The 72089-nt window shown below is 40.4% G+C and overlaps 1 protein-coding gene and 1 pseudogene across 8 annotated transcripts; both read right to left on the minus strand.

Moving 5' to 3' along the window:
* Positions 1–629: 629 nt before the first annotated feature.
* BLVRA (biliverdin reductase A) lies at positions 630–35439 on the minus strand. 8 transcript variants are annotated; one of them, XM_063114255.1, is made up of 9 exons: positions 35373–35439; positions 31853–31946; positions 26061–26093; positions 23739–23860; positions 21177–21296; positions 19910–20007; positions 7583–7690; positions 5453–5624; positions 630–994 (listed from the first exon to the last, which is right to left on the minus strand). In XM_063114255.1, exons 3-9 carry the CDS (start codon positions 26070–26072, stop codon positions 736–738), a joined length of 891 nt encoding a protein of 296 aa, XP_062970325.1. In that variant the 5' UTR covers positions 26073–26093; positions 31853–31946; positions 35373–35439; the 3' UTR covers positions 630–735. The 8 variants fall into 8 exon arrangements, with proteins under 8 accessions (XP_062970325.1, XP_062970323.1, XP_062970322.1 ...); XM_063114253.1 differs by having other exon boundaries at positions 21177–21299; XM_063114252.1 differs by having other exon boundaries at positions 23739–23906.
* A 21240-nt stretch (positions 35440–56679) lies between these two features.
* On the minus strand, positions 56680–57779 carry LOC134391296 (zinc finger protein 24-like; annotated as a pseudogene).
* Between the last annotated feature and the right edge of the window lie 14310 nt (positions 57780–72089).

Below are 72089 nucleotides of genomic sequence, written 5' to 3' on the forward strand. Positions count from 1 at the left end.
CACTTCTGCGCTACCTAATAGGTTCCCTGAAGAAAGTCAGACCTGCCTCTCTAGGACTCCCTCCCCTACTCCAAAGCTCTGGCAATACTATTTGCAGGGTGCTCTTGAGGCTGCTTCTCACTTCCATTCCTTTGCTCGTGCAGCCCTCGGCCAGGAAAGCCAACCAACCTTCACCCAGCTAACCTATTCTTCAAGATCTGGTCTTCCCTGAATCTTTCTCCAGGTCCATTGGTACATCTCTCTTCTATTGGATCTACATTATGAGGACAGTGTCTATATCTTATTCATTTTTAGAATTCCCAGCAACTAGTGAAAATTTATGGGGGAAAATGAATTTCTTTAAAGCAGAGAAGAGGGTTCAAGGCAGTATTTTATAGTGGTTCAGAGCATCGGTGGGGTTTAAACTCTAGTTCTGCTCTTTACTGTCTAGATGACTTCAAAAAAGATTTTCCAGTAACCAGTGAAAGCTGGCCTGGTAATACCCATCTCACAAGGTCGTTGGGGAGAGTAATTAAAATCAGGCATATAAAGCATTTAGCTCAGTGCAACCAAGGTTATTTCTTTCCTCACCCCCACCGCATAGTTCCCAACCCCAAATATCACCCCCAACACAGCTCGTCACAAGCTAATAATGTTTACCCAACATATTTAATTGTAAAAATAAAGATAAAGGTCAACTTTTCATAAAAACCAAACTTTGGTTCCATCCTGGAGGTGCCGCGCTGCTCCCTCCTCTTACTTCTGCAGACGGCAGCGTTTCTGGATTTCCTCTGCAAGCCCCAGGCAGTGCAGGATGCGTTTCTTCTCAGCAGCCAGTTCCTCCTCAGAGAACTGGCCCAAGAGTTTCTGGACAAATATATTTTGATCTTTCAGGAAAATGTTCTTATTGACTCCTACATTTGGCACATTCTCCAGGGACCCAGATTTGAAATGGAAGCTTAAATATCTGTTTCGTTTCATACCAGGCCCTTTCTCCTCAATCCATGACAGCGGGCTGCAAGGACAAAGGAAGCAGCGTTAGAGATTGCATGGGCACAGATGGGTGTGTGCTGGCACCCAGCCACCTTGTAGCAGGTCATTCTGCACCCATCTTCCCTGTGACTGTCACTCAGTGTGGTGGCTCAGGTGGCATCCCAATGCCTCCCAAAAGCCATGGGTGGTGACTGTGTTCCAACTTTTCTGCCAATGGTCCTTTATTTAAATTGTTACCAGGCAGGAGAATTCATTCAATAACTTGTGTGCACACTAGTTATTAAGACTTTTTACCCAGAGTCTCATGAATCCCTCTAGGGAGTCAGATATGGACTTCAGGCAATCGATGAGCCTGAGACTTTGTGACAACTCTTGTTTTGTTTATGCGCACATTTTTACAGTCCTTTCATCAGATTCTTGAGGAAGTCTCTTAACCCAAACACATGCCAGAAAATATCCATTACGGATTAACAAGACACCTCTGTCTATTTCAAATTCCCTCTTCATGTCAGCACTCATAAAAATCTAAACTCCAAACAGGATAGACTCCACTTCTCCAAAGTTTCTTCTTTCTCTGGGTTAATCATTTCTCTCTTTACAACAGGTAAGAGCTGTGATGGAAAACAGAGAAATGTTCTCCTAAGTACACTTTGACCTAAAGTAAGAAGCTTTACATACACACAGCATGTAAACCATAAAGCCATAAACAACTCTTGATTGTGCTTCTTTTGCTTCTTTTAAAATATTTTTATGATCCTATAAATTCTACTGTGATTATTTTTGTCTGTATATCATGTACAAGAGATAATAGTTTATTTAACATTTTATTGTTGCCAAATATTTAAGCTCTTTTCAATTTTTAAATTAATATACGCATCCTGCATTCAACATCTTCACATACATATACATATTTTTCTCTCCTTCTTAGAGAAAAGTCCTAGGAGGAGGATGACTTGGTGTTGGCTCTGGCTACTTCTCTTTGCTTCTCCTCCCCTTTCTTTTCTCACAGGGATGAGCCAGGGACAAGGACAAGGCAGTTTTGTTGGCCTGTTATGCTAAGTGATGGGACTTTCAGTGTGAGTAGGGATGGTGTTAAATCCTGAGCATACATCAGAGCATTCATAGGATTTCCTCTCCTCTCATTTGGCTGCAGTAGATTAGGCCTAGGGTGAGCAGGTTAAATCAGCAATGATAAAGGATGAGGGGAAGCCACCTTCATCCTTTTCTGTTATCTGCTTCTAGAGTGGTGGTTCATAACAAGGCTTAAGATTGGGTGTGGTATTGCAGGAAAGGACACAAGGTGTTGTAGGAAGCTCAGGGCTGCCACCAAACTGAGTAAAGAAGTCCTCTCCCTGGGCTAACCCAGCTTACCAAGGCCAACGCTGGAGTGTGGGGCGAATGCTTGAGAGGAAAAGATGTAGAGGACATTAAGGGGGAGCCAAACCATACCCATCCATACATGCAACAACATCAGGAGTGATGTTTACAGAATAACTTCCTCGTTTTGCAGCCCTGTCTGCTAAAAACTTGGAAAGTCATGCTGTTTCCTAAGGATGGGTTTAAGTGAGGACATCAGCAGTTGGCACTCTCCTGCCAACTGGGTGGAGTAAAGCTGAAGATAGTACCTGGTCCCCTCATGTTCTGGACTTGGACAGCACCCAGCTCCAGACATTCCAACAAAAACGCAAGGCTGAGTTCACAGACAGCTCCCCTGCACCTCCTCTCTGTGAAAACTTTCATTTGAAATGTTTGCTTTTACCACCCTGGGCACTGACTACCTGCAAAAGTGCTACTTGTTTCTCACCTTCTACAGGAAGTTGTCCAACTATAGCCATGCACCTGGTGCCAGTGTCTGCAAGCATGATAGAGCTGCTGATTTTCTAACAAGCCCTAAAGAAGGAACAGGCACTACTCCTACCAACTGGCTTCAACAGGAGAGTTAAAACTTGTACTTCTTTTATATACTTCATAACACTTGAGTTGAAAAATATTTCTAATGTCTATTTTTACAAAGTCTGAAAACTGCTGGAAGGCACATAGCTTGAGGTCTGGAGACAGGCTCCCTGAGTATGAATTCCACACAAGTACTTCTTAACTGTGTCTTTGGGCAAGTTTCTAACCTCCCTGAGCCTCAGTTTCCCAAGTGATAATAATACCTACTTCAGAAAGTTGATATACAGATTAAATGAGAAAGCCCTTATAAAAGGGCTAGGCCATGCCTGGCACATAGTAAGTATTCAATAAACATTAGCTAATACTAGTACTTGCACATCAAGGATTCAAGTGATGACCACTGCTCTACTCCCCTATGTCTTCTGAAGGTAGCTGTTACTTAAGGAATTCTGTCCCAAGACAGCTGACAGTGGCTCCTAATGATTAGTGGAGAGCCCTGGAAAGATGTCTACTTCTAGCTGAAATAAAATCTGGCCTGCAGACTGAGCTTAGCCTTGGCAGAGAGAGACAAGAAGCCTACGAATCCCAAAGCATTCTTCCAAGGCACAACCAGAAGCCTGGGCTGCGTCCTAGGATAAGACGGCTTTTCTTCACCACACACAGCATGCTGTACACAGGGCACATGAGCCACGCGGGGACAGCCTGCCACGAAGAACGGCAGAACGGCAACTTTTCCATGCTAGAAGGTATTAAGATGACTCACTAGCCCATAAATAAAAAATGCATATTCAGGTCAGATAAAGAATCCAGGATACAGGAGATAAATTAGTAAATTAAGTAAAAGTAAGGTGACCAAGCCATCAACTAAAACTTTTTGATTATGATTGAAATTTTAAGAAATGAATATTACAAACTCTATCAAAAATGTAGTCTAACTTCATCTAAAAAATTAATTCCCGTGGCAAGTTTTAAAAGCTTACAATATAGCCTGCAAACATTCCAGAATGTGAAGACAAAGAATTTTAATGCAACATATGCCCTGCTTTATTTTGACACTGGAAAAAATTTAAATTTGAGATAATACAGTCTTATCCATCTAAGAAAATTTCTCATGTCCTTCCAAATAACATGAAGTCTTGGAGTTTGACAAAATGCAAAATGTCAGGATGCCTCATACACCTCAATTTCCTCATCAGTAAAAATAAGTAATGATAATAAATATACACTTTTACATATGTCTCTGTGGTGACGTGAGATTAAAAATGCAATCTGTGGGGCTGGCCAGGTAGCTCAGTTGGTTACAGCGTGGTGTTGATAATATCAAGGTCCAGGGTTCGATCCCTATACCAGCCAGCCACCAAAAAAAGAAATAAAAATAAAAATGCAATCTGTGAAGCAGAAAATACCGTATATATTTAAGAAGTTATTATACAGCATTTGTCATCTGTCCAACCCCTCATCTGATGTTTACCTCCCCTGTGCAAAACCGAGAGGCAGCCTCTGCTTTCCCTACATTGTTTACTGTCTTACTCTGACTCAAACTTCAAGACTGAGCATGGCACCCCCTCCACTGAGAAGCATGATCTAACACCTCAGGTTTCCCTTCCCTGTGCTCCTGTGGCACCTTCAGCTCTGCCTGCAGGAGACTGCAAGTGTCTGTGGATAGGTCTGACCATGGCTGCAATCCTAACAGTCACACAGCTGACATCAGAGCTGGGGCCACCACTGCCAATTGCTCCACGGGCAGCACGTCCAAACTCTGCATGATTTGCCTTCATCTGCTAGGCCCCTGCTTTCTCCTAGCAAAGAAAAAACTCCTGGAAATGAACATAGTTCAGGCTTCATTCAGGGACTCAAATACTGTTTTCTTCAATACCCAGTGGTCTGTTTGTTTTACTATCAGGAGACCTACCTACCTGGAAACACATATAGCAGCACTCTGAAATCCTTACCGTTCTAAGTATTTTACACGATCCAAATGCTTTTTAAGGAAAACTATGAATGTGCTTTTGTTAAAAAAAGACTTGGTATGAGAAATAAAGAGAACATTTTAGGAACAGTGTGACAATACAATGTGATGATAAAGCTAACAAGCAGAATCTTAAATTCTGTTGACACTGAGGGGTGTGTATGTGGACATGTGATAAGCAAGTAGAGTGCAATGTAAATAGTAGAATCCAGGTAGCAGGTGCGTGTGTTCACTACAAAATTCTTCAAACTTCACCATATGTCTGAAAACTTTCATAATAGAACATTGGAAAAGATTCAGGTCATAGAAGTAACTTAGTTCCTACTACTAAACCTGGTATGAATTACTTGCATGACTTGGGCAACCTGCTCAAATTCTGTAAGCCTCTATTTACTTACTGTAAATGGGATGATCTTTGTCTTCTCTACCTCACAGGGCTGCTAAGAGGATGAGATGAGGCAATGTAAGTGAAATCTCAGTGCTTTGTCTGCAAAAGCACACCATCCTTCTGGAGCTGGGAGCCAGGGTCTAGCCCCTTGGGGATCCCTCTGGATTCACCCTTCTGAACCCATGAAGATGTCCTTAAGTTTCCTTCTCCTCATAGTTCTCACAACTTACCATTTGTTCTCTGTTTCCAGGCACACAGTCATCTTCATATACTGATCTTCCTTTCGCTCTTCCAAAGTGGCAGACACAAGAGAAAGCTCCCCAAAGAGGGAGACCAGCCAGGTCAGGCGAGAGATGCCGCTGAAGGAGGGGAAGCCAAACCGCTCTTCTTCCAATGGCCCAGCTGCAGGGAATCACACACACGTGGGAACTGGGAACGAGGCACTGCCGGGTGGAGAGCAGGACCCAGGGGGTGATGTGGGAGTGAGAAGATGTGGCCCAGTGATCAGGACAACGAGACCTCGCCATACATGGTGGGTGTGCAAGATGACTAATAACACTAATGAAAACTCAGGTGGCTAAATTTAAACTCTTCCATAAAAGCATCTCCCTTTTTTTCTTGCTTATTAAATTCAGTTTTGTTAGTAAAATAAAACAGTCTACTAGAAACAACAGTCAATCCAGCCAAACAGGATAATAAAAAACATTTAAGGCTTCTAATATATAGATCTATGTACACATACCTAGAGATACACACACACACACATGAGTATACATGCATAAATATCTTCTTCAATTAGTGATTTAAAGTAGTCTGGTAAAAGTAGAAGAATCATGGTATTTTAGCCCCTCACGCCTGTATTCTTACAAACACCATATGTGTAAACGGCAATAGGGTGAAGGCATCTGGATAACTATGAAGAAAATAGTAATACCTTTAAGCTACTCCAAAATCAAGAAAATCGATGCAGTATTAAATGTTATATTACTGTCCCCAATCTTGTGAACAAAAAAAGTTTACTCAAAAGAGTATCTGTCTGAGAAATCTGGTTGAGAAACTGTTCCCTTCTGCCCCCAATCCAAATTTTAAACGTAATCTAAATTTAAAAGATTTCTTAACTGATACATTACAATGCAAATGTTTCTTATGACTTTGATATTCACTTAATCCATAATTAACAATAAGCATGCTCTAAAAAAATTAATAAGTTATAAATAAAAGCAAACAAAAATTAGAAGTTTCATATACAACATGGTTTGAAATCACTAGCACCTAACTATCAAACTGACGAAAGGAAGAAGACACCCTCTGGGCTGGTTACCATCTGCTCTAGTTCTTTAGACAAGAGTACTGAGCAGCCATCAAAAGTTCAAGCCACATGGTCAGAGACCTGAGCTCAGATCTGTCTCTGTCACAAGACTGTCAACTTTGTGAAGTCGCTCTCTGAGCTTCAGTTTCTTTACCTGTATAAAGGGGGTAATAAATACCCACTTTACAGGACTGTGATATGTATGAATCAACGTGAGATAATGCATGTCACATACTTACCACAGTTCCTTGTATGAATTAATGACTATTACTATTTGTTGCCACAACTCACATTACATCATCATTTACAAGGACGAAGATGAATTTTGAAATGAGGGTCTACTGTATTTTCTGGAAACTCATGAAGAGATGAGTGGTTTTACCATTCAACAATGCCAGGCCATGTCAGGTTCTCCTTTCTGTACTGAGAGCCCTCAGGAAAGTTGGCCCCGACACTCCAGGGTATAACTAGATAAGGAGTCCGTTCGAAGATGACTGCCAGAGCAGGAGGCTCCAGCACGCTCATTTCCCATTGCTAATGAAGCTGCTCAAAGAATGACCACAGAGTAAATAGCCAAACATATGGTGGACCAAATGTTGTACTTGTAGCCAACGTCCTTGTAACTTGCTGGAGGAGGAAAGGAGCTATGCGTATTCAATTTGCTCTGCAAAGAGAATTATAAAAACGTACTTCTCTCCGAGCACCCATCTCCCAGTCCTTTTCAAATAGTTTTCATGTACTACCTCCAGTAGAAAAATATTATCTCCAGCTAGTTAAGATTTCATGAGAGAAAATCCTGCCTAACAGAGTGGTTCAGAAGCATAAACATGCTTGAGATTTCTAACACACTATCTACCTAAGGCCCACCAAGCAATTAAATCTCATTTGAGAAAAGAATAAAAATAGATATTTTGATTGTTCATGGAAGTATGTGAAAATTAAACTGAACTGGCCCTGACTCAAATGAATCTAGGCTCACACCTGGAGAGCTAGGAAAGACTCCACCAGCCTTCTGACCTCCCCTGTGGCCTGTGACCTGCCTAAAACTGACCTGTGAAGAGAAGTGACCCTTTCAGCAGATCTTTCCCCACCACTTCTTTTTTCAGGAACACAAATTCCTCCATCAAGAGTTCAACATGCTCCTCATGCAAGATTTTTCCTGTCATGACAAAAATGGAATAAAAACAGGCATTCATTATCAATTGTGTACAATTGCTGACCCTGGAGTCTATCTTTGTTTTCCTCCCACACAGGACACACAGTACTCAGAACCACCCCAGGCACACGCCACGACACCCTTACTGCTGCCAGTTCTAAGCTTACAACAGAAATGAAAATCTAAGAAAGCAGGATGGTATCCCCTGTCCCCACAGGCAAGATAAGATCAGGGAAGTGTGTGAGTGCTGGCTTCTGTCCTAAACAGAAGGGGCAATGCAGCATAAAACTCTAAGAAACACGGAGCAGAAAAGAGACCACGAGGACTGGAGGAGGAGGCTAAAATTATTCTTCAATCAAAGAACTGGAAGAACCAGATAGATTGTTTAAATGATCTAGTTTGGGGAGGACAAAGTCTTAATATCCATAACTAAAATTCTGAATTCTAAAACAAAGCTGTTAAACAACGTTTGCTCTGGTGGCTTTTTCATATCTAGGCCAGAAGCTTCATAAAATATCAAAACTATTTTGTAATTAAGTACTAAATGTGGTTTTGATCTACAGTTTCACTGAAACAGACAGAAATCTGGGCCACTGGGAGATGCTCCTGGGACGTCAGCCTTTGTTCACCCAGCTTCACGCTGAACACTGCCAAACGTTCGAAGCTTGCTCTGCACTTTGTGAGTGAGCAGGCATGTGGCCTGAGTTTCCAGATTGAGATTCCTCTCACTCACTCTGAGCACATGAATACGGCAAAGGGAGCTTCTTGCAGTAAGTGGAAGCTTCCAGCACAGAATGGTCTGCGATAAGTAGACGCTTCTCTCCTTGGAGGTAATTTCATCTACATCTCTGAGGGGATTCTGGGCATCTGGGAATCTGGACCATGTCTGGGAGCATGTTGTGTTCTCTCTAGCACTATGTAACAGTCTCTGTATTTCCAAATCCAGGGTTATTAAAGAAATTTTTACCTTCCAACTGCATCTTTGGTTGTTTTTCTATCATTCGCTCAATGCTCTATTGCAATAAACACATGTGGTAACCATAGTACCTAGACACATGCACACATACGTTCATATACATATATTTGTAGATCTGTTCACTGAAAGGGCCTAAAAGCAGAGATACCCCAAAGTGATAAGCACACCTAGTACCCAAATCTAGGCAACCAAAATAGCATCAGCCATTGGAGAAATGACTAATTCCAAGGCTGAGGCAGAGAAAGTACAAGATGAGCCTAAACCATTTTGTGCCAGAAAGCAAGTACGCAAAGAATAATGTAAACATAACAAAATGGCAAGGGAGCCAGCATGAAGAGGTCCTCACTGACCAAATCTATAATAACTTGAACTTCAAAATAAACAATGAAAGTAATAGATTATAATGCACTGATTTAAAAAAAGCCATGAGTCCATACCAACATAATAAATAAATAATCACAAAGTGTGATGAAAATGGATATTTTCCTAGTTTCAAACTACCTCTCCACAAAGTAATTATTAATTGCAAAGGGGAAAAAATTAACTTTCAGTGGAGAAGCTGGCAGCCACCACCTTAAACAAGTGATATCATTAGTGATGGGACGAAGTGAAAATGGCCACCACCTGATTATGCAGCATGAAAAACACAGCATTACTTCTACAATATTTCTGTGAAAGATGCATACCCCAAATCTACTCATGAAAAACATCAGATAAACTCAAATTTAGGGACATTCTACAAAATAACTATCCAATAATCTTCATATTGTCAAAGAAAGATTGAGAAACTATCCAGAGTGAAGAACACTACAAGCGATATGACAACTGAAGACGACGTGTGATTCTGAACTAAATCATTTTGCTATAAAGCACATTATGGAGACAACTGGTGAAATGTGAATAGGGTCTGAGAATTAGGTCATAACAATGTATCAATGTTAATTTCCAGATTTTGATGGTGATACGTGGTTATATAGGAGAATGTTTTCACTCATAAAAAATACACATAGAAGTATTTGTGGATCACATTGGCAAGTTACTTTCAAAGGACTCAAGAAAAAATAGTTCTTTGTACTGTATTTACAACTTCTCTGTATAAGTTTAAGGTTATTTCAAAATAAAGTCCAAAAAAATAAACAAACAGTTATCATGACAAAAATATGACAGCAAGCCAGAAACATCCATTATGGATTATGAAACAAGAGACAACTTCCTAGGCAGAAATAAAAAGGCAACTTATAATTAATGAATTAAAATGCTCAGCTCATTTGTTTTCCCCAAATATATTTTGGCAGTTTTCTGACATAAGCAGTATATGTTATAAAATTCACAAGGAAACATAATTTTGTTCACCTTTCAACTTAAGGGTTTTTTAAAGTCATAAGAATAATAAATGAGTATTTTTCAGTTTGGTGGGAAAACCAGAAATAAAATCAACTGTGATCCCACTTACCAGAAAAAAACCACTGCTAACATATTGGTATATTTCCTTCCAGCTATTCTACTATGAATCCTTTATCACGGTTGTAGTCATATGACAGATACAAAATTATACTTATTTTTATTGTTTAAAGTACAATTAAATCTTGTCACTGTAGAACATTTAGAAAGTTTGTGGACAAGTATAAATCACCCAGAACTTATAAGACATTTTTGTTATCCCAGAAATTTCCCTAGTGCCCCTTTCCTGTCAGACTTTCTGCCCCCCTCAGTGACACAGATCACCACTTAACAAATCTGTCTTTATATCATCTCTCAGGAAGGATCTGAGACCATTCTTGTATTGCTTAAACATCAATATAAACATCATATTCACATATATGCAGGGGGAAAAATGCAAATGAAATCAAATATTAACAGTGATTAACTGGCAGAATTAAGGGTGAAAAATACAGAAAAATACAAAAAAAAAAAACTATCCAGAATGCCACTACCAAGAAATAACCACTATTAAACAAATTGTACACCTGTACTTGTTTAAAAATAATACTACACATAGTTTTGTAAGATATATTTTGTATTTAGCCTTGTATAATGTACCTTTGATTAAGTCAATAAGAATCTTCATGATTTTTAGAACCTGAATAATATTCTATCAGTTGAATACACTGTAATTAACATTAACCATTCAGTTACTAATGGACACCAAAATTGTTTACCATTTTTTGCTCTTATAAATAATGTTGGTATAAACACTTCTGTATAAAAACCTTTTTACATATTTCTATAAAATGAGGTTTACAAAAGATCTAAATTTCTAAGGTTCTTTTACACATATTTTGACTCCCAAAATTGTTTAGTTAATGGTGTTGCACTTACAGCCTTCTAATTACTGTGCACCAGCATTCCATTTTAGGTAAAATCCTACCTCTTTGACTATGACTGCCCTCACTCTTCTAACTTTGTTTTATTGTTAAATTGTACTTAAAAAAAAAAAAACATAAAATTTACCATATTAACCATTTTTACACATACCATTCAGTAATGTTAACTATATTCACATTGTTGTGAAACAGATCTCTAAACCCTTTTTATCTAGCAAAACTGAAACTCACTGCCATTGAACAAGTCTCCATTCCCCCCATCCTCCACCCCCTAGCAACCACCATTCTAATCTCTGTTTCTGTGACTTTGACTACTTTAGATACCTCATACAAGTGGAATCATACAGTATTGTCTTTTTTGTAACTGGGGTATTTCACTTTGCATAATGTGCTCAAGGTTCACTCATGTTGTTGCGTGTGACAGATGTCCTTTTTTAAGGCTAATATTCCATTGAACGTACATACCACATTTTCTTTATCCTTTCATCCACTGATTGACATTTGAGTTGCTTCCACTTCTTGGCACTGTGGATGCTATGAAGATCCTGCTTTCAATTCTTTCTGATATACACCCAGTGTATTAGTCTGTTTCTGTTGCTTATAACAACACTTCACACTGGGTGATTAATAAGAAAACAAAATGTATTTCTTACACTTCAGAGGCTGGGGAGTCCCCAGCGCATGGGCAAACCTAGTGAAGCCTTCTTCAACATGGGGTGTCGCATGGCAAGAATGGACTGAGCAAGAGGGAGCAAAGCTCCTCAATCAACTCTCTTTATAAAGCCACCAGAACCACACCCATTAAACCATCAATGGATCCAATCACAAGGGTACAGTTGTCACAATCCAATCACTTCCTGAAGTCCCCATCTTTCAATTACCATCATAGGATTCCCCACCCTCTTAACACTGTTACAATGGAGATTAAGTTTCCAATACATGAATTTGGGGGCCACATTTAACCTGTAGCATCCAGGTAATTCTATTTTTAATTTTTGAAGGGGGAACGCTCCTATACTGTTGGTGGGACTGTAAGTTGGTGCAGCCATTAAGGAAAATGGTATAGAGATTTCTCAAACAACTTCAGACAGAACTACCATATGATCCAGTAATTCCACTCCTGGGGATATTCCCAAAGGAATGGAAATCATCATGTCAAAGGAATATCTGCACCCCCATGTTTATCACAGCTCTATCTACAATATCCAGGAGTTGGAACCAACCTAACAGACCACCATCAGACAACTGGATAAGGAAAATGTGGTATATATATACAGTGGAATACTATCCTGCCATGAAAAGAGAATGAAATACTGCCATCTGCAGCAACGTGGATAAACTTAGAGAAAATCATGTTAAGTGAAATAAGCCAGGCACAGAAAGAGAAATACCACATGTCCCCACTCATAGTGGGAGCTAAAAAATAAACAAATAAGAAAAAGAAAGATACAACAATCATAATAATATGTTGAAAATTCAAAAGAGAACAGAACTGAGGTTACCAGAGGTGGGAAAGGGGAAGTGGAACAAGGGAGGAATTTGTAAAGGGCCACTAAAAACGATTACATTGTATAATGTTCAATATACTAATCATCACATATTGTACACAGGTAATGATATTCAACTCTGTACCCCACAGATATGTATAATCAACTGTTAATAAAATAAATAAAATAAAATACATTTTTTTGAGGAACCTCCATACTGTTTCCCATGGCAGCTGCATCATTTTATATTCCCACTAACAGTGCACAAGGGTTCTAATTTCTCCATACTTTTCTCAATGCTTTTTCCTGATGTTTTTTGATAGTGGCAATCCTAATGGGTGTGAGTGATATCTCATTGTGGTTTTGATTTGTATTTCCATAATGATTAGTGATGTTGAGCACTTTTTCATATGCTTGTTTGCCATTTGTTTATGATCTTTGGAGAAATGTCTATTCAAGTTCTTTGTCCATTTTTTAATCAGCATGTTTGGTTGGCTTGTTGATGAACTGTAGAATTCTTTTAGATATTCTGGATAATAACCTCTCATCAAAGATAGGATTTGCAAATATCTTCACCCATTCCATAGGTTGCTTTTTCACTCTGTTGATTGTTTCTTTGATGCATAGAAGTTTTTAAGTCTGATGTAGTCCATCTATTTTTGCTTTTCTTGTCATACCCGAGAGATTACTGCCAAATCTGTTTTCATGGAGCTTTCCCCACTATGTTTTCTTCTAAGAATATTACAGTTTTAGGTCTTAAGATTAGGTCTTTAATCCATTGGAGTTAATTTTTGTATATAGTGTAACTTCATTCTTTTGATATAGATATTCAGTTTTCCCAGCACCATTTGATCAAGACACTGTCTGCTTAAATATTTGGTAGAATTCTCTAGTGAAGCCATCTGGTCCTAGGCTTTTCTTTGTTGGGAGCTCTTTGATTACTGATTCAATCTCCTTACTAATTATAGATCTGTTCAGATATCTATTTCTTCATGATTCAAAATTAGTTAAATTGTGTGCTACTAGGAATTTATCCATTTCTTCTTGGTTATCCAGGTATTGTAGTAATTGCTCATAGTCTCTTATAATACTTTTTATTTCTGTGGAATCTGTCTTCTCTTTCATTTTTGATTTTAGTTATTTGAGTTTTCTTTCTTTTCTTCTTAATCTGCTAAGGTTTGGTCTGTTTTGCTGATTTAAAGAAAAAACAGGCCTTTTTATTCTCTATTTCATTTATCTCTGCTCTAATCTTTATTTCCTTCCATCTGCTAACTTTGGATTTAGTTTGCTTGCTCTTCTTTTTCTAGTTCCTTGAGGTATAAAGATAGGTTGTTGATTTGACATCTTTCTTCTCATTTAATGTAAGCATTTACCTTTATGAACTTCCCTCATAGAACTGCTTTTGCTACATCTCAAAAGTTTTGATATGTTGTATTTTCATTTTCATCTGTCTCAAGATATTTCTAATTCCCCTTGTGATTTCTTCTTTGACCCACTGGTTGTTTAATGGTGTTTAATTTTCACATATTTGTGAATTTTTCAGTTTTTCTTCTGCTACTGATTTCTAGTTTCATTCAATTATGCCTGGAAAAAATACTTAGTATGACTTCAATCTTCTTAACTTTGTTAAGACATTGTGGCCTACATGTGGTCTATCCTGGAGAATGTTCTATCATGCCTAAGGAGAATGTGTATTCTGCTATTGTTGGATGGAGTGCTCTGTGTACATCTCTCACGTCCCATTCATCTGCAGTTGTTCAAGTAATCTGTCTCCATATTGACCTTCTGTCTGGTTGTTCTATCCATTATAGAAAGTGGGGTACTGATGTCTCCTACTATTATTGTGTTGCTTTCCTTTCAGTTCTGTCAATGTCTATTTCATATATTCAGGAGCTCTGATGTTAGATGAACTGACCCTTTTATCATTATTTAATGTCCTTCATCTCTTGTGACAATTTTTCACGTAAAGTCTATTTTGTCTGATATAAGTACTACCACTTCTGCTCTCTTTTGGTTACATTTGCATGCAATATCTTTTCCCATCCTTTCATTTTAAGTCTATGGTGTCCTCCTTACATCTAAAGTGAGTTTCCTGTGGACAGCATATACTTGGATCTTGTTTTTTAATCCATTCAGCCATTCTATAGAAGTCTATGTATTTTGAGCTCAATCCATTTACATTTAAATTAATTACTGGTAGAACTTACTAATGCCATTTTGTTACTTGTTTTCTGTATATCTTGTATCTATTTTGTCTCTTTTCTTCTCTTATTGCCATTGTGTTTCACAGATTTTTGTGTGGTGGTCAGGCTTTGATTCCTCTATTATTTCCTTCTGTGTATGTTTATAGGAATTTTCTTTGCAGCTACTGTGAGGATTCCATAAAACATCATAAAGTTACCACTATCTACTTTAAACTGATAACAACTGATAACTGATAATACAATCTATTTTTAATTTCAATCTCACACAAAAATTCTACTCCTTTACATCTGACCCCTCATTTTGTTATTGATGTTACAAATTACATCTTTTTATACTGTATAGTAACATAGATTTATAGTTATTTTTGTTTTTGTCTTTTAAATTGTATACCAAAAAGTGATTTACACATCAACATTAGAATACTACATAAGTCTGTATTTGTCTATATATTTACCTATAACAGAAAGCAATATATTTTTGTATTTGTCTAATGTCTTTTCATTACAACTAGAAGGATTTCCTTTAGCATTTCCTGCAGGTCTGGTGTGATTAATTCCCTCAGCATTTGTCTGTCAAGGAAAACCTTAATTTCTCCTTCACTTTTCAAGGACCACTTCGCTGGATATAGTACTCTTGGTTGGCAGTTTTTTTCCTTTGGGCACTTTGAATATATCATCCTACTGCCTTCTGGTATGCATGGTTTCTGCTGAAAAATACACTGATAATCTTACAGGAGGCTCCTTTCTACAAAAGAAGTCATGTTTTTCTTGCTGCTATCAAGATTCTGTCTTTGGGCCGACCCCCTGGCTCACTTGGGAGAGTGTGGTGCTGGAAGCGCAGTGGCACTCCAGCGCCAAGGCTGCTGGTTCGGATCCTATGTAGGGATGGCCAGTGCGCTCACTGGCTGAGCGCGGTGCGGGCGACACCAAGCCAAGGGTTACGATTCCCTCACTGGTCTCACACACACACACACACACACACACACACACACACACCACACACACACACACACACACACACACACACACACACACAGATTCTGTCTTTGATATGTTAATTACCCTGACGTAATCATCACACATTGTATATGTGTACTGAAATATAACTCTGTACCCTATAAATATATACAATCAATGTGTCTCAATAAAAAAAAAATTTAAATTCTTTGTGACTTTTGATAGAGTGATTATAATGTGTCTTGATGTGGGTCTCCTTGGGTTTATCCTAGTTCAAATTCATTGAGCTTCCTGAATTTGCATGTCCATTTCCTTCCTCCAATTTGGGACATTTTCAGCTACTATTTCTTTAAATAAGCTCTCTGGCCTTTCCTCTCTCTTCTCCTCCTCCTGGGAGTTCCAAACGCATATGGTGATCTGCTTGATGGTGCCCGATAAGTCCCTTGGACTCTCTTCATTTCCTTCATTCTTTTTTTTTTTTTTCCTCAGACTCACAAAGACCTGTCTTCAAGTTGCTGATTCTTTCTTCTATTGATCAAATCTACAGTCAAACTTCTCTACTGAATTTTTCAATTCATTTTTTGTATTTCCAGCTCCAGAATTTGTTTGGTTCTTTTTCAAATTTTACATATCTTTGTTGAAGTTATTTTCTTCATACATCATTTTCCTGATTTCATTTAGTTGTCTGTGTTCTCTTTTAGCTGACTGAGCATCTTTTAGATAGTTATTTTACATTCTTTGTCAGCTAATTCATAGATCTCCAGTTCTTTAGGTAGGGCTGGTTTCTGGAGATTTACTTTCATACTCTGATTAGGCCACACTGCTCTGCTCCTTTGTATGCCTTGTAAGACAATCTGTTGAGATTTGGACATTTGGAAAAACAGCTATTTCTCTCATTCTTGATGAACTGGATTCACACAGTGGAAGACCTTCATGAATTAACCTGACTAGAGATTCTAGGGGCCTCTGAAACTTTTTCTGGGGATGCACCTTCCCTGGGTTATGAGTGTAATTTCCCAGTTAAAGAGGTATGCCACCATTCTTAAAGCCCTGCACTCTCTTGCCCCACTCACATTTGTCTGAAGTACTGCATTCTCTTTGGTGCTGTAACAAGCCACTGTGCTCATCTTTGTTTTCAGAGGCCCCCAACCTGGCACCCAAAGTATGCTGCCATTCTGCTGACCTCTGAGTCAGGTGAGACAGAAACCGGTCCCTCAGGAAGCTCCCTGAAAAGCCAGAACATTGGATGCATGTTCCACTTTTCCCTTCCCCTCCCAAGGGAGGTCAGGGGTTAGGAGTTTTCTCCCAATCGCTCCATATTGTACTGGGGAGAGGAAGGGGCTATGGCGGGTTAATGCAACAAATTTCCATACCCACTCTGATGTGGCTATGGCTCTTCTTGGCTTTTGCTTACCTATCACGTTGCGACCTCTTAAATCATTTCCAGAATTCTCAAAAAGGCCATTTGGTCCATATAGTGTTAAGTCGTGTATATGGGGAAATAAGGGCCTTGGAATTCTTATTCTGCCATCTTGCTGACCTCACTCCCAAATCATCTGTAACTTTTGCCACGCAAACCAATATAACATTTAGGTATGACAAGATGAATAAGATTATTACTTCAAGGGCTACATGTAAATACCTTTTCAATTCACTTTCTGCAGATAAGTTAATACTACTAGCTGTAAACATTTGTCAATATAAGCTCATCAAGGACAAGGGCTCTCTTTTTGTGTCCCTAGTACCAAGTACAATATCTCGTGCATAATCATAACTATCTTATAAAATCTGCTCAATTAATGTTCTGGAATGAGTAATGAATACATTCCTAATGAACAAAGGCAACTTGTATTGTTAAGGGCATTTTTCCTTTTTGTAAATCATTCAAGATATGTACATATCCACCCAGATTCTGCTTAAGGGACTAATACCAAGACACCGATATAACATTGGTCTTTGGTGTTTTGTTTCCCATTTTTGTCTCATTTATTAAAAACTAACTAAAGTCTGTATTTTACTTAGATTTCTTTAGTTTTTACTTAATGTACCTTTTCTGTTCAATATGCCATTCAGGATACCACATTACATTTAGTTGTCAGGTCTCCTTAGACTCCTCTTGGGCTGGAAAGCTTCTCAGACTTTTCGTGTTTTTAATGACCTTGACAGTTCTGAAGAGCACTGGTCAGGTATTTTGTAGAATGTCCCTCAAGGAGGATTTGTCTTGATGGTTTTCTCATGATTAGACTGGGGTTATGTGTTCTGGAGAGGAAAACTACAGAGGTAAAGGGCCATTCTCATCCCATCATACCAAGCATATATACTGTTTAACATGACTTATCACTATTGATGTTAACCTTGATCATCGGTTGAGGTAGTGTCTGGCTTCTCCACTGTAAAGTTAATCTTCTCACCTTTTCATATTGTACTCTTTGGAAGGAAGTCATATACACAGGGCATTATCTTTTTGAAGAAACTTAGCCTATTATCTTGTTCCACACTCTAGTATGCTTAATTTTTTTATTTAACTTGTTCCTCTATCTCTGTATTTCCTGTGAACTGAAAGTTTGGTTTAACTCTCAATTACATTCAGGTAAACATTTTGCAAGAATATCTTATGGGTAATGCAAATCACAACAGTTGGCTCATAACATCAGATTGAGTCATATTAGCAATCATTTGGTCAGGATGTTGACAACAGAGCTCTTCATTGTAAAATTACATTCTCTTCCCTTTGTAATTAGCAAGAAATCTGTGTGGCATACTTTGGCATCTTGTACTTTTTCCATGGACATCTGTGCCATGAGAAATAGTATAAAAGGTAAAGGCCCCAAAGCTCCCCAATCCTTTCCTTCACTTCTATATTCATTTATACAACTGTTCATTCAACAAACACCTACTGAATGTCTACAAAGTTCCATGCAGTGTTCAGCTGCTGGGACAACCAAAGTGAAAGATGCATCTTGACCTCAAGAAGCACAGCCCAGTGTTGGAGAAAGGAAATCAAGAGTTTCAACAAAGTATGATCAGTCTATGGTGGTGGTAAGCACAGGATTTCCTTGTTAATTTTCATTACACCTGTTCGCCATACTTTCTTTATATATTAAAGATTTTTCATTGGCAAATGCTCAAACAAAAGAGTATGTGACTTAAACTTCACTTAACTAATTCCTCAAATGCCTAAACATTCTAGTTGCCTCCAAGAGGGGCTTATCCGGTTACTGTAAAAACATAAAAACCTCTAGAGGGCAGCATGGCTTAGGGGAACAAACACAGACTTCAAAAGCTGACAGCACTGAATTCAAATCGCCACTTCTCACATAGTAGTCATGTTACTAGCTTTGTGGCTTGGCACAAATTATTTAACTTCTTTGAGCCATGATATCCTATACGTAAAATAGAGAAAATACTACTTCCAAGGGTTTCTAAGATAATTAAGCAAAATAACATATAAAGTGCTTAGCAGAGTTTCCAAATTCCTGACATATACTAAATATTTAATAAATATTATAAAGTAAGCATATGAGACAATCAATTATAGCTGGCCCTTCAAATCAATGGGGGGGAGGGAGTGGCAGGTTCCACATCCATGGACTCAATCAACCTTGGATCAAAAATATACAGGAAAAAAAAAAGAAAAAAAGATGCTTGTGTCTGTGCTGAACATGTACAGACTTTTCCCCCTTTGTCATTATTCCCTAAACAATACACTATAACCACTATTTACTTAACATTTACATTGTATTAAGTATTATAAGTAATCTAGAGATAATTTAAAGTATACAGGAGGATGTGGGTAGGTTATATGCAAATAAGTACTATATCAGTTTATAAAAGGGACTTTGAGCATTTGAGGATTTTGGTGTAAATAGGTGGTCAATTCCCCACAGATACCAAGGAATGACTGTACTCTGATCTGGGCATTATTCCATTAGCAACATAAGTATCACCTGAATAAAACCAAAATAATGTCATGATCCTAGCATAGGTGGAGGCTAATTCATGGTTTTTCATTAAAGTAAAGAAGCTGATAAGCCTTGACCAAAAGACTGCAAACTCCCACCCATCCCTCTGCCCTCACTCATCCCTTATTCCTCCCTATGTGCGCCTACAGTACGGGGGTGCAGAGGGGGTTGGGAGCCCATAGTACCAGTGTAGCCAGGGCAAAATATCTAAAATGGGGTTAAACTTTAAAGGCAGAAAGATGGTACCATAGAAATACTGGAGGCAGAAACCCTTAGTGAGAGCAGCCACATTCCAGACAGAGCATACGTCACCTTTCTGCTCGGCCAGTTCCCACAGTTCCTGAGCTGCTGCAGATGACAGCGTCATGGGGTATTCCACAAGCACATGCTTGCCAGCATTAAGGAACTGCCTTTGGTGAAAGAGATAAGTACAGGGAAAGAACACATCAAATAAGCTTCACTAAAATGTTCTGCATGACAGAAAGCAGAATGTTGTAAGTGCACAAGAGTCGTGTGTGTGTGTGTGTGTGTGTGTGAGATGAACGAGGGTAAGAGTATGTACCAGAGAATATGGAGGAGAATGGTGCCTCCCATTGTTTTCTACTATCCTGTGAAAGAATGACTTCCTAGTTAGGTAATAATTGGAACATTCATCCAATCGCTTATTCAATTAAGTATTACTTACCATTTACTCTAGAGGAGAAACAAAGACTCATTAACTATTAAATTACCTATTACCACATGTAAGCTACAAATTAAAAACTACAAAACCCACAGCAACTAGCTCTGCTTGAAGCAGTGTGAAAAGGTCACTAATGACATCTGAATTGGGTCTTGAAGTATGAGCCGTTTGCTGTGGATTGAACTGTGTCCCTCCAGAGCTCAGGCTGAAAACTTAATCCCCATTGTGACAGTGTGAAGAAGGTGGAAAATCCTATTATGTTAATTGTATTAGTCTATATCTGTTGCAATAGGTGTAACTAGGGAGTTTGTAAGAAAACAATGTATTGCTTATAGTTTTGGAGGTTAAGAAGTCCAAAGTCCATGGGACATATCTGGTGAGAGCCTTGTGCTTGGTGGTAACGCTACAACAATGCAGGGAATCCCATGCAGGATGATGGAAGTAGAGAGGGGGCTGACTCCTCACACCTCCTCCTTTGAAAGCCTCCGAACCATGCCATGACCACCATTAAACCATCAAACCACTTGGGCACAGTGCTCACGTCCTAATCATCTCTTCAAGGCCTTACCTTCCTATTATCTTGATAGGATTTCCCACCCTCAACAGTTACAGTGGGGACTAAGTTTCAATGAGTTTGGGGGGACATTCAATCTACTTCAGTAATTGAAAAAATACTAAATAAATATTAGTTTCCCTATTTTCTGCACTTCCTTATACATTTACAACCAACAGTAAGACCTTTTCTAACATTTTGACAACAAATTTCAAAGGTCACGGAACAATTGTAATTTTCCACATTGACCATTAAGACCCCTTTGCAGGGTTTCAGCATGCTCCATCATTTTTGTAGTCCTGCACTAGTGTGCAGGGCAAGGACAGCCTACATTGAAAACCCACCTGACATAGTCTTCATGGCTGGAGCTTTCACTGCAGACATAGGCGACCTCAACCTCTTGGCTAGAAAGAGCATCTTCCAAAGAAATCTGCTGTACCTCATCAATGCTCCCAAGGTCTCGTCTACTTCAGAATAACAGGGAAATGGAACTCAAAAGAAGGCAGAATGTCAGCTTAGAATAAATGAGCACCATCTTTCTTCCTGCCACCCAACAATGTCCTGAAGATCAGCTTTTGGAAATGAAGAAATTAATTTCCTCCCTCCCACTTGCAGGATATTTTCCACCATGGAGTAAGAAAAGTCTCAGGGCTGAAGCCAGAGGACTTGGCAGCATCAAGTGCCAACACTACCACTTAAAGTGTATATGATCTGAGAGTCTTTGAATTACTTCATCTCTAAAACAAAAAACCATCTCCTTTTTTCTCATGCGAAGAGCTCTCTGTGGTCACTTACAGTTCCAAGCAGATGGCCAAACATTATGACTACCAAACCCAATTCAAATCCAATACAATAACGCATTTTGGGTACAAATGCCATGTGACTGCAAGTCCTTCCCATACTTCATCACCTAGTGACGGTCAAGTGGAAAGAGGGTGTCACTGCCTCCTTTACTGCTGAGCTAATGAAGCCCAGTTGACTGCCACAGCTAACTAGGATCAGAGTCAGGACAGGAAGCCAAGGCCTCCTGACCTTACAGAGTATGGAGGGGCTCCAGCTTTAGAAGAGCCAAAGCCTTAGCAGTCTGTATATTGCCTGAGTGCAGAGGTTGGAGGAGGCGAGAAGTCCTCCAAGGATGGCTGTGATGGAGGATGTGCAGCAGCCAGCAGGAGGCTTTCAGCCAGCTCAGAGCTCTAGCTGAGCTGCGGTAGGCAGAGGGCATTTGGGGAAGTTAGGCTCCCAAAGGATATTAAGCCAGATTTCTTCCTATGGGGCCACCCAACCCACACTGCTCAATTTGACCAATACTTATTATCTGCCTACTGTGTATGAAGCACTATAGGAAAAATCATGGAGAATAAATTAAAATCTTCACCTTCCAATCAGCTCACAGTCTAATAAAGAGAGAAAGATAAACACACATGAACTCACACATACCACAAGACTAACATGAAAAATGTGCTGGGAAGTAGGGATGAGAGACTCGGAGAAGGCAAGGAACGTATCTAGTTCAGGGTTTCAGAGCAGGCTTGCTGGCAAGGTGGCAGAACTGAGTTGGTAGGTCATGGGAAGCAGGGCTGTGAGAAGGGGTTCAGGGTGAGGAGTGGCAGGGGCACCGTAAAGCAGGAGTGTGAGCCAGCCATCATCCCACATGACCTGGGTCGTTTAGGAGATCACACTGTGTCAATCTTGGCAGCCAACTGGTAGAGGATTGGGGCTTAAGGGAAAAGGAGAGGTCCCACTTCAGCCTTGAACCCAAATGGGATGCTCAATCCCAGCTTCAGGTAGGAGTGCAGTGGGGGTTATAGTGCTGGCTAATGATAACTTTGATCCCCAATTTGTGTGCAGTTTCCTTGGACTCTTACAGGGAGGAAAAGACTGGCCAACGGCAGATTCCAGCACTTCTGGATCTCCCTAGTGCCCCCAAACCCACTTTAAATCCTACAAAGAGGGGCTGGATTGAGACAGGCATATTGGATGAGTGTTCCTATGAATTAAAATATGAAAAAACTTCTGCATGAACCATCACAATAGTTACTTATGCTTTGCATAAATATCTATCTGATGTCTCTAAAGCACCAGAAAATAGAGATTTGCCTAACTTGCTCACTGCCATGTCTCCATACCCAGCCCAGTGCCTGCACCTAATTCACAATTAATACTGATAAATGATGTGACACAGGATTAGTTGGTGAGTGATATGTGTGTCTGTGTGTGCGTGCTTCCACAGCGGTGAGGGGAAGAGCTGAGTACAGGGTGAGGAAGAAGAAACAAGGTGATAAAGTTGGTTTTGACTAGAGATAAATGAATCCTTAAAGAAAAATGGGGCTCAAAATTACCAATGGGAAAAGAACACATGGTGTGTAAAAGACGGGCTTTGGAATCAAACACATGTTGCATTCATATCCAATTCTTAGACTTTCCAGCTGTGTGACCCCGGGTAAAGTACTTAACCTTTCTGTAGCTCAGCATCCTTATCTGTAAACTGGAGTTGATAATGATACTTAGAATGGCACATCATATGTAAAGACCAGGGCCACCACAGGGATGGCTGTTATGATGACTGATGAAACAATTAACTGGCACCCACCTAAAGCCTTCTTTCAGGGCAAACCCACCATGCGTTCACTGTGACCCTTCTGACTGGCAGACCCTGCACTCATCTTCCCTGCCTGTCTTTGCCCACCCACCCAAGCTGACTCGCTGCACACCCCAGCCACAGGCTTATCACTCCTCAGTTCCCAGACCCACTGGAATTTGAGATCTCACGGGGCTGACCCTGAGCACAGATCTCTTGGGGGAGCCGGCTCTCCCTACCCTGGGTCTGGAAAATCTCCACATCCTGTGGCCTAATCCGTCTCACTGATTTTTCATGAATTATGAGGCACAAGGCAAGTGTGAGCCACCTGGACACGAAGCCAATCAGGTTCAGGAATGCTGAGGAAGCATGTGGATTCCGCAAGTCCCTCATCCGCACGGAGCCGGCTCTGCCAACACCAACCACAACCACGCCAAACTTCCTCCCAGGCTGAAACACAAGGGACCAAGGTGGGGATTGAAAACGGTCCAGGCATCTAGCAGAGAACAGCAAAACAGGGTCCTCACAGGCAGGAAAAGCAGTCAACACAGAACACATGAGCTGCAGCACTGATGGTGGGATAAGACACTCCCCAAATTAGGGTTCAGAGATAAGTCAGCTCCACCCAAAACATATGCCTGAAGGTGCTCTGACTGTGTCTCTGTATTGCAACCTCCCAAGCACCTATGGAAAAAGACCCCATTCGGCTCTCCACTGTTACTGCCACCTCTCTAATGATGAGGGAGTTTCCCTCTCGAGCCACATCCCACCGTGGTCTGAAGCCTCTGTCCTCCTGGAAGCCCTCCTCCAGGTGACATGCACACCTGACACAGCTGGGAGGCATTCAGAGGCCACAACTGCTAGTGAGGCGCCAGCAGACAAGGGCAAACGGGCAAACCACGGTCTGTTCCCTCACTTGGACTCGGGACCCAAGGGGTTAAACTCCTCATTAGGTTTTCTCAGTTCCAACCAACTTCACTCCCACTCCCCTGGGGTACCTTCACTATTATTTAAGCACATTGCTGGAGGCCATCTGTGAATAGTATTACAGTAAAAAAAACAAGTTGACTTTTTAAAGTTGTACAGCAACTCAATATAATCCAAACTGATAAAAATGATCCCTATACATCCCTCGAACCCAGTTCTTGAATGTCTCCAAGCATGGAAACGTGAATGTCTCTTCAGACTAGCCCCTGTCCTCTGCCTTCAACATCCAGTCGTCACCACTTCCCATGGATCCTGTCCCTCTTCCTGTGTCCACTGCTCTGGTCTCAGTCGAGAATATCCTTTAAATGATTTAAATACTTTTAAATTTATTGAGACATGCTTTATGATCCAGAATATGGTCTACCTTGGTAAATGTTCTGGGCACACTTGAAAGAATGTATGTCCTGCTATTGTTGAGTAGAATGTTCTACGAGTCTGTCTGGCCAAAAAGACCTAAGAAGGCATTTTGTGGGGATTCAAAACAAGAAGGTCCTACTCGTGTAAAGAGCTGCAGGAAGCCACTTCATTCTCCTGCTGAAAGGGAACGAGAACTCTGCTGGTAGCCATCCTACAACCACAAGGGAATTGCCCCTAGGATGAAGCCAACGTATAGATGAATGGCAAAGATATGGACAGATCCCAGATCCCTGATGAGATCCTGAGCCACTGATCAAATGGCCCTAAAGCCTGTCCTTCATCTGGACTTCCAGGAAGAAGCCACATTAGGTTGGTTTTTTAGTCCTTACAGCTGGGAGCTCTCCTGCTGTAGACTGATAAATGTCCCCCCACAGTGACAAGAGGAACAAGCCAAGTGACCAGGCAGAAATGGAGTGAGGTGATGTCAGACCGAATGCTTCATGTCTCTGTGAAATAAGAAGTGACGCAGGTTCTGAGAGGAAGGAGCGGCTGTAGGGAGTGCAGTGCGCACACAGGACGATGGAGGCTGGACCTGGTGGCTCAGGGCCAGGGAATTAGCTGCCTGAGGCCACCCAGAGGGCCTGGCGGGCAGTACTGTGCCCCAGAAGAGGCCTGTGAGACATCTGCAAGCTGCAAACAGCACAAAGCTGCACCACGCACCCAAGATCACCATCCTGTGGGGGCAGCCTTTGGTGAATTGACAGGAACAGGGGACAAGGAGTGGAGTGCATCAGCACAACAGCAGCTTAAGTGATGAGTCCCAAGGTCTAGGTTGGCCTTGGGGGTGGTGAAAGCAGTAGGAGCTGATTCATAAAACAGAGAAAAAACAAAGGGATAATGAAGAAGCTGACATCTCCTTGGATCAAAGCTCAGGAAGTGAGAGCACCAAGGACACAATGCAGACAAAGTTCCTCATAAACATTAAATGTCCCCAGAATAACACAAAGCAGGGCTCTGGACCCAGCACCATCCATGCCTCGTGCCACCCCTCGCTCATGAGTGTTGTTTCAGGATTAGCTGTGGTGGGGAAGTTTGAATCTAACTGAGGCTGGAGGATGGACACATAAGAACTCAGAGGGGCGTAATTCTCCCTACATGACCCAGAGCCATGAACATGTCAGTAGGGTGGAGGGGAAATGCTTTGTTTGTGCTGTAGTTTCTGAAAGGGGAAGAATACCCTACAGAGGATGAACGAGGGGCACTGCAAAAAAAGCATCCCTGAAACTGGTCCTTGTACAGAACTCACCTCTGCATTCATCTCGGTCTCTTCCTTCAGCGGCTGTGAAGACAAAAGCAGAGGTTCAGGACTCTGGTGGCGCCTGCCCCAAACTCCATGCAAACACTCCCCTCTGCTACCCAACTTTCTCTCCCACTGCTTCCTGTCCCATCCGTTCCATCTTCCTCAAATGCCTTCACCACCTTGTGCCCTCCAGAAAGGATACCCAGACCGGTGTCTACTCTGGGGCTGGTGGTCACCGACTTCCCTGGGACGTCACACCAGCAATGTTTCTCTAGAGAAGGGCATTTCCATCCCCCAAGATCCATCTCCTATATGGGAAGAGTAGCTGGAAATGTGCTGCCTCCATGGGAATGACGCATGTCTCAAAGCTGGTGCTTGGAGAGGACAGCTTTTAATCTGGACTTCTTTCATGGGGACAAGCAATGTAATGAGAAATACACACCCTTACACACCCTTATTCTTCTCCTCCCAGCTGAGTTTCCAGAGGACTTCAATTTATGATGTTAAAAGAACAGCTCAACAGGCTACACTGGACTCAGCTTTAAGGAGTAGAAAGGAGAGGCAGCAAATAGGCATGCAGGAGTCAGAAGGAATGAGGTAAGAAAAGATGCAAGAGGGGGAGGCAGGTTAGTTAGGGAAAAGAAATGAAGAGACAGTGTGGTTTCAAACTTTCATGTACTCCTGGGACTACTTGTAAAAATGCATCTGTCTGGGTTCCACCCCCAGATTCTGATTCAAAAGGCCTAGAGTGGAGGGAAGCTATAAGAATCTGCGTCTTCATCAGGCCCCATGTGGAGAAACACTAGAATTGAACTAGAACAGAGAGGCCTGTAAAGATTAACTTTTTCATTCATTTTTCAGAGCCACTAGAACTGCCACTTTAACTAAAACTGGGCAGGCAAGGGTGGGGCAAGTGGATAAGCAGAGGTGACGGAGGAAGGACTGAAGATGCCCCCCAGCCCCTATTCCTGGGTGGGGTGTCCCAGAAGCCCATGCAAGTGACTGCTCGAGCTCGCTGACAGGAAGGGGCGCCTCAGGGGCTTCTGAAAGGGAAGGCTGTGGCAGCCTTGCCCTTAAAGCCAGCACTACATTTGGTCTCATTCTCTTCGGTTAAGCATAGGGATGATAACTAGGCATAACAACAGTGAAAATAATAACGCCTATAAAAGAAAAAAAACCTTGACTCTCGGCAACCCTGAGAGAACCTGGGGTGATCATCTGGGTTTTGTGTTGAAATTAACACTTTCAGCAATTCCTCTCCCTCCCTTCTCTCCTCCCATTCCTCCTTCATGACCCTAGCTGGCCAGCACACGTGCTATCTTTCCTTAAGCAATCTGGAGCCTTTTCTATCTCCTGACAAATCTGAAAAAGGGAACTGTGGGAGTCAGCATTCCTGTGATGTCTTCTTAAGCATAAAATATCTCAGAAGACTAGCTAAGACACCGAGAGCTAAATGGGGTGAGGTGAGGGGAGGGAACTAAGTCAAGGATGCCTGCTGGGCAATGGTTTGCACTGCAGAGGCTCCCAGAGAGCACGCTCTGTTGCCTGCCCTCCCCTTGCTTCCTGGAAGCCCTGCATAGATGCCCTCACCAACACTTTTCCGTGCTTTATTTATTTATTTAAGTACTTTAGTTCAAGTCTCCCTTGAAGCTTACATGTGAGTGTGGCAGTCAGATAACAAAATGCACAAATATGAGGAAGATGATAACAGTTGTAAGGCTATATATGTCAACTACTTTACATACATTAGTCCCAAACCTTGGCAAAAAAAGCTAGCATTAATTCCCTGTTCCAGATGACAAGCCTGAAGTTCAGGGAAGGTAAAAGCACTTGGCCAAGGCATTATAGCATTGCCCTGTGATTTCCAGACTTTCTAGTTCTAGAGACAAACCCCAGATTGCTCCAAAGACCTTTACAGGTCCTGTCTTACAGTCACCCAGAAAGCTATTATGATAAATAGGAGACCTGGTGTTTGGTCCCGTATCAGTCATGAACTACCCAAGCAACCATGTTCAAACAAGTTCCTCAACTGTAGGCTGAAAGAATGGACTTCATCTCAAGGTCTATTCCAGCTCTAAAATGCTGGAATAGACCTTTTCCTTACCAAGAAAGGAAATTCAAGTGACAAAACAGGTAAAATGATATTCAACCTCAGTCATAATCAAAGAGTATAAATTGTGATTTCACCAAGACGCCCTCTCAGAATGACAGATGAAAATATTTGCTTGGCCAAAGGGTAATGTGGAGCCATGGCTAATGTCTGGAATCCTGTTCACAGTGCCAACTGTCTAGCTCTTAATACTGTTAGTGACACCAATTGTAAAGTTAGGTGACCATGCCAGTTGTTGGGCTCTTTTAACTGCCAGTAATCCTGCCAACTGGGCCAACTGTTGAGCTAGGGCTGGGTCTGGAGCTCACAGACCCCTCAAGCCCATTCACAGACTGGATCACAAACCCTTCATAGGCTAGGCTGGGTCCCCAGACCCCTCACATACCAGGCTGGGTCACCAGACCCCTCACTTGCAGGTCTATAAGCTAGGTAACTGGCCAAAAGGTCCTTGAAGCCATAGGTTGGAAAGCATGGCCGCACAGGGCAGATGCCCGAGGCAGATGCCCGCCCGCCTGCTTCACTAAATCTCCTCTCTCTCCTCTCTCTCCCTCTCCCTCTCTCTCACAAGAATAGCAACAAACTAAAAAGATACATTGGCGCACATGCGCACTAACGCACATGCGCACTAACGCACATGCGCACTAACTCCACGCGCACGCGCTCGAGCACACACATAATTTGCTTACAATGGATGTGCTAAACCACACCCAACGAGACCCAAGGCAAGGGCCCTGACCAAACTATTCTATTTTCCCAGCAGGTAACAAGGAGTGTTCTCTCTGACAGTACTGGGGACTACAGAAGGGTACCGTCTCAATGGAAGGCAGTTTAGCAATACCTATTAAAATTCCAAATGCACACAACCTCTGACCTAGCAATTCTCCACTGCTTCCTATTTCTGTATCCAGGCCCCAAACCCCATTCGGGAGAAATCATTAAATTATCCTGAGTCCTTTGTCCTTGTTGAGTATCCCCTATCCAAAATGCTTGAGATTTGAAATTTTTTCAGATTTTGAACTATTTGCATTATACGCTTACCAGCTGAGCATCCCAAGTGCAAAAATCAGAAATCCAAATGCTCCAATGAGCATTTCCTTTGAGCATCACATCAGCGCCCAAAATGTTTTGGATTTTGAAGCATTTTTGATTTCAGATTTTCAGATTAGAAACATCACAAGTAGGTGCTATCTATCCCTTTCTAATGAGAAATTACAGGAAAGCTTTCCTGCAGAAGCAGTCTACAAAACATTACCTAACTTCACTGTTCTCCCACAGAATTTGGGGAAATCAAAACAAAAGAGAACAAAAAACAGACATTGAGAGGTGCATATGCACGAGAAAGAATCCTACCTTGAAATTCTACCATGTTGGGCATGGGGGAAGGGTAACACCATACATGATGAATGATATTGCCATTTATGAAGCACATTCAACTGGGCTATTCTAGCAGATGCTCATGGAGCCTTAAGCGACTGGCGGGGCCTGCCATGGTCACATAACTGCAAAGGCCAGTCAGATCCTTTCCATGTTCCTTCCCCTCCAACTTTCAGCTCCCCTGATAAGATGGCACTGTCAGAGGATGCAGGAACCCCAGGCCAGGTGAGGTCTGGCTCCACCTCCCAACACCCTACCTTCCCGCCATCGTACACACCTTTCTCTCCTTTACTCCCTCCATTCTTCCAGGACCAGTTAAACTTCAAACAGAATCCAGGGAGAGTTTTATTCTATATTTTAATATATCCTGAAACATCTAGCACCTAATTCTAAAACAAGAAGACCTAGGTTTGTTTAGGTTTTCTTTATTTCAAGGGTTTAATATTTAAATGGCCAAACATGAAAATGCTTTAAGTTTTCTGACTTTTAGTGTTATGTTTAGAAAGACGTTCCTAAGATACTTATAGATACATTTTTATTTCTTTTAGTTCTTTAATTTTTTCGTTATATTTTTACTTTTTAATCAATCTGAATTGTATTTTGGTACATGACTAGACATAAGACTATAACTTTACTTTTTCCCAAATAGTTATTTCCACATTATTTACTGAATAATTCATTCCTTTCCCCAGTGATTCCACACTTAAATTCTTAGGAATACAGTTATTCTTTTTTTTCCCACTTTCTCTGGTGTGCTATAGACCTCTCTTCCCACGCCTATAGTATCTGTTTACATGATTGTGGCTTTACCATGTTTTGATACCTGGTAGTTCAAGTCCTCTCATTAATCTTGTTCAGTACTCTCTCTTCTATTCCTGCTTGCTAAGACTTCCAGAGTAATATTAGAACATCTCTGTTAAGTAAAAAACAATTCCACTGATACTGTGACCATGATTGCATCAAATTCATAAATTAATTTAGGGTGAATTAATAATACTTCTCATCCAGAAACATGGTATATACCATGTTTAAAGAAATTAATTAATTTAAAAAAGAAAAAGAATCTTGAGTTAGTTCCTGAATTACTATGCAATGACAAATAACAGCTAAGGCTGCACTGGTTCAATAGCAAGTTGAAAGTCAACACGGTTTGCATAAATAACCTGCCTAATGCAATTTAAAGTTGGTTTCTCCTCCCCCCATATCTACTGCAGCAGGTCTGCCAAACAGTCTTAGAGTTTGAGCCTTTATTTGCTTTGACCCCAAAACACAGTGCACTCAGGTGTCTTGAGATAAGCTGTCTTGCTTGGGGATGAGGAGCCTGCCTATGACTCAAGAGACCAGAATTCTAGACTTGGCTTGGACACCACTAGCTGTGTGATCAAGGCTGGGGCACATGGTCTCCCTGTGCATTAGTTTCTGCACTTTAAAAAAGTAGTGGGTCAGATGAACTTAGATGACCCCTACACTCTCTTTCAGTGCTGACATGCTATAATTCTAACCCACTTTACTTCTATATTTTTGTTCTCTTTTGGTTTAAGTTTCTTGGTGTTTGGCTTGGTTAACTGAAGGCTCCTTGCTTCTCTTCTGCTTCCTCAGGGGGTAGACAGACACAAGTAAACTAGCAAGTAAACTAGGTTGAAACTACTGCGTTCTGAGGCTCCAGGTACAAAAGTGCTAACAGTTAAAGCTCCTTGGCACTCTCCCATACAAGACCCACCCTCTTCCCCACCCAACCTTTCTATCCCCTCCCATCTGCTCCATGTCTCTTATTCCTCCTCATTGGCATTTCAAAAGCTTCTACCTTTTACTGAAAGTGGTGTTGATATAATAGGAGAGAAATGAGATAACATGAGGCAAATCACTCTTACCAAAGAATAAACGTCTAGTATATTTAAACTCACAAGGGTATATCCATGTTTTAAAAGAGCTACTTACTAACTCAAATAATTGTAGAACAACATGTAACTCAATTTCAAAATTGGGTTGAGATCAGGACATTCTTGGGTCCCACTCATGTTCTTAGGCACTGACCCCCCCAAAAGGTCCAGGTCCTAACCTTGGTCCCTGCTATGGGTCAAATGTGTCCCCCAAAAGTTCATGTACTGTAAACTTGAACACCACTGTAACAGTGCTATGGTATTGTGGTAATTGAAAGACTGAATGGTGGGGCCTTTAAAAGTGATTAGATTGTGAGGACTGTGCCGTCCTGAATGGACTGATGCATTCACGGAATCATGGGCATGGTTCTGATGGCTTTATACGGAGGGCAAGTGAGGAGGTTAGCTCCCTCGCCCATGCCATTTTCTCTTACAATGTGCTATCCTGTGTTGCTGCGGAGAGTCACCAACCAGAGGAAGGTCTTCGCCAGATGTGTTCCCTGGACCATGGACTTCCCAGCCTCCAAACTGTAAGAAATAAATTTTATTTCTTTATAAATTACCCAGGTTCGGGTATTCTGTTCTAAGCAACAGAAACAGATTAATACAGCCCCCTACTGCTGAATGACTAGTTCTTTCTGGCAAAGTGCGGGTGTTCCAGGAAACCTGGAACTGCTGGGACAGCTAAGCATACATAGCACACCTCACAAGTGGGGGGGCCAAGGAACACAATCGTCCACACAAGCAAAATACGTGTAGTTCTAACTTTTGTTTCTAACATTTTAAAAGCTCAATAACTATGCTTTTAAAGATCTCTAAAGAGAACATGTTTTCCTTCCTCAGAAGATCAGTCAAGGTTTTTACAAGCAAGATTTCACAATGTGTTATTTGTGCCCTTGATGTTAATTATATAAATCATTTACTCTTCACACTGAGCATATCACATTCTTTCACTGTTTTGTTTTTCTATGCAGTTTTTTTAAGGGGCTGCCAATTGTTAGGTTTCAGGTGAGAAACTTTAAGGCCTTTTCAAACTGTGAGGTTTTCTGATATTGTTTGTCATAGAAAAAGGGAAACCATTAAGCTACAAGAAAAATAATATGTAGAAGTGCAAGGTATGTATAAAATATTCAACAATTTACTCAGGCACCAGCAAATATTTGCTTTAGTACACCAGACTGAGTTGAAATAAGGAGGATAAAAAAATCTAAAGAAATACTGCAGTACCTAAAAAACACAATGACTTGACATCACACTACATGAGGTCAAAAACAGCAGTGACCCAAATGTGTAGGTGCTTTACTTTTCAAAAACGTTTTTTGCCTAATTCTTTTCATTCCCATAATATACCTTAAGAAGTGGAGCCTGAACCTTCACTCTGCAGAGGCGCAGACGCTGGACTGCTGCACTGCTGCTGGTGGAAGCTCCTGTGGGCCCTCTCCATGCCCCCTGCACTCCTTCCCCCTTGCCCTTCCATTTTCAGTGGGCACAGAACAGAAACAGAGAGGCTGGGGTACTTGTGTCCCACCTGCCTGGTCCCTCAGGCTGCTGCTCTTGCAAAGTCTGAATTCTGTGATGGCCACAGCAACCCCAGAAAGGGGAGGCCCTTCCTCCAGTTTTTCAGTCCCCCCATTCTGGTATCAGTCTCCTCCCTGCCCCTTCAGACCAGAGTGGGAAAGGCACCCCACCGGGGCTCTCCCCTGAGTGCCTCACAATCAATTCTTGGTTCACCTAATCCTGCCCACTCTTCTACACAGAGTCGCTCAAATATTCCTTTCACTTTTGTGCTTTTTCTTGTTGAGATCCTAACTGATATACTTACCTACCAAAACCTCACAATAAGTTAACAGTGCTGCCAGGACTAAACAGCTTCCTTAGCTTACATTATGCCTCTCGATTTCAGTCTCTCTCCCACATGCAAATTTGAAACTCTTTAGAGTGTGTCAGCAATAACAGTGACTTCTATTAACCCAGTGATTCTCACTGACATTTCTGATTGTCACACTGGGGGTAAGGGGGAGTGTGCCACCGGCATCTAGTGGATAGAGGCCAGGAATGCTGCAAAACATCCTATAATGCACAGGACATTCCCCACCACCACCACCCACACACAATAGTTATCTAGCCCCAAATGTCAACAGTGCCAAGACTGAGAAACCCTGGAATACTCATTATGTAGAATGAACTACAGTTGTGACCTGCCTCCTCTTTCCTCCTGAAAGGCCCTCTCAAGTACCTATAATCACTACCCCAAAGCCAGAACACTGGCACAAGTATGGGAAAGGATTAGGGCGAGGGTGACCTTCTCATGTGGGGCCAGGTACTGGTCTGAGAGGTCCAAGAGTAAATGTAAAAGCAAACCTCACCCCCAGAATAGACTTCCCTTCTATGGAGGGAGTTGGATATTTGGGGACCTACTAAGGAAAGTACAATGGCTACATGGGACAAAAGTCTGGAAATATATACACCAAAATATTAACAGTAATTTATGTCTGAGTGGTGGAACTTTTAGTGATTTAGTTTCTTTTTGCTTATCTATATACTTTAAGTCTTTCTGTACAGGTTAGTTAGTATAATTATTCAAATAAACAAAAGTTACAAGTTATGCCATATCCAGTGACTCCATTCCTCCCAGTCCCAATTCCTTACTAGATTAGACTTTCAAACGACAATATCAAGGTGCCCCGATAATGAAGTTCACAAAAAATTGTCCTTATAGCTGAGTATCAGGAAAGGCTCTGCTTCCTTCAAGGCCGTTTATATTTGAGGGATGAATGAACAAACGAAGTCACTAAGTATGTTTTACTTTCAAACGACGAGAACCCTGTAATACCAAGTTTACCTTTCTAGAGAATAATTTGAGACTCAACCATAGAAACCTGCACTATCCTTTAAGGCAGCCACTAGGCACATGTGGCTATTTAAATATAAACTAAATGTAGCACCTTTCCATCACCTCGGAAACCTCTATTGGACAGCACTGGCACACCTTACTCTTTCCTTACCCTGGACTTATTTCCTGTGCTTACATTTCCTCTGCTTCCAATTTCTAGTTATATATATTATATATGTACTTGTTACTATTCTACCCGATTTGTCGTAAACTGCCTTTAATTCCTTCGTGCACACATATCACTGTTGCGGGAGCTCAGCCTTAGTTTTTGGCTGGAAGGCAGAGCCAGCAGCTCACGGAGTGTGGTCATTTGCTCATAACGTGGTGTCCCAAACATTTTCAGGAATGCAGCTCCCTCGTCACGAAGGCACTGTCTTCAGTTGTTTTTGTTTTTCATAAATGAAAAAGTACACACTGTTCATTAACGAAAAGTTTCCAGACTGATACCATTTGATTAAAACTTAATTTGAAGGGAGAATAGAACATTTCTCCGCAGAGTAATGAAACGTCATCTTCTCTTCAAATTCCAAAATAGCAGCTTGTTTCTCAAATCTCAGATACACCATAAACTGCCTGACCTGCTGCTGCTGCTGCTGACACATTTGATCATGGAATCCGAGCACGGGACATGCCAAGGCGGATCCGGGCCGAGAAGGTCGCCCGGCAGCCCCCGCCTGTCTACAGCGCTGGAGCAGCGCGGCCGCCGCGGACAAGCCCGTGCAATTTGAGTGTTTCACCGGATTTTACACGTTCGGCTCCACGAGCCTGCGCGGTCCAGCTGCGCCGCGCCAACTGGTGAAGTCGGCTTAAGCCTTCTCCGTATTAGGAACGCCCGTCACTGGGCGCGCGGGTCGCCGTCCCCGGACCGCGGAGCCTCCCGGCCGCGTCCTCCCGCAGGGCCGGGCCGGGCAGGCGGCGTCCAGGGTGCGTCCAGGGCTCCCGGGGCCAAGGCCCAGGCCTTCCGCGGGCGCCTGCTTTTAAGCTCCGGCCCCAGCGCTTCACGAGAGCCGCGCGCCACTCCCGGCCCCCACGCGAGACCCCCGGGCCCGCGCACGCCTTACCCGACGCCGAGACTGCCCTCCGCGCGGCCTCCGGGCACCGCCAGGTCTGCGGACCGACCGCAGTCCGGCTCCGATTGGCTGCGGGGCCTGGGGGCGGGGCGTCCGGGAAGGGGGAGGGAGACCGGCTCCGATTGGCTGCGGGGCCTGGGGGCGGGGCGTCCGGGGAGGGGGAGGGAGAGGAGGAGCCTGGCCCTGCGCCAGCACCTTGCGGGTCCTGGGCCTCGTGCCGCAGGCAGCCGGGGTTCGCGGGGAGGCGCAGCGGCATCAGCCCTTCCCTTTGCCTTCCGCTTTGCCGCGGGGGTGGGCGGTGGGCGCTCACCAACCCGAGGAGAGGGGTCCCTCGTCCCCCGCTCCTGGGCCTGTGGAAGCAGCCGGGCCCTCACGGTATGCCTTGCCCCGGCGTGAAGGGCGTCGCGGCCCTCGTATACGCCCCCCACACCGCGCGGAACCGGCTGGGTCCCTTTGGGGTTAGTGGCCCAGACCCTTCTGAAGAGGTGCAGAAGATTATTTTTATCCTTTGTGTAAACGTGAGGAGTGAAGATTCCGCAAGGCCAGTATCTACAACTCCCTGCACGTGGGTAGCTAGTGGAGGGGACAAGGGGCGGCTTCCTCTTCACCCCTGAAGGTTCATTAATAAAAATCACTGACAAATTCAGATTAATATAAAGAAAAATCATAACAAATTTTATTATTTAACGTGCTTGGAGTGGACAGATTACAGGGGGATCACAGGGGAGTAATTTCCCAATTTCCTGATGGGAAACATCTGTAGATGTTTATATAACCCTGTTCATAGGAAAAGGGGAGATACGGACATAGGAATAAATGAAGCTTAAGGAGGGGGCCTGGGTGGGTCTGAGGAACATAAAATGGGCTGGGGACAAAGTATGTCCAGAGCAGGCAATGACTGGTAATTCTCTTCAAAATACTGAATGGGACTGAAATAAAGACAATAATCCGTGACAAAAGTTTGTCCAGGAGTGTTGCTAGACTTGTCTTCCTTCCTATGATATGAGTTAGGTTAATGAAGACTCAGGAAAAGAACCAGAGGTAATTATCTTCTTTCTCCGTCATCCAGACATCAGGCACGTAAGAGAACAGCTTCTTCCCGAGTTTTGGAGACAGAGGATTGAGAGATGGGGGGATGGGGGTCGGACAGACCTTGAGGCTGCTTCTTTATTCCAGCATGTCAGCACCATATTTTGGGGTAACAGCTTTCTGCACCCCAACACTAGGAAACGAATACATTCCTAGGGAACTTCGTGGTTGTTTATTCACCTGAGAATAGGCTTATGGGGACCCTGAGAGGAGAAGCCAGGGAGCAGCTGGACAGAGTGTGGGTTACTGGGGCTGGGGGAGAACCAGGGAGAAGGATGGGTTAGGCTGAAGGATTTAATCTTAAGGGAAGGATTCTGACTGGTAAAGTTGACTGGCATTTACCCCAACAAGGAGTTCTCAGTCTTTCATAGCATGACCTGACAAAGCTGATTAAGTGAAATTTTGTTGGGTGTGGGGAGAGAGAGGGCAAGTCTTTGTATCTTGGCTTTAAATTTATATCTACAAGCCGGACCTGTATTCTGAACTCTGTACTCCATTCAGTTGCCTACTTAATGCCTCCTCTTGTATATCTAAGATACATCTCAATCTTAATGTGTCCAAATCTGTGCCCCTGATTATTCCCCCAACTTTTCCCATAGCATCACCATCTCAGTGGCAAATCCTTCCTTCCAGTTCAGGCCAAAAACCTTGCTGTTATCCTTGCCTCATCTTTCTCTCACATCCTACCTCCAGGGGTCAGGAATTCTGTTGAAACAGAGCAGGTACCCCTCCTCAGAAAAGCCCCTCAGAATTTAAATGAAAGGGAGCTGTGGCCTTGGTGCCTCAAATGTGAAGTGGTTTAGAATCTGGGAACATAGTTCAACAATTAGCCATTAAGGAAGTGAGTGCAAAGAAGCAGCTGAGCAAACGGGATATAACTTACGCAAAAAGGAAAGACATAAATCAGAGTCACCAGGCTTTCAGGATCAAAGACAACATCTTGACATATACCCCTGAGTTGTTTTACAGAAATTGAAACTTCACCAGGTGGTCAATGACTGACCAAATGCTGACTACAAGGACCCCAGACTGATTGGAGCCAGAAGATTGATGAGACCCAGAGCTATCCTATTGTCTCCTGAGAGTCAACCAATCAGAATTATCCCTGGGCTACTCACGCAGCCCCCACCCCAGCCTACAAGTTTTGTCTTTAAAAAAATCCCAGCTTGTAAGCTGTTGGAGAGTTGAGGTCTTTCAGCATTAGCTGCCCATCCTCCACTGCTGGCATTTTGCAATAAGTGCCTATTTTGCATCACTGCAACCTGGTGTCAGTGTTTCACTTGGCTGTGTGTCCTGCAAGCAGACCCAAGTTTGGTTGGGTAACACTGTTGGTTGGATCTTCCTAGCATACCCAGAGTCTGACTACTTCTTACCTATGCCTCCATCATCTCCCACTTAGTCATTACAATGGTATCCTTCCTAGTCTCCCTACAGTCTGTCTCCATGCAGCAGCCAAAGTGACCTTAAAAAAAGTAAAAGCAAGATTAAATACATCCTGTACTCAAAACCTTCCTAATGGTTTCCCATTTAACTCACAGTAGAAGCCAAAGCCCTGCATGATCTTCATTACTGCTGCAACCTCGTTTAACTACTACTTCCTCTTGGCTCACTGTGCTACAGTCACTGTGGCCTCCTTGCTGCTCCTTGAACAGGCAGGCAGGCTTCTGCTGTAGGTCCTTTTCACTGGCTGTCCCTCTCTAGAATGAATGGCTAATTCCCACTCTTCCTAATGTTTGTTCAAATGCTACCTCAGTGATAACTACCTTGACCACCTCATTCAAAATTGCCACCTGCCCTGCTCCTAACTTTCTTAGTTTGACCTATTTCTTCCCACAGCACTTGTCACCTTCTAATATACTTTATTTATTTAGCTTATTGTTTATTATCTAATCTCTTCCATCCACCCACCCCTGCTCCTGTCTCTTGGGCTTTGATATGCCCATTCTCGAAAATTTAACTGCTACCAGAGGAATGCCATATTTTCACTTGCAAGGCCTAGGTCATAAGTCAAACACTTAGGTCCGAGTGTATGATCACTTTAAGGGAACCACAAAGGGAAAGGGGGATGGTGCAAAAGGAAATGCTGAGTCCTGTCACTAGGAGAAGGGGTGCTGGTTGGCAAAAGCCACAGACATTCACTTGCTGAGTCAGACCAGCACACCCAGAAAAGCTCTTCGATGCCTGTGAGAGGAGTCCTATGTGTCCCCAAGAGCAAAGCTTAAGGTTGGGACCTCCAGCACCCCAACTTTCTCATAATAATGTGTTAATAATGTATTAGTTCGTTTATCTTAATCATTCTGAAGTCTTATTTTATGTTCAGTTTCTACTTTTGAGATAAGAACTTCCCGTTGTACTAAGCAGTGACCCTCTCCAACCTGGAGGACTTTGTGGAAAATTGGAGGGACAATAATAGGTTGCCTTAGGCCACAGGTAACAGAAAACCCCCACATACACAGCCTTGAACAGCAAGGAAGTACATTAGGGCTCCAACTCCATTTCTCTGTTATTGTCTTTGCTTTTTTCCCCCATGTGTAATATGATATTAAAGTATAGATTTTGATTAAGGCAACAGGATACACTGGAAGTGAAATTCTAGGATAAAATCTCCAAGGATATCAGAAGGAATCAGAGAGTAGAAAGATTTGGTGAAAAAAATATCTGACTTGGCTCTTGCTGTGCTGTGAGTTCACCTCCTCCCCACTTGAGGGGAAGATCCAAAGACAGCTATAGACTTCCACAAGACCATTTGGGTCCAGGCAGTGGATGGTTGGTTGCAGAGCCAGCACACACAGAGAGCCAGGTCACAGGACATATTTGTGTATCCCATGGATCAGGTATGGGCCATGCAGGACAGACAGTGCTCTTGGATCCAGTCCAATAAGGCTTCTTGGAGAGGCAGAGGGAGCCCTTCAGCAAGAAGCTGAAGGTAAATGCCAGATGTATAGAGGTGATGAAGAAATCACAGTACATCTGTCCAGGGTGAGAATTGATGGAAGGAGGTCTGGCAGGATTATCCCCAAAGAGTTTGTGAAAGCCTCAGTCCAAAAAATAACATCATGGGGCCGGCCCCATGGCTCACTCGGGAGAGAGCAGTGCTGATGGCACTGAGGCCTCAGGTTCAGATCCTATATAGGGATGGCCGGTGCACTCACTGGCTGAGCATGGTGCAGACAACACCAGGCCAAGGGTTAGGATCCCCTTACCGGTCAAAAAATAATAATAACATCATGTATTGCCATAGTCCATTTGAGCTGCTATAACAGAATACCTTAGACTGACTAATTTATAAATAATAGGAATTTATTGCTCACAGTTCTGGGGACTGGGAAGTCCAAGATCAAGGTGCCAGCAGATTTGGTGTCTGGTGATTGCTAGCTCTCTGTTTCAATGATGGTGCTTTCTCACTGTGTCCTAATGTGGTGCAAGGGGCAAGGCAGCTCCCTTCATCCTCTTTTGTAAGGGCACTGATCCCTTTCCAAAAGGCCCTGCCTCTTAATACTGTCACATTGGCATTAGGTTCCAACATATGAATTTGGGGGGGACACCAATGTTCAGACCAGGTATGTATGTACATCCCAGAATTGTTACAATAGGAATTGTTTAATGAGGTTCCATTTACTGTCCCTTGCCAGCCAGAACCCTTTTCAGAATCACCCTCTTTCACAGAATCACCAAGTTACTTATAAATTCATTTTGCTGTATTGCAGAAAGTTTGCAAGTGGGAGGTGTTATTTTTTCCCTTGAATTTTGATCTATTGAAATGTCAAGACCTTTTTGATTTTAAGACTCAGAGACACAACTTCTGCTTCTGGTTCTTTACTAGAAATGCAGAGTCACTGAGATGATTGTGGTAGTTAAAGATTTGGGAAACCTCTATTTAAACTAATCAGTTTCATATTTCTCTAAGCCCTTCCCAACACAAAAGTTCTGTAGCCTTAGCCCCACATATGATAACTTCATTTTAGAGAAGATCAAAACACATTGGCTCTAGCTCCTTCCTCCTTAGGACATCTGAGTGCAATTTTAAGGCTTTAAATACTGTTGGGTAGTTTCATGGATTTATCTAACCCCAGAACAGGCTGGGAAATATAGATAATGGAGTGTTTAGTGGCCCTTACTCTCTCTGAAAATTAAGAGTATAATGGAGACCATCATTCTACAAGTATTTATTGAGCACATAGCATGAGCACTGGTGCAAGGAACTGGGAAAATGTTAAAGAGACAATACCGAAAGATAGCAGCTTGAGGACATTATAGTTTTGCAAGCATCTCAAGCAGAAGCAGGAGAGTGCTGCATCCATGCACTGGCCCATTTATGAACCTCTCTGAGATGCCACCTCAAGAGGGGGGTCATTGGGTAAGATCCTGCATGTCTAGGTAGGAGCAGTAAGCCAGGAAAAAATTTTAGAATAAATGCAAATGTGACACAGGTTTACAGACACAGGTGAGAGAGGTTTGAGGACACAAGAAAAATATCTGTGTATTCTAAAATTTTGAATGTGGGGAACCATAGCTGGGGAAGGATTACCACATTTTACATTATAGCAGAAAAAAACAACAAAACCTTATGCCCTTGAGAGAGTTGCATCCAGCTCCCCATTAACATTTGGAAGAACTCCTCAAGCTACCTCTTTTTTGCAAAAGGAAGGAGCGGTCTAAATGCTATCTAGATTGTCTACCTAGAAAAATGGTTCAACTATCTGTTTCATCATTGACCTTTCAACCCCCTTTGTCTTCCTCTGTAATCTACAGTAGGCTTTCCTTATTGAACCCTTTTATTGACCCATATTTTATTTTTCTTCTACAAAATGTAATGACTAATACTAAAAAAACCACCTTTTTCCAGCTTCCGGTCAAGATGGCGGAATATACGGTCCCCAGAGTCACTCTCTCCCACAAATCAACCAACTTACAATGATTAAAAAGCAAAGACGGCCAAGCTGTGGCCACTAGAGCTCAGGGGAAGAGGAGGAGAGATACATGGAGTTCATGAAGCCAGGAGAAGCCACAATGAGAGAAAGAAAGGATCACTCCCACCATTTCGAGCCTCGGCCACTTCAAGGCTGGCCCTGGTGAGCACATGGAGCAGGAGCTGGCAAAAGCCACTACTGTGCCCTTCGTATGAAGTTGCTTGGAGGTGGCAGGGGAGAAGAGGGCTTTGGTGGCCCCCAGGCCAGCAAGACCACTAGCAGGTTCCCGTGGACCCACATAGGAGCGAGGAACCACAGACAACACAAAAAAGGAACCACTCAGAGGCTGGTGAGTCATCGCAAGGGACTGGTGCACAGCCCATATCATAGGAAGTGTTTGGAGGGCAGGTGGTGGGGGAGATGGACCACTGGGGGAACATTGGGCACAGTGTGGACAGCTGGTGTTTTTGTCGTGCAAAGATTTAAAATATAATTTTGCAAAATGTTTCAATCTTTTAATGCCTCTGAATTTTAAGTCATAGCTTAAAAACCTTTTTCTACTCCATGATTAAATAGGAATGCACCCAAGGTCTTGTCTTTTCTCTTACTTGTACAGTTTTATTCTTACATATACATTTCTAACCCATTTGGAGTTTATTCTTGTTTATGGTGTGAAGTATTGATCTAATTTTATCTTTTTTTTCCAAGTGGCTACCTAGTTTTCTCAGCACCATTTATTGAAATGTTCACTTTTACCTCAGTGATTGGAGATATGGTTTCTATGATCTACTAAATTTCCATATGTCTTTGAATCTATTTCTGTACTGTCTATAATATTCCACTTGTCTATTTATGTATTCATATGCCAGTATCATTGTTATAATTATAGCGGATTTATAGTCAGTTTTAATGTCTAATAAGGCTACTCACAGGTTTTCTTTTTCATTGTTTTCCTGTCTGCTCTGGAATGTTGCTTTTCCATATGAACTTAGGTGTCGACTTGTCCAATGCCATAAAATAACTTGTTGGTAATTTGATTGGCATTGCACTGAATTTATACATTAGGGAGAAATGTCATCTTTATATTGTTGAGTTCTTCTATATAAGAATAGGTGGTGCCTTTCTATTTTTTCATCTATATTTGTGTCTTTCAAGGGTGTTTTAAATTTTTTTCATATAGGTTTTGCACATTTCTTGATAAATTTATTCCAAGTACTTAATCCTTATTGCTATCATAAATAGCATTTTCTCCACCATTTTGTCCTGTTTATCGCCTGAGTCCAAGAAGACACATACAATAATCATATGTTAACTTTATGTTCTGCATTTTTAATAAATCATGTTATTGTCTGAGGTTTTTTAGCATTAATTTTCTGTGGTTTTCCAGGTTTATTATCACATCCTCTGCAAATAGTGTTGTTTCTTTGTAATCCATTCCTCTGACTCACATTGATTTATCTATATAATGTCACATTTTAATGAAAATAGTGGGCATCAATGCCTTGTTCCTAATTCTAGCGAAGGTACTTCGAGTGTTTAACATTAAATAAGATATTGACTTTAAGAGTAAAATGTGTGTGTAAAGTCTCCTTCAATTCCTATTTCCTTAAAAGTCTTTTTTTTTAAAAAATTATGAATAGGTGTTGAAATTTATCAAAGGCTTTTTTATCATTTATGGAAAGAATCATGTAATATTTCCCTTGCATTTATTAATATGGTGTATGGTATTAATGGATTTCCTTATATTGAACCAATCTTGCATCCTATAATTAATTTATTCATTGAGTATTATTTTCTTAATGCGTTGTTAGATTCTGTTTGCTAATATTTATATTTTTGCATCGATATTCATGAGTGACATTGGTCTGCAGTTTTCTTTCTTTGCACTGTCTTTACCTGGGTTAGTATCAGTGTTATAATTGCTTTATAAAAGGAGTTAAGAAGTTTTTCTTCCTTTTCAAAGTTCTGGAATAATTTACAGAGCACTGGGACTATCTGATCTTTGAAAGTTTAGTAGAATTTCCCTATGAAACCATCTGAAACTGGAGCCTTGGGGATAGTTTCTTAATAATGTTACCTTTTTTTTTTTTTTTTTGTATAGGAATAAGTTTGTTTCATCTTTTTAACACCAGTGGAATCAATTTTGGTTATCTTTTGTGCTTTAAACGGTATCATCAAGAAAGTGAAAAGATGACTACAGAATGGAAGAAACCTTTTGCAAGCCACATTTCTGATAAGGGACTTGTATCTAGAATATACAAAGAACTCTTATAACTCAATTTTTTAACAAATCAAGAATTTAAAAATAAAGAAAGAAGAAAAAAGACTAATAAACCAGTCTAAAAAGGTAACAAAGGATCTGAATAGGCATTTCTTCAAAGAAGATATACAAATGGCTCATAAGTACATAAAAAGATGCTCAACAATCATATACCGTCAAGGAAATGTGAATAAAAACCATAATGAAATACCACTTCACCCCCACTAGGATGGCTAAAATTAAAAAAGACAGATAATGACAAGTGTTGGCCAGGACGTGGAGAAATTGGAAGTTTTGTACGTTGCTGATGGGAATATAAAACGGTGTAGCTGCTCAGGAAAACAGTTTGGAAGTTTTTCAAAATGTTAAGCAGGAAGTTACCATATGACCTAGCAATTCCACTTCTAGATAAATACTCAAGAGAGATGAAAACATAATGTTCACACCAAAACTTGTACATGAATGTTCATAGCTGCATTATTTATAGTGAGAAAGTGGAAACAACCCATACAACTCATTAACTGATAAATGAATAAATAAAATATATGTATGTGCTGTGGACTGATGTCCCCCCAAAACTTAGTCCTCACTGTGACAGTGTAATGAGGTGGGAAATCCCATTATGGTAATTAAAAGGTGGGGCCTTGTAGAAGGGATTGGACTGAAGGACCATGCCGTAGTGAATGGATGAATAATGGTGGTCATAGGCGTGGTTCTGAGGGCTTTCAAAGGAGAGCACATGATGATCTCTCCCTCTCTGCTCTACCATTTTCTGCATTGTGAGACCCCTGGGTCACTGTTGCCACCACCAGATGTGTTCCTTACATTTTGGACTTCCCAGCCTCTAAAACTGTAAACAATAAATTTCATTTTCTTATAAATTACCCAGTTGCAGGTATTTTATTATAAGCAATAGAAACTGACTAATACAGAAAATTGATACCAGAGAAGTGGGCTGTTGCTTATAACAAATACTTGAAAATGTGGAAGTAGCTTAGGAACTGGGTGCTGAGGAGAGGCTGGAAGAATGTAAAGAAGCAGGCTATAAAAAGCCTAGCAGCTGGTGGGAGTTTAGAAGACAAGACAACCAGGGAAAGTTTGGAACATCTTAGAGACTGGTTAAAGGGTGGTAAGCAGAATGCTGATGGAAATATGGACAGTAAAGGCCATTCTAAGAAGATCCCAGATGTAAATGAGAAGGGACTTATTGTAAACTTATTGGGGCAAAAACCACCCTTGTTATGAACTGGCAAGTAAGTTGGCTGCATTATGTCCATGCCCCCAAATTTTATAGAATATGGAACTTCAAAGTGCTGACCCAGGGTATTTATGGAAGAAATTTCTAAACATCAAAGCATTTAGGAAGCTTCATGGCTACTTGCAACAGCCTACACCCAGTTATGGCAACAAAGGCATGATGTAAAACCAGAATTTATCAATAAAAGGGAAGCAGAGTAAAAGATTTGGAAAATTCGTGCCTGGCCATGTGGTAGAGAACAAAAGAGCATTTTCCGGAGAAAAATCCAGGGTGCAGCAGAGGGACAGGTTGCTAAAGACATTAGCATGGCTATGAGGCAGCCAGGTGCTAATGGCCAAAACAATGGGAGAAAGGGCCTGAAGGCATTTCAGAGATGACTGCCACCCCATTCCAGACTTTAGGAGTTTGGCTAACCTCAGTCAGAGCAGATTTCTGGTTGATCATAGTGATTTTATTGAATTTTTAAAAATTCTATAAATTCATTTTGTATTCCTTTCACCAAGAGTTGTTTAATAGAAGTTTTTAAAATGTAAATCTAGAATTCTAGGTTGACAGTTTTTGGTTGTTTTTTTTTAAATCGCATTAAACTTGTTTCATTTTCCTCTGGTCTCCAGTGTTTTCGAAGATAAAACAGACGTCATTTTTATATTTATGTCCACTTTGTCTCTATCTGCTTTTAAGATTTTCTCTTTTCTTTTGGATTTTAGCACTTCAATTATGATGTGCATAAATGCGGTTTTCTGAAAGTTCTTGGAGATTGCTGAACCTCCTGGATCTATAAGTTGTTGTTGTTGGTAATGTTTTAAATCAAATTCAGAAAGCTCTTGGCTAATCATTTTTTTGGCTTATTTTTTAATATAGGATTATGTTTTTATCAATCTGTGCACATGTCTTTTTAGAGTGCCTTCATTGTCTAGTAATGTTACTCTGTTCCTTACTCATTTTTTTATCATAGTAACTTTGGAGTTTTTTGTTTTGTTTTGTTTTTAACATTTACTTGTACATTTTTGTGGGAGGATCTAGTGTGTTGTTTCAATACATGCATACACTGCACAATGGTTCACTTAGGGTACATGGCATAGTTTTGTACCCGTTAGTCCACCACTTCTCCTCCCCCCAACTCCCTTCCCTCCAAGTATCATAGTGACTTTATGAGATTCAACTGTGTGATCTGTTTCCTTGCTCATGTTTGAGTGAGGTGAATATTTTATACTAGTGGAGGAGGTAGGTTAAGGAGAGCTTTTGTAACTTCACAGTTCCAAAGCTCCTTCTTCTGTTGTTTTCAATCCCTTTAGGATTGTACCTTCTGTTTCCTTTTCACTTTTTGTTCCTGGACTGGCCAATTAGGATTCTACTTCCAGCAGTTTCTTCTTCATGTGGGGCTTTGTCCTCTAAGTAAACTGTTTGGTCACAAGAATTGAGAGTTCTAGGGCCTGGACTGCTCCAGTCATCCTACTCTCACTTGGGACATAGAATCTGCAATGTTCCCTCAGGTTTTGGCTGTTGTTCTCGTACTTTTTTGTGTGCATTTCTGAGAGTACCTGTGGTAATTTGGGGGGCTCCAGCTCCCAGGGCTATCAGAAGACCCTGTCTTTTCTTTACTCTCTCCTGCATAGCTGCTGACACCATGTGAGTTTTGTTAGTGTTGGAGGTTGATTCCTATCTACTGATATTTGAGAGTTTGTGGGGATACCTTCTCACTTAATTTATTGTTGATGTTGTCTTTGGTTTTTGTTTTTGCTGTGCTGCCCTATTTCCTATTTGTTTATATGCAGGGCTTCAGTGAAATTAAAACACATGGTACCACTGTCATCTTCTCAGAAGATACAAAGAGAAAAAAACATAGAAGTGTTTTTTGTTTTCATACTTCAAATGTAGGTAAGAGAGTGGTTCAGAGCTTGAACTTTACAGCACTCTCAGTCTTGGACTGAAATTCCATTTCTGCTGTTTATTACGTTATCTTATGCAGCTGATTTATTCTTGGTCTCAGTTTTCTTATCTGTAGAGATGATGTTGAAAATTCTTAACTCATGTAATGAGGGGGTGCTGACCAATCAGAACAAATACCATGACGAAACAAAAAACATGGCTTTGAATAACCAGTTCAGATATACCAGTGTGAATTGGCTGAAGAAAAACGCTGTTCATCTATAAAGTAAAATTGTAATTATATATGTTTTGAAGCTTTAGGGGAATAAATGTAGTAAATGTTTGTAAGAGACATTTGGTGAGTGGCCAGTTAGCTCAGTTGGTTAGAGCATGATGTTACAACACCAGGGTCTAGGGTTCGGATCCTCATACTAGCCAGTCTCAGGAGGAAGAAAAAAAAAGGCACTTGGTACAGAGCCTATAATACAGTGAGCATTTGATAAATGGTATTTATTATTACTAGTATTTATCAAAAGGTTGGGAAGCACTAATATACTCTGTAAACTTTTCCTGGATATTCTCTTGTCTTTCCTACCTCCATCCCACCTGATGTTGTCAATGAGTATTCCCTGAGTTTTCATAATACTTTTTTAAGTCACTAAAATGGCATTTTGTGACATTTTATTGTATTTAGTGGTGGAAGAGGGAGTGATATTTGAAATATCATAACAAAAGCTATCTGTATTGCCAGGCTTTGGTTGCTGGATCATGATGATCTCTGGCAGGTCTCAGAGGTGGGACCTAATTGTGCCTAAGGTAGTTGTTACAGGATGGGGGATGGGGTGGGGTGCAAGGTCTTATGGAATTAACTATTTATCAACTGGTACCAAAGTATGTTGGTATTTGGCAACCAGTATGGCTGCACTGAAATATTTTTTAAAATAGTTTAAGCAATTCTGATAGTTAATAAATTAGTTGTTAATAGTCTATTTTTTAAATAAAATGGTCCATTCAACTTAACATGTAGGTATAACCTTAATGCTATTAGAGCTTGAATAATTTTTTAAAATGATTCACAAACCTCCAAACTGTGGTAAGGAGTTATCTTGGACTCACCTCTGAAGAATGCTGGAGAGCTGGCTAGCTCTTTGAGCTGAGTCCTACTCTCCCCCACTCTGCCCCCAATTCAACACCCTGGTAGAACTGTGGCTCTGGAAATCTCAGAGGTGACCTCCCCTGGGAATGCTCAAACAGAGGGAATAGGGTAACACACATAAAACAGCTTTGTACCAGATCCCCTGTGATTTACAGTAGAAGAAATGCCTATCTACATATGGTAGGAGTACAGTACCTAGCACAGTGCCTTGTTGGTAGAAAATGTTTAATAATAAATGCACGGCTGCTTTTTTAGCCTGGTATTCAGCCCTTTTGTACTAAATGAATAAAAATAGCAACTGATTCCTGTTGCCCACCTGTCAGGGAATTTTCTGTCCCTAACAAAGATAAAGGCAAAATAATGATGAATTACATCTTGAAGTCTTCTTCTGAAAGCCAAGACAGGCTATTACCCTTATGTTTACATTTGCCCTTCTATACTTTCATTCACAGCAAATTCTTTTCTAGCGTTATAATTTCTACCTTCACTTACTGCTCAGAGTATCTACCTTTTAATGGTATCTGGGAGAACATTATTTTCATCAGTAAGATTACTCCAAATCATAGATAGGATGAACAGTTTTTGAGTTTACCTGCAGGCAGATAACCACAATTAAATTCTTCATATACTTCAATTCTTAGATAAAAGTATATCTTCCCCAGAATAGGGGTCCTATTCACTTTTTGATTTCTTTTTTTTCCTTAATTTTATTTTGTCAATATACAATGTGGTGGATTATTGTGGCCCATTACAAAAATCCCCCTCCCTCCTCCCTCTCCCCCCTCCCACCCAACAATGTCCTTTCTGTTTGCTTGTCATATCAACTTCAAGGAATTGTAGTTGTTGTGTCTTCTCCCTCACCAATGGTTTTTTTTTTTTGTGTGTGTGTGTGTGTGAATTGATTTATTTATTTTTAGCTCCCACCAACAAGTGAGAACGTGTGGTATTTCTCTTTCTGTGCCTGACTTGTTTCACTTAATATAATTTTCTCAAGGTCCATCTATGTTGTTGCAAATGGCAGTACTTCATTTGTTTTTATAGCTGAGTAGTATTCCATTGTGTAGATACACCACATTTTCTGTATCCACTCATCCGATGATGGACATTTGGGCTGGTTCCAACTCTTGGCTATTGTAAAGAGTGCTGTGATGAACATTGGGGAACAGGTATACCTTCGACTTGATGATTTCCATTCCTCTGGGTATATTCCCAGCAGTGGGATAGCTGGGTCATACGGCAGATCTATCTGCAATTGCTTGAGGAACCTCCATACCATTTTCCATAGAGGCTGCACCATTTTGCAGTCCCACCAACAATGTATGAGAGTTCCTTTTTCTCTGCGAGCTCGCCAGCATTTATCGTTCAGAGTCTTTTGGATTTTAGCCATCCTAACTGGGGTGAAATAGTATCGCAGTGTAGTTTTGATTTGCATTTCCCGGATGCTGATTGATGTTGAGCATTTTTTCATATGTCTGTTGGCCATTTGTATATCCTCCTTAGAGAAATGCCAGCTTAGCTCTTTTGCCCATGTTTTAATTGGGTTGCTTGTTTTTTTCTTGAAAAGTTGTTTGAGTTCCTTGTATATCCTGGATATTAATCCTTTTTCAGATGTATATTTTGTAAATATTTTCTCCCACTCTGTTGGTTGTCTTTTAACTCTGTTAATTGTTTCTTTTGCTGTGCAGAAGCTCTTTAGTTTGATATAATCCCATTTGTTTATTTTTCCTTGGGTTACTCGTGCTTTTGGGGTTGTATTCATGAAGTCTGTGTCCAGTCCTATTTCCTGAAGTGTCTCTCCTATGTTTTCTTTAAGAAGTTTTATTGTTTCAGGGTGTATGTTTAATTCTTTAATCCATTTTGAGTTGACTTTAGTGTATGGTGAAAGGTATGGGTCTAGTTTCATTCTCCTGCATATTGATATCCAGTTCCCCCAGCACCATTTGCTAAAGAGGCAGTCTCTTCCCCAGTGTATAGGCTTGGTGCCTTTGTCAAAGATCAGATGGCTGTAGGTGTGTGGGTTGATTTCTAGATTCTCTATTCTATTCCATTGATCAATGTGTCTGTTTTTATTCCAGCACCATACTGTTTTGGTTATTATAGCTTTGTAGTACAGTTTAAAGTCAGATAGTGTTATACCTCCAGCTTTATTTTTTTTGCTCAGCATTGCTTTGGCTAGGCATGGTCTTTTGTTATTCCGTATAAATGTCTGGATAGTTCTTTCCATTTCTGAGAAAAATGTCTTTGGAATTTTGATGGGGATTGCATTGAATTTGTATATCACTTTGGGTAGTATGGACATTTTCACTATGTTGATTCTTCCAATCCAAGAGCATGGGATATCTTTCCATCTTCTTGTATCCTCTCTAATTTCTTTCAGCAGTGGTTTGTAGTTCTCATTATAGAGATTTTTCACATCCTTGGTTAACTCATTTCCTAAGTATTTTATTTTTTGGTGGCTATTGTAAATGGGCAGGCTTTCTTGATTTCTCTTTCTGCATGTTCACTATTGGAGAAAAGAAATGCTACTGATTTTTGTGTGTTGATTTTGTATCCTGCTACTGTGCTGAAATCATTTATCACCTCCAAGAGTTTTTTCTAGAGGCTTTAGGCTGTTCGATATATAGGATCATGTCATCTGCAAACAGGGACAGTTTGACTTCATCTTTTCCAATCTGGATGCCCTTTATTTCCTTCTCTTCTCTGATTGCTCTGGCTAGTACTTCCAACACTAGGTTGAATAGGAGTGGTGAGAGTGGGCATCCTTGTCTAGTTCCTGTTCTTAAAGGAAAAGCTTTCAGCTTTTCCCCATTCAGGATGATATTGGCAGTGGGTTTGGCATATATGGCTTTAATTATGTTGAGATACTTTCCCTCTATACCTGATTTATAGAGAGTCTTAGTCATGAATGAGTGTTGAATTTTATCAAATGCTTTTTCAGCATCTATAGAGATGATCATATTGTCCTTATGTTTGATTTTATTAATGTGGTGTATCACATTTCTTGATTTGCGTATGTTGAACCAACCTTGCATCCCTGGGATGAATCCCACTTGATCGTGGTGAATAATTTTACGTATGTGTTGCTGTATTCTGTTTGCTAGTATTTTATTGAGGATTTTTGCATCTATATTCATCAAGGCTATCGGCCTGTAGTTTTCTTTTTTGGTTATATCTTTACCTGGTTTTGGTATCAGGATGATGTTTGCTTCATAGAATGAGTTTGGGAGATTTCCATCTGTTTCAATCCTTTGGAATAGTTTGTGAAGAATCGGTGTCAATTCCTGTTTAAATGTTTAGTAAAATTTTGCTGTGAATCCATCTGGTCCTGGGCTTTTCTTTGTTGGGAGCTTTCTGCTAACAGCTTCAATCTCATTTCTTGTTATTGGTTTGTTCAGATTTTCTACATCTTCATGGCTCAGTTTTGGGAGCTTGTGTGTGTCCAGAAATTTATCCATTTCCTCCACATTTTCAAACTTGTTGGTGTATAGTTGTTGCTAGTAGTCTCGAATGATTCCTTGTATTTCAGATGAATCAGTTGTAATATCACCTTTTTCATTTCTAATTTTTGTTATTTGAGTCTTCTCTCTTCTTTTTTTGTTAGCCATGCTAATGGTTCATCAATTTTATTTATCTTTTCAAAAAACCAACTTTTTGATTCATTGATCTTTTGAATTGTTTTTTGGGTTTCAATTTCATTCAGTTCTGCTCTGATCTTAATGATTTCTTTCCGTCTGCTAACTTTAGGTTTGGGTTGTTCTTGTTTTTCTAGATCTTTAAGGTGAAATGTTAGGTTGTTCACTTGCCATCTTTCCATTCTTCTGAGGTGAGCATTTAATGCAATAAATATCCCCCTTAATACTGCTTTTGCAGTATCCCACAGGTTTTGGTATGATGTATTATTGTTTTCATTAGTTTCAATAAATTTTTTGATTTCCTGCTTGATTTCTTCTTGGACCCATATGTCATTAAGTAGAATGCTGTTTAATTTCCATGTGTTTGTATAGTTTCCAGAGTTTCGTTTGTTATTAATTTCTAGTTTTAATCCATTGTGGTCTAAGAAAATACATGGGATAATTCCAAGTTTTTTGAATTTCTTGAGACTTGATTTATGACCTAATATGTGATCTATCCTAGAGAATGATCCATGTGCTGATGAGAAGAATGAATATTCTGAGGTTGTTCAGTGCAATGTTCTGTAGTTATCTGCCAAGTCCAATTGGTCTAGAGTATTGTTTAGATCTTGTGTTTCTCTGCTGATTCTTTGCCTAGATGATCTAATATTGACAGTGGGGTGTTCAGGTCCCCTGCTATTATGATATTAGTGTCTATTTCCTTCTTTAGGTCTAACAGAGTTTGTTTTATAAATCTGGCTGCTACAACATTGGGTGCATACGTATTTATGATTGTTATGTCTTCTTGATTGATCAGTCCTTTATCATTATGTAGTGTCCCTCATTGTCTCTTTTTATGGTTTTTAGTTTAAAGTCTATTTTGTCAGATATAAGAATAGCTACTCCAGCTCGTTTTTCTTTTCTGTTTGCATGGTAAATCTTTTTCCATCCTTTCACTCGCAGTCTATGTGAATCTTTATGGGTGAGGTAGGTCTCTTGTAGGCAGCATATAGTTGGGTCCTCCTTTTTAATCCAGTCAGCCAGTCTGTGTCTTTTGATTGGGGAATTTAAGCCTTTTACATTAAGAGTTGTTATTGAAAAGTGTTGATTTATTCCTAGCATTTTATTGATTGTTGTTAGGTTGTCTTAGGTGTCTTTTGTTCCTTGCTTTCTGATTTACTCTTTGGTTTCTGTGTTTGTTGGTTCCTTAGGTTGTAGATAGCCTTTTTGTTTGTTTGTTTTCTCTTCATGAATGCCATTTTCATTATAGTAGTGGGTTTAGATTTTTCTTTGGTTTTTATGGCAGTGGTATTTATTTTTCAGGAACCAAACCCAGTACTCCCTTGAGAATTTCTTGTAAGGGTGGTCGTGTGGTAGTGAACTCCCACAGTTTTTATTTGTCTGAGAAATATACTATTTGCCCTTCATTTCGGAAGGATAGCTTTGCAGGGTACAGTATTCTTGGCTGGCAATCTTTGTCTTTTAGTATTTTGAATACATCATCCCATTCCTTTCTGGCTTTTAGGGTTTGTGATGAAAAGTTTGATGTTAGCCTGATTGGGGCTCCCTTATAGGTGATTTGACGCTTCTCTCTTGCAGCTTTTAAGATTCTCTCTTTGTCTTTGAGTTTTGCCAATTTGACTATAACATGTCTTGGAGAAGACCTTTTTGGGTTGAATACGTTTGGAGATCATTGAGCTTCCTGGATCTGAAGATCTGTGATTTTTCCTATAACTGGGAAGTTTTCTGCCACTATTTTGTTGAATATGTTTTCAATGCAATCTCCTTTTTCCTCCCCTTCTGGAATACCCATGACTCGGATATTTGAGCACTTTAGGTTGTCTGATATCTCTTTCAGATTTTCTTCAATGCCTTTGATTCTTTTCTATTTTTTTTTTTTTTTTTTTTTTTTGTCTGCTTGTGTTATTTCAAACAGCCCGTCTTCAAGTTCAGAGGTTCTCTCTTCAACTTCGACAAGCCTGCTGCTTAAACTCTCTGTTGTGTTTTTTATTTCGCTGAATAACTTTTTCAGTTCGGCTAGTTCTGCTACATTTTTTTTCAGGGCATTGATTTCCTTGTACATTTCCTCTTTCAGGTCCTGTATACTTTTCCTCATTTCATCATGATGTCTAGCTGAGTTTTCTTCTATGTCATTCAGTTTCCTTAGAATTATCACTCGAAATTCCTTGTCAGTCATTTCAATGGCTTCTTGTTCTATAGGATCTAGAGCTTGAGATTTATTATCTTTTGGTGGTGTACTTTCTTGATTTTTCATATTTCTGATATTTTTTCTTTGATGTTTATTCATTGTGGCAGGGGGTTTCACAGTCCACAGATCAGATGAAATGAGCAGAGTACCTTATGTTCCACTGGGCAGTCTGATGAACACAGCAGGCAGACCGGCTCTCTTAGGGCGAGTTGGTGGGAGCAGTTGGCTGGTTCACTTTTTGATTTTTTTATCCCCATCAGTTCTTATCTGAGATTTTTAGGCTCATTTTACGTTGAGGCTTTTAGCCATCCTTTATTGTCTATTTTCTTAAATGCATATTCAAATTAGTAAAAGGAAATAGAAGGTTAAATTTCTTAAAGATGATTTTAAAATAGTTTAAGATAGTTTTCAGACTTTTTAATTCCTATGTTGCCTTTTAATGTAGAAGGGAATGTATCCTTACAAAGAACATTTCAATGATCAACACAGAAATAATGTATTTGTCTAAAAAAAGGAAACTTTTAAGAAAGGGACAAAGAATCAGGTAGTTCATTATTTAGAAAATAATAGGGAATATAATCATCACATGGAAAATTTAGGCATTAACAACTGAATTATTTATTTTTAAATTTATTTTTTCTTAGCATATTCATTGTTACAAATCATACTTATTCTTTATGCCCCTTATCCATCCTCTTCCCCTCCTCCTCTTCCCCCCTCCCCCTCTAATAACCATAGATTTGTTCTCTCCATCTGATAGATTAACTGTTCCTCTGTTGTGTTGTTGCCTAGATGATCTGTCCAGCACTGAGACAGGTGTGATCAAGTCACCCCCTATTATTGTAAATCAGATGCTTCTTCTATTATCTGGAGTGTGCTTTGTGAAGAAAGAGGACCTCTTTTTTTTTTTTTTTTTTTGGTCTCTACTAGTGCCTCTCCTTGTGACAATGCAGTTGAGAGTTTGGAGTGCCATCTGCACAGTGGCTGTGACTACTACTATAGAGACTACCTGCTTTTGTGGCATCCATGGAAATTGCAGTAGCTATGGTGGGTGACCCTCGTGGAAGTGGTGTTTTCAGTGTACTCTTTACCTGGTTATGGCTAGGTTCAGCTTCACCAGGCTCCATGCCTCAGGACCCCAGAAGGACCCGGGGTGGTGTTGGCAGCTTGCCTAGTTGCAGTTGGGTTTGGCTTATTCTGGCTCCATGCCTCATTCTAAGATGTTGTTGTAGAGCAGTTACGGGGAGCGGGAGATATGAAGGGGGAGGAAATAGGGTGGGAAGAGGAGGAACGGGGGGGTGTGATCAAGGCCTGTGGCTCTCCCGTATTCTGGCAGGGGAGACCAGCAGCTCTGTGGTCATTGCTGGGCTGGTTATGGATTTCCAGGGGGCACTGCTGAGGCCATTGCGCCCCCACTGCTCCTGTTCGGAAGCCCAGGGAGCTTCCTGCGGCTGCTCAGTGGTCATTGCTAGGCTGGTTGTAGATGTCCAGAGGGTGTGGCTGAGGATGTTGGCTCCTACCACCCTGGCTCAGGACCTGGGGCACTTCCTGTGGCAGCTCGGTGGTTGTCACTGGGCTGGCTGCAGATGTCGGGAGGGGCATGGCTAAAGCCCTCAGCTCCCCACGGCCCCTGCTTGGGAGCCCTGGGCACTTCTTTGGTTGTGAATGTTTGGGGGGCATGGCTGAGATCTTCAGCCTCACCACCACCCTGTCTCTGGTGCCTGAGGTGCTTCCAGTGGTGGCTTGGTGTTCATCACTGGGTTGGTTGTGGATGTCGGGGGGACGTGGCTGAAGTCCTCAGCCCTCCCCCCTTCCCTGGCTTTGGAGCTCAGGGGGCTTCGGTTTTTAGGTGTTCTTTGGTGGTGTTAGACCTTTACTAGTTAACATCAAACTTTGTCAGCTCTGTGTTGGATTATTCACTGTTCCCTCCATTAAACTCTTCACTGGAACTAATTTTTTGTCCTTTGCTTACTTCTAAAATGGAGGAACTTACTGTGGGGACCAGCACTTGAGCCCTGTGGTTGAGCTAAATTGCTTCATTGCTGCTGATTCCATGGGGAAGGCTTTTTGTGCAGCTCAAGTTTTAATGGTTGACCTTGCACGTACTTCCAGGTCTTGTGAGTTCTGGTACACCTTGGTTGTGTAGACACTCTGGTCCAGTTTGCCTTTTCAGCAAACTGCACCCCCTGCAGTTCTACAGTCTACACAGAGTGTTCCTGTGCTGATTGGAGGGCAGATCAGCCGTCCATGATATGCCCCAGTGTTCCCCGAGTGGGCCCTTCTCTCCCACCACCCACACTCCAAACACTTCTCATGGGCTGGTCCCTTGTGATGATTCACCAGCCTCTGAGTGGCTCCTTTTTTCTGTTGTCTGTGCCTCCTTGCTCCTATGTGGATCCATGGGAACCCCGTTACTATTCTTGCTGGCCTGGGAGCCACCACGGCCCTCTTCTTCCCTGCCAGCTCCAAGCAACTTCAAAGAAAGGGCACAACTGCAGCTTTTGTCAGCTCTTGCTCCGTGTGCTCATCAGCTCCAGCCGTGAAGCAGCTGGGGCTCAAAATAGTGGGAGCAGTACTTTCTTTCTCTCACTGTGTCTTCTCCTGCCTTCATGAACTCTGTAGGTCTTTCCTCCTCTTCCCCTGAAGCAGCCCCAGCTTGGCTGTCTTTGCTGATTTGTGGGAGAGTGAAACTGGGGACCATTTATTCCAACATGTTGACCAGAAGTGAGTTAAGTTTAAAATCTCAGTTTCTAGGCAGGTGTGACACCACTTCTTTCAAGATACAATAATGTCGAGTGAAGATTTTTTGTGTGTGTTTCCCAGTGGATTTTCTGACAGTCAATAGGGAAAAACTATTCTGTATCATTTCATGTTTTTAATTTTGTCTTCATTTCTGAAGAGAAAGACCTGAGTGCTGATTTTTTTTTTTAAATTTCTTAAACGTTTATACTGAGAAGTTTTTCTGCATTGTGTCTTCTCTGGTGTCTAAAAAGATTTGATCTTTCCCTATAGTATTTCCTACACTGAACATATTTGTAAGGTTTCTCTTCAGTATTGATTCTCTGATGACTAATAAGCCCAGAATTCTGACTAAAGGCTTTCCCACATTCAAGACATTTGTAAGGCTTTTCTACAGTATGAACTTTCTGGTGATGCACAAGGATGGAACTTCTGCTGACTGTTTTCCCACACTCAACACATCCATAAGGTTTCTTCTCATTATGGATTCTTTGCAGAAAAAGGGCTGAGCCCTGACCAAAGTATTTTCCACATTCATGACATATATGCTGTTTCTTTTGAGAAGAATTTCTCTTCCTTTCAAACCTGCCCTTGGGGAAACAGGCTTCTCCATATTTAAAAATTTGAGGAACACCTATATTGAGAGTGCCAGGAACTTGATGAGATTCCACTGTTGAAGGAGTCTATTGCTTTGGAACTAGAGCTCTATTTTCAGTCCTAGCCATCATCATCACAGTGCCTTAGGGAATGGAGCTCCCAGGGTGCCCACTTGAGCTGATTCTCCACAGCGTCAAGCTCAGAACTTGGTAATCCCTGAGCTGCTTCATGAGATACTATCTCTTCTACTAGTACTTCCCATTTTCATTGATGGAAAGAAAGCAGCTGTCCAGGGTCATCAAGTTCACTGTCCAAATCCTCCAGCACCATCACCGCCTCCTCTTCATTCTCTGGATGATGCTCTCTAACACAAATCTGTACTTTCTTGGGTAGGATGGCAACAAACTGCTCCAGTACTACCAGCTCAAGACCCTTTCTTTTGTGTGTGTCTCTGGCCTGAGCCACAGATGGTAAAGTTTTTGGAGCTGGCTCACAGCTTCCTGGGTTCCGGGTAAATCCTGGTATCTAAACTGCCCAAAATGCTGTTGGAAAACCTCTGGATCAGGGAGATAGTTTCAGGGGATACTTGATCCGTCTTCACCATCAGGATCCTCCTCCAACTTCATTCTTAGATTTTTTTCCTACTTGTCTGACTTGGGGTAAGTATTGAATCTTCTCTTTCCACTGACTGAGTAGACATCTTGATTTATAGTAAGTTCCAGAAGCTGGGAAGTCCAAAGCCCATGGAACACATCTGATGAGGGACTTGGTGGTGGCTCTACAGCGATGTAGGTTATCACATGGCAAATATGGCAGGAGCAAGAGAGGACTTTTCTTCTTTTCTAATATAAGCATGTAAAGCTATATTTTTTCCCTCTAAGCACTACTTTAATTTTATTCCATACCTCTTGAAATATGTTTTTATTTTAATTCAGTTCTCAATCTGCTTCAATTTCCTTTGCAATTACTTCTTTGACCCATAGGTTATTTAGAAATGTGTTTGTTAATTTCAAAATATTTGAGGTTTCCCAGGATATCTGTTAATGATTTCTAATTTAATTATGATAAGATACCATACTGTGTATTATTTCAGTCTATGTAACAGTATCAAGGTTTGTTTATGAACACCATAAAAGTGTACGGTGAATATGCTGTACACTTAAAAAATGTGCATTTTTCTTTTTATGGAATGTTCTATAAATATCAAATAGATCAAGTCGGCTGATAATGTTGTTTCACTCTTCTATACATTTACGGATTTTTTTGTCTAGTTTTTCTACTAACTTCTGAGAGACGAGTGTTACAATCACCCACTAGAATTGTTGATTTTCCTAATTCTCCATTCAGTTTTTGCTTCATATATATTGAACCTCTGCTATTAGTGCCATACAAATTTAGGGTTGTTATATCTTCTTGATGACCTAACCCCTTTATTATTATTAAATGTCCCTTATTTTTTACAACCAGCACAATTGAACAGACACAATTTCTTATAACAAAACTAAAGTAGGTCCATGCTATTTCCCATAACAAATATGTAGAGGAAACTAGACTGTAGATTAAAGGTGACATTTGTAAGAGATAACAAAGAACTTTTTCAGGATTAAAAATCAGGATTAAAAATCAGGATATCACAGGTGAATTTCTCATAAACAAACTAGTCAGGACTAAATTTTATGATGGTGTATAACATACGTAAGAAAGGATATTCATCCCAACCTAGGTTAATTTCCTTAGTGTCTTAGAAGTAAATATTGTCTAGTTTATATTTATTTTTATGACAAGATGTAATGGTATGCTCAATGCTTTGTTTCTTCAAAGTCCCGGTGTCAAACGTTTTATCCATTCTCTCAATAGCTGGATACTTCCTATTCATGATAAAAGAAATCTACTTTAGTCCCCCAAACCAGCACCATGCTTAATGGAAACATTCTAGAGATACCTCATTAAAGGCAGGAATAAGACCATGAAGCCCACTGTCATCACGATTATTAAATATTTTACTGGAAATACTAGCCAATGCAATTAGATATGAGAAAGTAGAGGTATAAAACTTGGAATGGAGTATGTAAAACTCTCACCATTTCAATGATATGGTTGTAATCCTAGAAACTCTGAAAGAATGAACTCCAAACAATAAGGCAACTTAGTGAGGCAGTGGAGTAAAATACTAATATGCAGTAAATGATATTAACATGTACACAAATAACTACCATGTGTAGTAACTGCCTTCGGATTTGATAGTTCTAGGCTGCTGCTGAAAGACAGGCTGGATATGCTGAATTGGATCCCACTGCTATTTAGCGCATTTCTCAAAGTGGCTATTTCACCAATTAATAGTACCCCTCATAGACAGCATTATAATCAGCCCCTCCTCCCTCCACCTCCTACCCTTTCTCTAGCCCTTTAGAAGTTAAGAAGTAGCACAACAGACCCTTTCTTTAAATATATGGGAAAGAGAGGTGTAGAGTATGTATCAGGTAGGATTCTTTTTAGCTATAAGAAACAGAATCCCAGACCCAAGCTGATTTAACAAAAGTATTAACTAAAATTTCCTGAGTAATTACAACATGACCAACACTATTTTAACTCATTTAATTTTCATGAAATCTGTATCAGAAAATAATAAGGAAACCTATTAGGTATACCTAAAAGAAGTTCACAGAGAAGGTGAGCTCCAGGTTTGGAATGATGTCACCAAGGACATCTTTCCATTACTTTGTTCAGTTGTGCTCAGCATCAGCTTTATTCTCTTGTGGGGGATAAGATGGCTGCCAGTGACAGTGTAAACTAGATGTTTCCATGTCAAGAAGAGTGTTAGAAACTTTCTTATAAGCATGAAACAGAAGTCCCTTCCTTCAGTCTAAGCCAACTTGGGTCACTTGCTCAATTACTGAGAATTCTGTATGGTGACTGGTTTAGATAAAATCAGTAACATTTTCTGATGCTGCAAATAAGGTAGGTATCTGAACAAAACAAGGGGTTACAAAGGAGTAAGAGGGGACCGAATATTGAGTAGACACATAACATTACTCACTGGAGTTTTGTTTTACATAAAATTTAGATGGAAACTTGAGCATATTTTAAGTCCAGTGATAGAAAAGTAGATTCTGAGTTTTCAAGAAAATGGTCAGAAAAGCCTATTTTATCTTACAAAGTAAACATGTTTCTTTCTGGTACCGAACAGGAGCTAATTGATCTAGGGTTCATTTTCATGAATTTTGTATGAAAGGCAGATATCATAAGCTTTTAGTTGATTTATTCTGTGAAACATAATCTCTTTCTTTGAAAATGTGAGAGGTCAATATTCAATCAATGAATATTCAGGTCAGATCAATAAAGATTACACAGCGGATGCCTATTTTATTTATTTCCTCTGATACAAGAACCATTCAAGTAGTCCTTACAGTTCAAGCACTGATCTGACTGGTTTCTATTAATTCTTCGTAAAAGAACCATTCTGGGAACTCCGAATTTAATTGCAGGCTGCTTTGATAACGTGCTCATTTAGCCAGTTGGACTCCAAAGTGATGGAATACATGTTTGGCGACGTAATTGTTGTGTGGGAAGAAAAAAATAAAACTTCTGTTACTGTTTTTACCTCACCTTTCTAAAGTTCTGTTTTGTATGTTTCATGGTATTCATAATATATCAATACCATACTTACGAGTACATGTATATAATCTTTTTTCTTTTTTTTTTTTTTTCTGATAGGGATGTATGATCAAGAGTTTGAAGGCCAGTACCTTAGAATAAACTTGATTAGTCTCGGACTCACTGCTTCGTGGAGAAAAGTCAGTGCTTGGATTTAAAGTTTGTCATTTAAAAAGTAAATGATAGTGATAATAGTGGTGATGACGACAATGGAATGATCAAGATGAACTAATAGCTAACACGTACTGAGCACTTATAAAGTGCCAGACACTATTCTAAGTACTTTACAGCGTCATAACAAATCTATGAGGTCAATATTATTTATCCATTTGACTACTAAACCCCATGAGGAACAGAGACTACCGGATTACAATTTTTTCTCACCCCTGTATTCCCTAGTGCAAAGTAGGCATTTAATTTGGTGAATAAAATGAAATCTAGTGTGGCCAAATTTCATAGCCAAACGGGGCCGAGTGGATTTCAGTGCCAGAGCGGGGCTCACGTGGTCCGGGCTTTCCGTCCTCGGAGGCCAGCAGAAGCGCCAGATCCCTGAGAGGAGCAACGCGAGCTGGTGGCTCAGGTGTCCTCGGTCACAGCAGCTGAACTGAATGTGTTAGAGGCGACGGGACTCAGGGAAAGAAAAAAAAGCGGAGACTGGAACAGGAGAACGCGATCCCCGCGAGAGTCTGAACGTCTGGGAAGCCGAAGCCAGGCGGTACCAACCCCGGACCAGCCCGCCGGCTGACCCCCGCGGGCCGTTAGAACAGCAAGCGCGCGCCGCCCCGCCACGCCGCGCCCCGACGCTCTAGCCCGCCAGGAGGAGACGCCGGAAGTCTCGACTGCTCCTTGCCGGGCCCGCCCGTCTGAGGGCGCTTTCCGCCTCCCCACACCGGAAGGACCCGTCACCCTCTGCGCGGCGTGGCTCTTCGGCCGCTGACAGGTGAGAGACCTGCCATAGAGGCCTTTGGTCTTCACCTCCCCCCAAAGCGTTTGATCCCGCAGTGCGGGCGGCTGCAAGGAGAATTCCTTCTGGAGGCGCCGTCGCTTCACACACGGGCGCCCTCCGTCGCTCCACCTTGAAAAACCTGCTGTAACCGGCTTGAACTTTGTTACTTCGTTTAGTTTTCTGCCATCCTCCTGTTCCTGTTTAAGAGACTGCGTTAGCTTTGTGAGAACCGTTGCTTCTTGCGTGCCGGCAGACGTTGGTTTGGAGACGTATTGTGTGTAAAGCTTGAGGGTAACGGCTCTGTTCTGTATTGACCGGGGCATGCTGGGAAAAGTAGTCATAAAATCCTATTAACGTCGTTCTGATATTTGTTTTTTCTCATTTCATTGGTTAAAAGGTGGTAGTAGTTCAAATATTTTTCAGAGACTGAACATTTTGAGAATCTGAGGAAAACTGGAAAAATGTGCATCTTTTTTACATGTGAAGTCTAAAGCTTCATTTCCTCCCCAAAGCCTGAGTCCAGGTCCGACTCTGTCTTTTACTGCAGTGTTTTTTGTTTTGATTCATTTTGTTTTAAATTGTGATGAAATATACATAACGTAAAATTACCATTTGAACCCTTTTTAAGTGTGTAATTCGGTGGCGTTGAGTACTTTAAGTACATTCACACTGTGTGCAGTCATCACCTCATCCATCTTCAGAACACTGTCGTCTTCCCAGCTGAAACTCTGCATCCATGAAACAGTAAATCATCGCTCCGCTCTCCCCCCAGCCCCTGGCAGCCACCGTTCTACTTACTGTCTCTATGGATCTGACTACTCTAGGAACTTCATGTAAGCTGAGTCATACAATATTCGACCTTTGGTGTCTCATTTATTGCATTCAGCATAATGTCTTCAAGGTTCGTTCATGTTGTAGCACGTGTCAGAATTTCCTTCCATGTAAAGGCTGAGTAATATTCCATTGTATGTAGATACCACATTTTCTTTATCCATCCATGAGGAGATATTTTGAGTGTTTCCACCTTTTGGCTTTTCTGAATAGTGCTGCTTGAACATTGGTATACAAATGTCTGAGTTCCTGCTTCAGTTCTTTTGGGTAAATACGCAGAAGTGGAATTGCTGGATCATAGGTTAATTATCTTGTAATTTTTTCAGGAAGTGCCCATATGCTTCAGTGTTTTTTGTAATTTACATAAAATAGGGGATTTACAAGTATTGTGTAATTTAGGCATATGTCACACATTTACCTTTCTAGAAATATGAATTCAAAGAGCCATTTTCTATTTGAAGGGATGTAGTTGTAGTTGGAGATCTTTGAGTGTTAAAATTATTAGAATTCAGACTAACTTTAAGATTTACCTGGATAGTTTCCCAAATCCTAAACATCTTTATGATCCAGGCTTTCAAATTTAGTTTGTTTTCCCTTAATGCTTTCTTTGGTTTTAGTCTTTTTGGGCAAATTACCTATCATGGCAGACTCTAAAATGGAGGTGATTTTGCAAACTTATACATTCCAAAGGTCTGTGGATTGCTTTGGTTTCATACTACTGCTCCAGTCAGATACTTTGGCAATTACTGTGATATGCCGTGAACACTGCTGCTTCTGACAGTCAAGTTTATCTCCCCCAGTGTAAAGATATCTGTGTCATTCATAAAAAAATGGGAAATGGCCAACATTATTTTTTGTTACTGTATCATTCTTTTTTCAACTATTCTCCTTTTGTGGGAACTATAACTTGTTTGTGGGTACTGGAATCCCTTGCAATAGCTGTGACCTTTCTGAGATCACTGGGGAAATGTAGAAAACAGACAACAGTATGGCTCAAACAAAACTTAAAAAACTGAGATCTCAGATGGCCTGCCAGATCCGGGAACAGGATGGCTTACGGGCAGCTCTAAGGAATAAAGGGCAGAGGATTAACATGTTACACCCTCTCTAGTTCCTTCTCCCTCCAATCACAACATCTTTTATAATCTCTCAGTTCAATATTCCCTTATCACTGTTACAACCCATATCACATTATAAACAGCAAGTGTATTATCAGGAGAGATAGGAGGAACAAGTGTGTTAATGTGATTATTGCTCTTAGTTTGGGTCTATTTCATATCACCTGGACTCTCACCTGGTGATCTGTCTTCTTGTGGGCTCTTGGCACCTTAAGATATTTGGCATCTACAAATGCACTGGAAAGGTCCCTAGATGGATTTGGATGCTCTAGATATCTTGAACTTTTACACCACTTAGTTTCATATGTGACCTCCTCAATATCCATCAGATACCAAGATTACATAGGTGCTAAGCACCCAGCTTTGCCTGTTTATGCCCTAGCTTTTTTGAGGAAAACAAAACACAATCACGTAAAGAATGCCTTTTTAAGACTTCTTTTGAAGTTACCAGAATAAAAGGTGAATATTGACTATTAGCTTTCGGTCATAGTTTGTTACCTGTCATGAAGACCTTCCTATACTAGAGATGAAGTGATTGATTTCTCCTGTATGTTGGCAGCTTTTAGAAACACTTCTACATCTATATTTAAGTATTTCAACATGCTTTATTACATTAGCAACTTTTTAATTTTATTTGGGCCTTGGGCCTTTGAGCTAAGAGTGGCAAACTGTTGCGTTTTCTGTGAATACTTTCACATACTAACTATTAATTATTTTTTTTCCTCCTTTCCATAAACATATGGCACTGACTATTATCTTTTTACTATGTATCTGCCTTTTAAAAAATTATACAGTAAAGTTAACTTTTTTCTTTTTGGCATAAGGTATTGTGAATTTTAACCCATGTATAGACTTGTGTAACCACCACTATAATCAGGATACAGAATATAGTTGTCTCACCTTAAAAACTCCATACTGCTATCTCTTCATGGTCACACCTTCCCCTGATCCAAGTAGCGAAACCCAAATAGTAGATAGTTTGTACTTTTTATTGTGGGAAGCAGGAAACTTGCATCCCTGCCTTTCCTCTTCACAAGGGATTTTATCTAAGTATGATGGTCTGGAAAGGATAAAAACAGTGTAGTCTCTTCATTTTCTTTCAGAAACTCATGAAGTTTTTTAACAAGCTTGATTAGGAATTAAAGTGTTTCGCTAATTAGGTCTTCCTATAGGGGGCAGTGTTGTATTATAAATAGGACATAAAGCTTGTGAAACTTGTCAGCTAGAAAATAATTGTTCTCAATTTTTAGGTCAGAAAAACGAGACGCTTAATTAAGAACTGACATTTAACTTTCAAATCTAATTTTTTGGATCTATTTCAAAATGATTCTTATTCTTATACTGTTATTATTTAAGCAGTCTGTGGATAAAAGTATTTCTCAATATATTTATATTTGTCTTCAAGTGGTTTTACATGTTAGCAGAGCTAGGAGTTGACTCTTTCCTTACAGTTAACTTTGGTGGCAAGAATAAATCCAATGATATGGATGAATCTGTAAGTCGTAGAATCTTATCAGTGAGACTTCAGATGTTTTTCATTCCAACCTTCTCTATCACACGTATAACATCTTCTTTATCACCATCTATAACATCCCTGGCAACTGGTGCCATTAATCAGCAAATGGAACAGATGTGGAAGAAAGATGCAGGTTTCAGTTAACAGCATCTTGAGTTTGAAGCCTTAATGGAGATATTCAGTGGGAAATGATGAAGTGGGGCTTGTGAGACATTCACACTTAGATGACTCATAGATTTTTAAACCTAACCCATCCAAAAAAGGATTGCCTTTTTCTTTACATTTCCAGCAACTTATGTATGGCAGTATATACTTACGTGGGGACTTGGACAGCCATTCATCCAGATGCTCATGCATGATATCTGGTGTCATCTTTAAGACCTCTCAACAATTCTGTTCTACCTCCTAAATATTGTCAATGTGATTACTTCATCTAGGCTCTCTATCTAGGTAGCTCTATCATCCTGGTCCAAACTATCATTATTTTTCACCCAAACACATTATTTTCACACCTAATTGGTCTGCAAGAATTTATTATTACCTCTATTTTTTAGACAGCAGCCATTTTAGAAAATGTAAAATCCGATCATGTCACACTCTCTTGCTTGAAATTCTTCTATTAATTACTGTTGTACTTAGAATAAACCCCAACTATTTAGTTTGACCCACAGTGTTCTTCCCTCCTCCCTACACTGAACTAGCCTATCTGCTTATTATTACAGCCTTATCTCATGCCACTTTCCCTTTGTTGGTTGTGCTCCTCCCTCTCTGGTGTCCTTGTTCTTTGATTGGAGGAGGTGGGGAGCATAGATGCAGAAGGCCTATTTGTAAGTCAGTGTGCATTAGGTAAAAAAAAAAAAAAAAATGCTTACTAGTATATTAAAGTTTGTGGCTTGTAGGGATATTTTCATAGCATTCAGGAACCCATCACTCTGTAACTTTCAACTTCTCACATGGAATCTAGGGATAGATGCACATCTGAGTGCGGATTCTGTGTGGGGAGAAAAATTATATTCCAACTGAGAAAAGGCAATTTTGATAGTGATTACCAGTTACATTGCAACTGTGGATAATTTTTCTTATTTGTTAGCTCTCGGTGTGGCTTTATTTTTATAATTTCATTCTTCTAGCACTTAATTATGCATTAAGTTTGTTTTTCATGTGTATCAGTCTTGCCTTAGCAACTAGTTGGACCACAGAACCATCTATGGCTTAGATGCTGTTAGTGGCATTCCTAATACGTGATATTCTACTGGCCGTTGTTGAGTTTCTTGTTTCCCAAGGCTGGTCATTCCTGCTTGGGATAGTTTTGTCTGTTAAGAAGTTCTTCTCTATCTTGTACCAAGTCTCTGGCCCATAGTTTCCCCACACCAGTTCTAGTTTTCCTTGGGGGCATAGAGAAAAAGACTAACTTTTCTTCCCCCATTAGCCCTTTAGCTATTTAAATAGCTGTTATAGTTACCAGAATATTCTCTTTGATGTAAATGTCTTTAGCTTCTTTAACTGTTTCTAATTTTGTTCACACTACTGGGCACTTTCCATTGTTCATCCTCTAGTTTATTGTTTGCAAATGTGATTTTGGGGACCACCTGTATCAGAATCACCTAAGGTACTTGTTAAAAATGAAGATTTCTATGGAATTAAGATGGTAGATTCAGTCTACACTTCTAATCTTTCCTTCTCTCGAAACCCCACTAAAACTGCAGTAAAGACCCAAATGGACAAGGACATCAGGGAAACAGACAATAGCAGATTAGAACATTGAAAAGCCTAAGAATGAGTGGAGATTAACTGAGATACTCAAGACTCATCAGTCTTAAGTTGGCAGAGGGGAAAACTGAGAACCAATCAGATTTTCCCTATAAATCCTCAGAAAGCTCAGGAATTGACAATACCAAGTATCTCTGGAAATTGGGATGCACAGGACATAAAATAAGGAAGACTGGATAAATGCTGCTAAGAATCAACTCTCCCAATGCGTACTGTTCACCTTGGGACAAATTATGGAGGTACAAAGCAGATGGTCTCTGGATAAAGTTGTGTTTCTGTGTGGGAAGTCATTTCCAGCATTTCTCAGGAAATTTGTATGTTTATTCTAATCACGAATCCTGAGGAAAGTCATTGAAAAAGTGATGTTCCTATGAGTGATGTTCCAGAAAATAAGTTTTGAAGCAAAGTCTTAGAATTGACAATACAACATTTATTCAATATAGTACTATTACTATTGCTATGAGGTCTGAATGTTGTATATAAATACTACCCAATAATGTTTGTTGGTGTTTTTAAGTTGAGAATATTCACTACAGACTGTAGTCCTTTGTAAATAACAAAGTAGGAATTATAAGAGAAAAATGTATTTATGTTTTTATAGAATACTCCAACATGAAATGAGAATTTGATATAAAATCAAGTAAAAGTAAAAGCAATATTAATTTCAAATGCAAAACCAAAATCAAAGTAAGCAGATAAAATAGTTTATCATTAAGAAAGTATGGGAACCAACACAAACTCTTAACACTCAACCTGAAGTTGCTTTTTGATACACTCTTAATTTGATCAGCGTTAACATAAAATGAATGAATTTTTTTCTATATCTGGTTGTTACGAAACAAAGATCAAGACTATTGGAAAAGACAAGTAATACTTGGTATGTTTTAAAAGTTCATTTTAAGAATGCTAATTTCTAAATAGAGTACAGTTGATCCCTGAACAACATGGGTTTGAACTGCATAGGTCCTCTTATGCATGGATTTTTTCCAGTAAATACTGTTAATGTGTTTTCTCTTACGATTTTTTAAAAAACATTTTCTTTTCTCTAGCTTACTTGATTCTAAGAACACAGTATTTCATACATATAACATACAAAATATGTTTTAATCTGCTGTTTATGTTATCAGTAAGGCTTCTAGTCAACAGCAGGCTATTAGTAGTTACGCTTTTGAGGAATCTAAATTTATACATGGATTTTCAACTGTGTGGGTGGTTAGTGCCCTAACAACTGCAATGTTCAAGGGTCAATTGTTTTATCTTTCAATTTTTATAATGCTTTTTATTTTGCATTTATTTTGTATTAATGTTTCTTTTTAAATGTCTTCTATTGTTCCGTGTCTATATCAGATAGAAATCATTCTTACATGTTTTCTCAATATATAATATTATCACAGTATATTGGTTCACAATAATAATAAGCCATAGATTTATTATTACATCTTTACTTTTTTTTAACAAAATCCTTGGAACTTTTAATATTCTATCACAGTAAAATGATTCACTATTTATTGTTATGGTCACCCATTGTTTAAAAACACATAAGTGAAGTCTTATGAAAAGTACAGAATAAATTGTGATTGTGGGAAATCCAGTTTTTTGTTCCCAAATCTCAAAGATTAATATCTGTTCTGAATTTGGAAAGGAGTATAGTTGTTACCAAACTGAGAATAGAGGAATAAGTGATTGTATGAAACTGAATCTGAGAGCACAGTCACCCCTGCCACTTCCACCACCGCCCAACCCCATTTCTCTGGATTCACAGAATGCTGGCAGCCAAGCAGGAGTTTGGAATATTATTACAGGGGTTTCTGTGTAGCCCTAAAGAAAAGACCTCAGAAGGGGGTTCCTTGAAGCTGCAAGTCACCAAGCCCCACCTACAAGTTCAGTTATAAGCTTTTTAGTCCTCCACACTTAATTATGAGCAAGTACCCAGGGATTACCAGTTATTTGAGGAAAACATCCAACATTCAAGGTGGATGATGGGAACTAAAAGAAACAGAAAAAATCACCTCAGAAAAAACAGAGACTACAGGGAGTAAAAAACTACCAGCAACCTCCTACCCCAATTAATATATTCAGAGAGATAAGAGGTGAGAATTAAATGAAAATGGGGTACTATATAAGAGATGAGCAAGAAAACAAAAAAGAGTTTACAACATGATAATGGAAATGAAAACTTTAGGAGGATTGTAAGATAATATTCAGGAAATCTCCCAAAAAGTAGAGCAAAAAGAAAAGAGAGAGAAGAGAGGACACTTAGCCGACTGTTCCAAAGGTTTCATACAATTGAGTTCCAGATGGAGAAAATAGGGGAAAATGAAAAGGAGAAAATAATAAATAATTCAAGATAATGACCTATAATTGAAAGTTGGAGTTTGTAGATTGAATGTGCCCGCTGAGTGCCCAACTTAATAAATACACACATGCTGGGACACATCATTAGAAAATTTCGGGACTCTTGGGCGGGAGGGAAAAAAACAGGTTGTGGATAAAGGATCAGGAACAGAATGGCTTTGGATTTCCCTGCAGCAACTTGGAAGTGAGAAAACAGAGCAATACCTTCAAAATTCTGAAGGAAAATGATTTTTAACTTAGAATTATGTATGTAGACAAAGTAAGGCCAGTTAAAATACAAATATTTTCAGACATGCAAAACTTCCCCTGTCCTCATTATTAAAATCTATTGGAAGGTGAGAAAATTGAGAGGAAACTAAGAAGGAAGAAGAAAAAGGATACAAGAAACAGGAGATCCAGTACAGGAGGAAGGTGAGGGGAATCCCCAGAATGATGAAGCGATGCCAAGATGCCAGCTGTGTATCTGATGTAGAGGGCAACCACTCCAGGTTGGAGGGCTGTGAATCAAGACGTAGACTTGTTGAGGGCTATAATTACCAAGATGCTTGCTGTCACTGTCTGTCTTTTAAATCTGAGAACAGAATTCTCTGGTGAGCTTGAACCAGATTCTAATGTGTTTTCAGCTTGTCTTGACCATGTGCTGGACAAGTATCTGTTTACCCCTATGTTCTGCTGCCTGGCTCAGCTGAGGATACTTGTTTCACCTCTCAGATGTATTCTGCTTTGACCTACTCTTAAGTCCTGGGAGTAGCCATGGTGGGTTTAGAGAAAAAAAATGCACAATAGCCTGTAACTGCTGTAAGTTCAATACTAGCCTGCACTACCCTGACTGTGGCTGACCCATATATTTTCCAGGAATCAGGTCTTTGCCTGCTAACTTTTCCAGAGAGGAATTCTGTTAACTCTGGGAAGCTGAAACTGGACAATGACACAGAGACTCTGTTCAGTTCTTTCCCTGTCCTTCTGTACCCTACCTTCATCTGTAAGGGCACCATTGACCTTGTGTATCTAGCTATGGTATTTCTATTCAGTTTCTCAAAACTAAAAATATATCATTTAGGGACACATATATTGTTATGTATTAGAGGTAAAAAGTAATTTTTAAAAGCAAGGGAATGATTAACAGAAATCACAATAAAGGGGATGGGATCAGGGAGCTTCTAAGGCCCTGGTAAAGATCTATGTTTTAATAGAGGTGGTGGATACGTGGGAGTTTATTGTATTAATTTCTTTTCATATTCACATATATATATATTCTTATACGTATTTGATACATGTGGATATACAAACTTTTTAAAAAGCAGATTTCTAGACCCCACCTTCAGACTCAATTAGAAACTTAATAAATAATGCCCAGGAATCCTGATTATTAATCATACTCATAGATAAGAATCATTAGTTGATTTACTGTTCTTATTAAGTGTGTTACCCACTATTACTGAAGTGGTCTGATGAGTACATAATAAAGTGGCAACATTTCTTTCCTACATCTAGTTACCATGCTCTCATGTATATATATGAGTACAAGGAAATTGTTCTTTTCTGCCCAGTTACACCAAGATCTGTCATAGGGATCCCTTATCTTTCCGTGAGCTTGTAACACCTCTTTTTAATTTCTCTTAGAATATGTTAAAAATCAAACCACAAGATTTCTGCTGTCACTGCAGCGAGGTTGTAAAAAGTATGGGGTGCGATATTACATGAGCTCTAACATGCGTTAAAGATCTGACATTTAACAAATAAAAAACAAATGCAGTATTGTTTTTAAAGGTGACTATGCTCTGTGCAGTAATGTCAAGGGCTGGCATGTGACTTACCACATTTAATCACAGTGAAACCCTGGCAGCTGCCTGGCTGTTGTTTTAGTGACACTTGTGTATTCGCCAGTGGAAAATCTGGTTTTTCAGCTCTGTTGTGAAACAAATATGGATATTAGCAATTTGATGTGGTGGAAGGACTAAGCACCTCAGGTTTCAGTTATCTGATACTTTCTGACTTTGGGCAAGTTACTTAACCTTTTCTGATCCTTTTTTTTTTTTTTCCATTTGTAATTTGGGTCAGCACTAACACCTGCTGGAATTGTGACGCTATAAAATGAGATCATTTGTGTCAAGCATTCGCCACAGTGCCTAGTTGTTAAAGAAATATTAGTTGCCTTCTATGAGCAACCTTTGCTTAAGCCAGACATCTGGGAATCATCCAAGAATCTTTTCTCTTTTTACCTACCAAAGATCTGTCCATTTCATCACCTTAATAGCTCTAGAATGGCAATGAGACATGACCCACATTTTATATAATTGGGTTGTAAGCAGGCAGTAACTAAATCATTCCTTCAGGACACTAAGTTTTCTTGCACTTTTATTAGTAGTAATTACTGTTAGTTTTCTAGAGCTCTAAAAGGATTGTAAGTTTCACTTCTACAAAATTGGTAGTCTTGGTATCAATTTCATCATATTTTTGCCAGCATTAGCAGTATTATCTTAAAATTACCCACTATAAGTTGAACAGGTACTAAAATAATACTTCATTGTTATTTTTACTGTCACATATTTTTATTTTTAGGCTTAACATTTTTACACGTGTGAATTTAGGCATATAGGATATTATAGTGAAAAAAGTGTGCACTTTGCACAGAGACAGTCCTGGGTTCAGATCTAAGCTCTGCAATTTTATGATGTCAGGCAAGTTATGTACCTTTTGTAGGCTTGCTTTATCACATTTTTAAAGTAGGTTAATAAGATTTAGTTACAGAGTTGTTACAGTCATCAAAAGATAAATTTGAAAGTACAAAAGACCAAGAAGAGCCAAGACAGTCTTCAA

This window comes from Cynocephalus volans, chromosome 11, assembly GCF_027409185.1.
Source record: "Cynocephalus volans isolate mCynVol1 chromosome 11, mCynVol1.pri, whole genome shotgun sequence".
Lineage (NCBI taxonomy): Eukaryota > Metazoa > Chordata > Mammalia > Dermoptera > Cynocephalidae > Cynocephalus > Cynocephalus volans.

Coding starts and splice junctions, on each gene's coding strand:
- BLVRA (XM_063114251.1), bottom strand. Junction 7,691..19,909: donor GGAACTGGCCGAGCAGAAAG/GTGACGTATGCT, acceptor TTGTCATGACAG/GAAAAATCTTGCATGAGGAG. Junction 995..5,452: donor CTGGAAACAGAGAACAAATG/GTAAGTTGTGAG, acceptor TTGTCCTTGCAG/CCCGCTGTCATGGATTGAGG.